General features: G+C 29.5%; 5 protein-coding genes across 11 annotated transcripts; 2 read left to right on the top strand and 3 right to left on the bottom strand.

The window, feature by feature from the left end:
- Positions 1-19,411: 19,411 nt before the first annotated feature.
- On the bottom strand, positions 19,412-27,361 carry LOC111614007 (nuclear factor interleukin-3-regulated protein-like). 4 transcript variants are annotated; one of them, XR_002754865.1, is made up of 3 exons: positions 26,597-27,361; positions 24,558-25,880; positions 19,412-19,891 (listed from the first exon to the last, which is right to left on the bottom strand). XR_002754865.1 is itself a non-coding variant. In XM_023355405.1 (3 exons), exons 2-3 carry the CDS (start codon positions 25,985-25,987, stop codon positions 24,830-24,832), a joined length of 1,062 nt encoding a protein of 353 aa, XP_023211173.1. In that variant the 5' UTR covers positions 25,988-26,036; positions 26,597-27,361; the 3' UTR covers positions 24,461-24,829. The 4 variants fall into 4 exon arrangements, 3 of the variants coding, with proteins under 3 accessions (XP_023211173.1, XP_023211163.1, XP_023211157.1); XM_023355405.1 differs by lacking the exon at positions 19,412-19,891 and adding an exon at positions 25,977-26,036 and having other exon boundaries at positions 24,461-25,880; XM_023355395.1 differs by lacking the exon at positions 19,412-19,891 and having other exon boundaries at positions 24,461-25,880; positions 26,597-26,748; positions 26,842-27,361.
- On the top strand, positions 19,871-24,291 carry LOC111614034. The gene is made up of 3 exons (XM_023355416.1): positions 19,871-21,427; positions 21,501-21,596; positions 21,664-24,291. Exons 1-3 carry the CDS (start codon positions 21,335-21,337, stop codon positions 21,940-21,942), a joined length of 468 nt encoding a protein of 155 aa, XP_023211184.1. The 5' UTR covers positions 19,871-21,334; the 3' UTR covers positions 21,943-24,291.
- Positions 27,362-33,633: 6,272 nt separating the features above from the next.
- LOC111613555 (protein male abnormal 3-like) lies at positions 33,634-45,300 on the bottom strand. Its single transcript, XM_023354908.1, has 4 exons — positions 45,192-45,300; positions 42,737-43,024; positions 39,522-39,655; positions 33,634-34,175 (listed from the first exon to the last, which is right to left on the bottom strand). The coding sequence occupies exons 2-4, from the start codon at positions 43,015-43,017 to the stop codon at positions 33,634-33,636; spliced, it is 957 nt and encodes a 318-aa protein (XP_023210676.1). The 5' UTR covers positions 43,018-43,024; positions 45,192-45,300.
- Positions 45,301-48,880: 3,580 nt separating this feature from the next.
- Positions 48,881-55,752, bottom strand: LOC111614000 (ATP-binding cassette sub-family G member 5-like). Its single transcript, XM_023355376.1, has 12 exons — positions 55,605-55,752; positions 55,212-55,367; positions 51,973-52,146; positions 51,236-51,468; positions 51,028-51,145; positions 50,624-50,815; positions 50,472-50,552; positions 50,180-50,399; positions 49,899-50,110; positions 49,684-49,822; positions 49,427-49,612; positions 48,881-49,351 (listed from the first exon to the last, which is right to left on the bottom strand). Exons 2-12 carry the CDS (start codon positions 55,216-55,218, stop codon positions 49,003-49,005), a joined length of 1,911 nt encoding a protein of 636 aa, XP_023211144.1. The 5' UTR covers positions 55,219-55,367; positions 55,605-55,752; the 3' UTR covers positions 48,881-49,002.
- On the top strand, positions 53,191-62,981 carry LOC111613982 (ATP-binding cassette sub-family G member 8-like). 4 transcript variants are annotated; one of them, XM_023355347.1, is made up of 12 exons: positions 53,191-53,217; positions 54,926-54,973; positions 56,060-56,151; positions 59,636-60,520; positions 60,587-60,828; positions 60,901-61,018; positions 61,080-61,232; positions 61,313-61,429; positions 61,499-61,682; positions 61,753-61,961; positions 62,039-62,115; positions 62,206-62,981. In XM_023355347.1, the coding sequence occupies exons 4-12, from the start codon at positions 59,641-59,643 to the stop codon at positions 62,800-62,802; spliced, it is 2,577 nt and encodes an 858-aa protein (XP_023211115.1). In that variant the 5' UTR covers positions 53,191-53,217; positions 54,926-54,973; positions 56,060-56,151; positions 59,636-59,640; the 3' UTR covers positions 62,803-62,981. The 4 variants fall into 4 exon arrangements, with proteins under 4 accessions (XP_023211115.1, XP_023211123.1, XP_023211107.1 ...); XM_023355355.1 differs by lacking the exon at positions 53,191-53,217 and adding an exon at positions 54,793-54,816; XM_023355339.1 differs by lacking the exons at positions 53,191-53,217; positions 54,926-54,973 and adding an exon at positions 55,835-55,933.
- Positions 62,982-72,089: the final 9,108 nt, after the last annotated feature.

Here is a 72,089-nt window from a genome sequence, read left to right as displayed (position 1 = left end):
ATATCTTCCGTATAGTTAAATAAGTGAATGAACTATTGCATAATCATAGCCTTGAATATTCAGCCTTTGTGGTCACATGATTTACAGATAAAGTGTAGTCAGATGATACCTTCTGTATGATAATCGCCTTATTGTTTAACATGTGAAAATATAGAATAAATAAGTTATTAATGTTTAGAAAAATTAAGACTTTTTGCTCAAAATTTATCGTTACAGTTGGATTCTTTTATTGTAATTATTATCTTCAAGTGATAAAGACATCAATCATAAATCTCTATAATATATGAAATTTAGATCGATCATTGCCTATCAAGTTTATTGATTGAACTAAAGTTTATCTTAAAGTTAAATTTAAGTTACCTGATATAATTATATGCTTTATTTTGTCATATTTAGAAGTCAAATATTACAAGAAAACATTATGATAATTGCTTAATGTTTTTTTTTTATCTTATTTACATTTTAAATGTAATTTGTTTATTCACATATTATTCTTCTATTGAACTTCATCTTAAGAATGCATTGTTTTATAAAAATGCATAACATTGCTTAAATTAATTCAAAAACGACGATTAATAAAAAACAACTCAAAGTCAACGGTATTAACTTACATTGTTCAATTTTACTTAAATTAAATAATAAAAATTAAAAAAAAAAATTAGATTTAATATTCGAATATTAATCCTGATTTTCTATAATGATCCTATTGATAAAGTGAGCCTACTCTTTTTTAATAGAGTTATCTGTACATCTGAAATTGTCTATATTACAGTTTTAATATTAGAACAATTTTCTTAAAAATAAATATTTCAATTGTATAAAAAATAATCCTACTTAATAATTACATTTTGAATCTAGTTTTATTTGTATAATAACAGGTATGAATTCAAATTCAATGAACTTGTATGATAAATAACATAAAGTTCAAGTCGTGAGATCATCTTAAATAAACTATATGGTTTATTTTTCATATTTTAGAGCCTTATTATAAATCCTAAGCATATAATTCACATTATAAATTGTTCATATCAAAAAGGAGAACGTGAGAATAAGTAGCCACTGATTTCTTTAAGTCTAGTAAATTTCTGAACAATAAAACTTCTACCTTTCAGTTTTAAAAGCAAAGCCGATTAATATATTTATCAAATATCTCAAGGTTTTCATAAAATAAATTAAGAACTTTCGCTTGCACGAAGTTCATAGGTTATCCTTTGTATATGTGTGCCCTTTTATTGAGGATTCAAACAAGACTTAAGCTCTTCGTGTGAAAATGCAGCACTTATGCTTGTAGCTAATGCGAATAGTCGGATATGCTGAAGCGAAAACAGCAATAAAATCACATTTACGACCTGGTAACGCCAATACTTAAATTGTGAGACCATCAAATCCGAACAATCCCCCAGGAAAAATGGCGATGATGTGTGATAAATATTCGAAACAAATGGATATAACTCAAAGAAGGGAATCAAAGGGATAGGATATTAAATTCGTTATTAATTTAAAGTATGGATTATAAATATATATATATATATATCTATCTACTTCGTGAAAATATAGACGTTATTCGTTAAATATTTATTATAATATATATTTATACTGGACAAACACAAATAATAAAAAATAATAAATATTTTACATCTCATTGAAATTCTCCACAATCCAGCAATAAAGAATTGATCACTATCTTCTACATTGCTGTAAAGTATAAGTTACTTTCTTAGTCTGCACTAAATTTATCCACTTTCTTTCATTTTATAGTTAATTTAGTATTAAAGTTTCTGAAATATTTTTACTGTTTCCTGATTTTTTATACAGATAAAAGAATATATTTGTATAAAATTTACTCTATTTTTTTTAAATAAATAAAAAGTTTTGTAAAAGTGTAATTAAAACTTTGTTCAAACGTAGACAATTTCGCGATTTTATAGATATGTTATTTTTCTATAAAATTGCAAAATAAATTTATCATTATGGTATATAAAAGATATTTTAGGATTTTCAAGTAATTATCCTAAAATCTCAATTTTTCTTGACTCAATTCTAAAATTTTATGATATCAAATGATGTCATACAGTTAAAGCTTATTACTATTTTTTTTTTTTTTTAATTTATGAAATTATAATCTTCTTTAATGTTTGATTGAAATGTAACTTCATAGCATGGTAAAACATCGAATAAATTATGATTTAATCTTGATAAATATATACAGGGGCTTAGTTTAGGATGAGATCTTTGTCTTCTGATAATCCAAGTCAAAGCAGTAGGTCTACATAAGTTCTACAGTTGGTTTCAAAATACAAACAATAATTGTTTCGTGTATTTAATAATTTAAATATTATAACGTATGCGCATTTGCGATACATCAAATATAGTACAGTATATAATTTAAATGGTTTAAGATGATGCTTAATATATAAAAATTAACTAACAAAGCTGTAATAATTAAAATGTGTATCACATCTAACTAAAAATAGCTGTGTAAACTAATCAAACTATAAATAAATATTTAAGGAATACATATTAAAGCTTGGAAGAGCACCAAGAACCCTTCTTTCTAAGTCAATCTAATTATAAAAGAAAATAAATAAACAAATAAATTTGACAATAATTTTCTTTAGGCTATCCCCACAACATACGCATGGTCGTCTATTAAAATATTTTATTTTTTCCAAACTTTATTTTCACTTTTTCACCCTTTGTGACAGCAACTATGACTTATAAATCCAACGCTAAACATAGTCTCCCGTTGTCTGATAAGATGGATGTTCAGACATTTTCCGTTCTCACGCCTTGATTCTCCAACCCTGGGGCGAAGATGCTTGCAACCCGTTAATTACTTGTCCAAATGATGTGTCGATGAAAAGCAAGAGCTGTCTTTTCTCTACACTGTCTTACAATTCTTATTAATGATATACATAATGATCTACCTTTCACTTAGAAAGTTCTGTTTACAGTCTAGAATCATAATGAAAACCTTCATTTTTAAAATTTATTTTCTTTGCCTTCCTTTTAAAATTACATACTTTCATATTAGACATCGAAATGATTATGTGTAATATTTAAATTATATATAATTCTAATCATATTAAAATGATAGAAATTTTGCTACTGTTGACTGTTCCCAGTTATTCTGTTTGTGAATAATCAAAAGTCATTTTAAATTTTACATTAAAAATTTGTTTGTAAAAAGCTGAATAAATATGAAATTATTTTATTATTTAATTATCTGTTTAAATTTATAAATATTTTGTTTGAATTTGATTTTGATAAATTTCATAAGCAATTTATGATGATAAATCTGAGTTCATTCCGTATATTTATGTTGTATGCAGAATTATGTAAGAGAAAGATTCGAATACAATAAACAAATAACCTCGTTTTAACGTAGTTTGTGGTATATGACATATACTACATATGTACAGTACAATACTGTATAGTACGATACGGTACCATGTATCACAGTAATACCACAGTACTATGCTATTATGTACAGTACAGTACTGTACTAATGTATGGATAGTACTATGGTACAGTATATACATATCGTATGGTTTATACTTTATGTTATATTATATACGGTACACTTACGCACTATATACATAAGGTGTAGACTATAGTTAATTATTGTCTGTATAAAAATTAACCTCACATGAAAAAACACATGAAAATATATTAAACTGGATAGTTACAAAAGGTCATTCTTAAAATTATGTACTGTCCCAATAGAAGTTTATATATATACAGTATATGTTTATATAAATAATATAAAATAAGGTGATTATATAAAATTTTATTTTAAAAAGTTTTAATGCTATTCTATCTTTTATTATTTATTTATTTTTTTCCACTCAAAATATTTTACTATATCATATAAAATATGATATAATCTATCTACATTCCATGTAAAATATAAAATTTAAGCTATATATAAGATTTTTATTAGTGTAATATAAAATATTACGCATCTAAAATTTTATTGATACAATAACAAAAACATTAAAAAAATTTATAGACGAGATTTCATAGACTACATCATAAAGTACATTATTCATAACACTTAATTAATTATAGATACATTATATGCTTACATAATATATTCAGAGATTTTAAGTACTTAAATATAGTTGTTTGCAACAAAGAAATATATTATTTTTTTCGTCTGGAAGACCAGAAGAGAACATATGGAAGATAAGAATTAAAGATCTAAAAATCAGAATAATTTTCCAAAAACTACAAAGCCAAAAACATTGTATTTAGATAATTTATAACAAATCTTCGGATAACTTGGTATAATTACTCCGTGACTTGCCGTATTACTCGTGTAATCTGTTACGCAGGCAGTTCGCAACCATCGAGTTATAGAAGAACGTGATGGGCAACACCCTCTTACCAAAAAATTGGTTAAATTTTAATCGCCTTTATGGTAACCAACGGTGGTTCTACTATAAGTCGACTACAACTTGGTTTTTATTACTAAATCGTGGTAACTTAATTATAAGAGTTGTCGCAGTTAGCTTTCCACTATTACTTTGTAAAGAACGTAAAACAAAAATTAAAGTTACTTTCTCACGGGACACAATTTTATAGTAAAATGCTTGTTAGGAAAAATTAAAGATTGCGCCCGATAATATTTTTATGTAAAAGATAATAAATTTATGAAGACGATATAAATGATGTAAAACTTAATTGCCGTAGTATTAAGAGCGCATCAACAAAAAGCATACTTAAGTATGATACTACATCTTACATAATGTAAATAGTCTGTTGTGTATTAATGCATTGATTAGTAATAAAATATAAGACACTGTACAATATTATTAATATTTAACATGCTTTGGAAATTTCATTATTATAATATAAAAAAGCTCTTCTAAATCTTTCCATATTATAAATGGAAATTACGTAACGAACTAAGTGATATGTAACTGATTTATTGCTTTTCATATGTGATATTCCTGATAAAATACTAATTGAATATTAATTTTTATTGTTCTTATATGTAATTGTTATCAAATTAATTGATTTTAAAGTTGAGATTTTATGCTATCATCCCGATTTTTCAGTAGTTGACAAGTGATAGATGCTGGTAAGNAACTATAAGAAAGATGACTTCATAGGTCAGATATTTTGTTTTTATATCTTTTTAAAATGTATTTATTGAACTAAATCAATATAAAGGTATGGAACAAATTTAATCATTTCTATATAAATTGATACATTCATCAATTCACTGTATAAGCATTTAAAATTGCTCTAAGATAATATCAATATTTATAGCTTGGTGTAACAGTTTATCGAGATTAAAACGATTTTAAAATAATATAAATAAATTTATATAATCCAGAAAAAATAAATTAAGTTACAAATATAATTTAAAATTTTTACTATTTTATTTTAATTAATAAATTAATTATGAATAAATAAAATTGATGAGAAGTAAACGTGATTAATTTAACGTTAATCAGTGTAAGAATGATTTGATTCTAGTTCCCATGTTTTGTTTAATCCATCACCACGCCTAACGATATTAAAATAGGTTGTATTTATCTCGTGGTTTTTGTCACGTTTTTCACGGAATGACACGCGAGGTGAACGTATTTAATTGAGTTTACCAATTTAGTACATTAATATAAGTGTGTCGCCTACCCTTATGGCTTCTAGTAATTTTAAAAAAATATATCTTTGTATTCAAAGAATTCACGACATGATAAAATCGTGGCGCTTGATGACACTTTTATAATATTAAATTAATAGTATATTATAACAAATTCAATTTATACGTTTCTATAAAAATTTTTTCGGTATAGAAGAAAAGAAGGGATGCTTGGAGTGATGTTGGAGATGCTTTAAAACATCTTATTATCTCGAGGCCTTCCGTTTTTCTCAATGTCGAATCAAAAATTAATTACTTTAATGAGATCTGCTAAGTACAGGGTTAGCTTTTTGGACGCCATTTTTGGACATTAAGAAAAAGCTTCTTTTACCTAACACGAAGCACGTGCTGGTCTAAGGCAATTAGACAAGGTAAAGATGGGTGCACTCTATAATCGTGCTTTGCCTAATTATGGAGGGCAATACACCGTATTGGGCATGCGTAATGCTTCTCGATCCCGGATGTTGAAATATTATACAAACTAATTTTTTAAAAAATTTATATAATCATTAAAACATTCGTATATTGAACTCCAAACTGTACTCGAGTTTGAATTTTCTAATCATTAATTAAATTCTTGGGGTATGTCTATGCCCTATTCTGGTATACAACATATATTTACTTAAAGTATTTTTATGAGAAACATGATATATATTCATGGGATACATTCTGTATAAATTGTTTGGATAGGAAAATGTTTTACGTAACAGATCTTCTAAATATAACTTTTATATAGAGCGAATGATAATTAAAAATCTATAAAGCTATAAATATAGAAATATTAAGTAGACGAAGACTTGATATTAAAATTATATAAAACACTGGAAATTCATGTTTTTCATATCATTTGATATACATCACTATTGTCTATCATATGTTTAAATGATTTTTAATGTAAAATGTGTGTTTGTGCTATGTTTTTATATTAACCTGTGTGTATGATATCTTTAATGTTATAATTATGTTTTTGGATGATTCTGTACCAAATATATTTATAACTTAACCGTTGTTTTTATATTAAATATATTTATAACTCTAATAAGACTAGGAGCATAATGAACAATGCCACAATAACAAAAGATAACATCAAACTAAACAATATAAGCCTAGTTAAAGGGCACGATTTTAGATTAATTAGGCTTAAGTCCGGGCCAACTTTTTTTTTCCTTCGTTTCTGCTGCCCTATTTCGTTAAAACTAATTAGTTCATTATAGAGGTGTTAGTCGGATTGGTGAATTGTTTCTAAATAGTCCCAATAATTAGCGAACAGATTCGTTTAAGATCTCAATTAAACATTTAAAGATCTTTTTAACTCTTGAAATTAATCATTTTTTTCAAATTTAAAAATTTAATTAAAGAAAATTAAATTGTTTTGTATGTAAAATGTATGATGAGTTATTTTATGAGGCAATTTTAATTATTACTAAATACGCTCATAAATATTAATATTTGTTAATATTTTTATAAGAATTTAAAAGATAATTTTATCACTAGAATCTATCTTTATGCACTTAACTCTTCTTACAATTTATTTTAAAATATTTCAATATAATGTTTTGTTTATATAGCCTATATATAGCCTATATAAAATAAATGATAAAATGACGATAATATCATTAAATCGGTTATCGGAAAGTAAAAATAAAAATAGGTTTAAATTGTGTTTTTAAAAAAAGCACGTCTGAAAGATACAGTAGCCAGAATTTCGTTGGAGAACTTCCAAAGAAAAACAAAATTACAAAAATATTTTGAAAACACGTGCCAAATTCTTCTACTTTGATCAATTTAACAACCGTTTACAGGTGCTAACCTATAATTTTGGACTTGACATTAACTTACGAAGAATATACTAAAAAATACTTTCATTTACAGTATAGGCTATAATGAATGATACTATGATTTAATGTTATCTTCGATTTTCTGTGTTTGTAACTTTGTTAAAGTTGTATGCTTGTTTGAATCTATGCAAGTAAGTATAAAGTTTATTGAGAAAAAGTATATAGGCCTGTATATTATAAATTTAAAGAGAATTACAGAACATAAATTGTCTATTTTAGGTTCTAAATATACATATAAAATCATATTATAGGGCCTATATACGATATAATACACTTTTTACTAAGAAAATAATAAATTCTTAAAGAAAACTGAAAAATTCTAACAATAAAAACAAATTTGAAGTAATAAATTTAAAAATTGTTAAAATAATATAATAAATTTATAATAATCTTTAATATCCTTTAAATAATCACCGTTCAGCTTCCTTTTAAGATCTTTATCATCTTAAATATAGATATATAATGATATAAGCATTTAGAAATATGTTAATTCATAGTTTTTCAATATAAAAACAAATTTAATAAAAAAACATTATCATAAAAATAATCGAATATTTTAATTTTCGAACCTTATTTGCATAAACTTGAAAAAACTAAGCAATTAAATTATTTAACTTATCTGATTTCACGGAGAAATTTCTTAAACAGGTAACAGTAGTTGTCTAATTATGATCGTGACCTTCAAAGAGATGGTTGAAAGATCACAAATTATTGAAGGAAGAGTTGATATAAGTCAAAATTATTTTCAATTGGTAGATATAAATTTAAGGGAAAAAATATCCTAGAAAATCACGAAATTTGTTTACAGCTTATTAATAATGTAATTTTTATTTATTTACTTATTTTCCTTATTCCCATAATTCTACAGGTGCGTGCACTTAATGATCACTTTGTCCCAAATATTTTATAATGTCCGAAACGAAATAAACACGTTATCGAATGGGTTAATAATAAAATTTTACTCAGTTTCTAAGTAGTAAAATGTCACAAGTCGTGTATATAGGACGAAGAAAATAAATACTTCCGTATGTGTATTCTAGGTAAAGGCTAATTGCTAAGTTAAAAAATTCCATAGATTAAGTTATCGAGATGAAAATAAAGATCGATGTATCAAAATCACGTGAGTTAATTTTGAATCCCATTGGATGTAAATGTAAGTCACATGACTGTAAGACGAAGAAGAGGGTGAGTGAACCGAGTCACGAAGAGTCGGACAAAAAGAAGGCGGTGTTCCCACGCCACTCCCCCATCATACTACGACAGGTGTAAACAGGTAATGGGAACTTTGACCCATGGGACCAAAGATGCTTTAAACTGAAATTGCGATTTTAAGAGTGACCATTTCAGCTTGTTAGAAGACGTATCTCGAATATCTTAAAGCAATGCATAAATATATATATTTTTTTCTAGTATATTAAACTGCATACCCATAAAGGAAAATGTCGAGGATAGCGACGAAAACTGAATAATAAATATAATAAAAAAATAAATTATATAATATATATAATAAAAATTTATAATTAATTTAGGAATTTTTAAGAACATTTATAGAAAAAAAACTTTAATTAATTCAGTATGTCTGAGAAAAATTTGTAATTAATGCAGTAAGGGTGAGTAAATACGGAAAAAAAAGGAAATTAACATGAAAATTTGTAATGACCAATAAAAATTTGTAATTAATTCATAAGAATTAACACAGATAAAAATTTGTAATTAATTCAGTAAGGATTGATACAAATAAAAATATATTTAATTATTTCTTAAGACTTTTAATAAAAGCCTTTACAAATTAATTCAGTTGAAGCCAGAAGAAAAAAAAACGCATAATTAATTTTTAGAAAAAGGCTAATAAAAGTAAAATTTGTAACTAATTCATAGATTTCTAAGAGGCTACGTAATAAAAATTTACATAAATTAATTTGTAAATTTTTAAATACAACACAAACTACTTAATCACTACATAAAATACAGCTCAGATATCCCGTTCCGATTTCTAGAATTGCTGATACTAATCTAATTTATCGTGTCAAAACCACACCCTTTTAAAGAAATTTTAAACTTCTTTTATACGAAAAAACTTCCTTTATCTAGAATGTGCTGCCTGCTAATAGATATATTGCCCTGCAAATTTTACTACTTCCAACTAATTAAGGATACACTAAAGGCAAGGTTTTTCTTTTCTTACATTTGTCAAGATTTTTACAATTAATTGACTTCCTGTTCGCCAAAGACTGTATCTGAAGATATTATCTAAGTGCAAACGGACGTACCCCTCGTATGCTCTATGGAAATAAATTATCCTATTGTGTTAATCATTAATTAAACATTCGATATGATCGGGATATTGACATATCACAAAATGTAAACATCTTTTTCTGGTATCTAAGTTTGCGGAAAGAATAAGTAGACCTACTAAATTTATGAAGTATCTATATACTATCTTGAGCTTGGGAATGTTAAATTTGGCGTATAAAGTTTAATAATAGCGGTCTACATTTTTATAATAATAGTATATAAATATATACTTTCCTCTTTTTATTTCTAGAGATGTGAATAAAATTGAATAAAATATAGTCTAATGCTGAAATGGATTGACTGTTGAATAGTAAAAACTAAAATGTTTTCAATGTAAAATTCGGTAAAATTTTAGTATTTTGACGCAAAAAAAAAAGTCATCTTGCGATTCCAGATTTACTTTAAAAATGCATAAAAAATATCAGGATATGATTATATATATAAAAGCGACTCTTCATTCTCTAAACTTCATATTACATATTTAAGACTAGTCTATATTAGGAATATAAATTTTCTTTTTTAAACCATTAAATAATCCTAATTTAATGTAGATTTCTCAAGCTCTGAATTTTCTATAATTGATAGTTTGTGGTATCTTTTAGAAAATCTTTTGGTAATTGTTTTTTCCTTGAATTTAAAAAAAATGAAACTAGTGTCATTTTTTTTAAATTAAATACAAACTCCTATTAGATGATAAAACTATTCCCACGAAGAGACCAAAATTAAATTTTAGATACAACATTATATAAATTAATGTGCATGAGTCACTGTAATCATTTGACCTTTCTGTATGTTTACTTTTTATATTGATTCAGATAATTTGTAAATTATTCAAGTTTGATGCTTGATATTTTTAAACCAGAACTTACATGTGATCTAACAATTATAGAATACATCAATTAATTATAAATTATTAAAGAAATAAAGTAAAACTATATTAATTATATTATTTGGGATAAAATAAATGTTCTTTGGAATGACAAGGTTTTTAACTCAAACTCAAAAACTATATTTTATTATACAATGTTTAAATGTACTAAGAAATATATAGAGTAACGTGACCAGTAAATGATCAGCTACCACAGGATTCTAAGTTAATGTGTCAAATCTCAGTGAAAATCATACCAGTGAATGAACATTAGTAATGATGACATTTTATACCAGTAAATGACAATAAATAGTCATGTCATGATAGCTAAACTGTGACTCCCATATAAGTCACACATATATATATATATGAACTTATATAAAATACAGTTATTAAGTACCTCTTATATATATGAACTTATATAAAATACAGTTTCAATACAGAATGTGGCTCTCATATTTCTGATAGGTGATAAATAGCTCCTGTCTTGACAAGGTTTGGCTATACACGTATGGCTTCTTATCAGTGAGTTGATTGGGTAGTGGTCATTCATTGGGTTTTTCTCCCTTCATAAGTCATGCTTAATTTTTAGACACACAGTTACATATTTTTAGATTTTGTCATTTTTCCATAAAACAATATATTTTAAGAAAGTATGCAATTAGGGAAAAATAGCAGTCAAACAAAATAATCACAAACTACATCTTCACCTTAAATGGTTGTTCACTGGTCTAGTCACCCTACAGTATATATATAATTATTCCTTTGTTACATTTATATTATTTTTATTTGTCTTAGTATTTTACTATTCTACATTGTTTCATATTTGCTTAGAAATTTTATTAGTTTTATATAAATATTAAAGCTCTTCATTGACATTTTTGGCAACTCATCAAGCACAGATGTCAGGTATCAAAGGCAGGATGAGGAGCCATTAATACAAGGTCTTCTAAAATGAATGCTATCATTTTAAATTACTGTAATTATGTTAATTATTATCCAAGAAATATGCCATGTACACCAATAGATAGAGTAACTATTCAAGTTTCCTCTCCCATCTGTATTCAAACATCTTGTTGTCTACTACCACTAAGGAATGACATAAACGAAAATGGCAATTCTGCAACAGAGAAGGCTTTTGTGTTCTGTAGTTTGCAAAATCTGAATCATTCATCACTGTGAAATACAAGCAATCTGTAAGAGTTTGTGAAATTGTGGATGCCATGGAAGGATTTGAGTATCAGTTGGATGTGTGCTGCACAACTCGAGGTGCACACATTGAGAAATTGTAATGGGGAAATGTGAAATACGATGGGCAAATGTGAAACCTGGATGATGTTACAATGATTTAAAAAGATAGCATTCTTTTTGGAAGACCCTGTGTGTGTACATCTTTTATATAGTTTGAATTCTTTAAGCAGTTCTCTGCTAGATTTTTCAGAAAAAATTACCAATTTATCAGAAAATAGTTTAGTAGTATAAAGTAAAATGATTTTGAATTAAACAATATATAAGTGAAAAGCATTAAAGTATAGTGAAGTTGACAAAAAATTTTTAAGAGTGAATAATCTTGAAAGATCAAATACAAAATGTAACAGGATAAAATAAAAGTTTCTTAAAATAAAAGAAGTGTTACTGTTATTTTACTGTAGCTAAACTTTTAACAAATACATTAATTATAATAGAAAGAAGACCAAACAAAGATGATAATCTGATTAGTGAATCACGATAACTAAAACAAGAAATATAACTGAAAAAAAAAATGAATTAATGTGTATAATTTTTAAATTGCAAAAGAATATTAGAAGATTATCTTAAAAACAAATAAGGATTACAGAATTAATTAGTTTAACAATGTAACAAAATATAGATTTGAAATAATTTTTATTTTTGTATGTAGTTATATATCTTCATTAAAGGAAAATGAAGTAAAAATTTCACTTTGTAATTTATTTAAGTGTAAGGGGAATTAAATATTTTTATTACAAAAGTTAATTAATAGCATCTTTTTGTTTTTCTTTTTTATAATTTTCTTATAGATGAACTACTGTCAATACTTTTTTATTTCATTTATAAGTATTTATATTGGACACATTGGATACATGTTGTTATCAAAACATTATATAGACTATTATACAAATTTATATTTAAAAAAACTGTTATATTTTTTACATACAATAAACTTTGGAACTAGTCGGAACTGCATTAACTCAAATTTGCGATAACTTGAAGCCATCTACAGGTTCTGGATGCAGTATATGAGCTTTTATTTATAACACAGTCTCATTAAGTAAAAATTATTGGTATTTTTAACTCAAACCTACTTTTCCCTGTACCCTTCACCTTTTGATAGGTTTGTGAGTTTTATTTTTTCTTATATTCTGTGTGAATACAGATGATTAAGATAAACATTATGCTATTACAACCTCACATTGACATCCTTTTGCCTATACAGTGTTATTTTTTTCCTAAGATCAACATTTCAACAACAATCTCTAGGTAATCGGTATGATAGTTAGGATGAGAATTCTCAACTTGTGTACAAGAAAATGTGTTATCTTCGGGAACTGGAACTCGCACTACTCACTCTTCTAGTGAAACAAGACTGCTGAATTAATTCAAACCATTGATTTTAAATCTTACTATTTCTTAACTTCAGCACATTTTATTTCTTTTTACATTGTATTCTAAAATTATTTTGAAAAAAATTGAGTATTAAACTTGTTAACACAAAGTCAGAAATTTTACTCTTAAATTTCTACTTAACGAGGTTTACTTTATTAACGAGTTATGAAAATGGACAAACATATCTAAGTATCTAATATATAATTTATAAATTTGTTAAAAATATAATTAAAAAATATTAGAGATAGCAGTTCAACTGTTAACTCTTTGAGAAAATATATTTAGCCTGGAAAAATCTGGTGCTGAGTTATTTTAAGAGTATACATTAATTAATATGCAACTTTTTGAACATTTTCTTCCTTGTTAGTTTTAAGAGGATTTTTTTCTTTTCTCATCATGGATTCAACTGGCTCTGTAATGGGGTAGTGCTATCTGCACTAGCAATCTGCCCCAATCTGCACTAGCAATGGCTAGTGCAGATTGGGGCAAATGTATCCTGGAATTGATTCCAGGATACATTTGTGCCTAACCCAAACTGTCCCCATTTCACACTAACTGTGAAAATTTGTTTCCAATCCAAACTAAATATTTCAGAATAACTGGCTGATATGTTCCTCATCTTGGCCATCCAGTCATCTAATTTATAGCATTAAAATACTTCAGAAACTCTTTTGATATTTAGTTATTCATTCAGTTTAAGAAGTTCAATTATTCTGAGTAGAATTTGTCTGTACATTTAGATTAATCTGGAAACTAAAAGTAGCATATGATTCAAAGTCTGCACTTTTTATTATTAAAGTTACATGAATAGGATTAACCTTAATTGTTTTTGGCAAGATTAAATAATGAACATATATATTTTGTTGTAGAAGTAATTTTTTTAGAAAAAAGTTGTTTTATCAATTGACTTGGTCTCATATACATTGTTGTCAAGAGACAAAGCAAACCCCAGTTTGGCATTCTCTCATATTTGTAATATTTTTTTTTTTTTTTGTTATGAAATATAATATTTAGGTAAAATAAAAATTAATTTTTACAAATTTTAAACATAATAAAGCTATTATTGTTTATTATTAATGACTGCTTTCTCTCAGTAACCTTGCTCATGTTAAGCTACATGTGATCAAATGATGAATTGCAAATATGACAAAATTTTGAATGATAATGTAGAAGATAGTGTGGCTGTCTGCCATTTTTGGCTATGTAAATACTGTATATAGATTTAGAATTCCTTTATTTTTTCCTATCCCCCTTCTTCCTTCCGCTAATATTATCCCTTTCCTGTCACCTGACAGGAGTGGGAATTTAGTGGGTCCTGACTGGTGGTTTGCCAACAGGGACAGGGAGGGGGTCCTGCCCGTGGGGTTTTTTTTTTTTTTTTTGACAAAGGGGTGAGAAAGACGACTACTTCTGGGTTGGACACCGAGAAGGCAAGTTGTAAAAGATTTCTTTGGAACGTGAATTAGTCAACATCGACAGAGAGAGCCTAGAGAACCAAGGAGACGGAGTCAAGAACTAATCAAGAGATTCGTTCCAGTAAAGTCTGAAGAGATACTTCGGTGCATATTGAACACCCAAGGCACAGTATCAAATCCGATGTTAATGGATTGGACATTCACATTGATTGACCACCCAGATCAGGACCCCGTTTTGCTAACTACCGGTAGACCCCTTTTTTTCCTTCTTCTTTCTTCATCTTCTCTATTAGTCATAGTATTAGGTTAAGGTTAGTCATAAGCAGTTTAGTTATATTAGGATCGCATGATTAAATTTATGTAAGAAACTGAACGAGAGCAGAGACCCTTTTGTAACCATATCTGGAAATTCGTCTCTGTGATGGGCATCGGTATCCTGTTAATTAACCAATTTGATAATAAACTGTTCGTTCCTCGTAGTTTGGTTGTAATACTTTGTCTTGCACATTCGAACCTCTCACAATAGTGACAATCCTTTTAACTGTTTCATGCTGTAGTAAAAATATATTTAGTATGTTAATTATTATCTGAGAAGTATGCATGGTACACCAACTGATAGAGTAACCATCCAAGTTTTGTCTCCCATCTGAACTCAAACCTCTTGTTGTCTACTACCCCTAAGAAGTACTATAAATGAAAACTAACTCTCCAACAGAGAAAGCATTTTTTATTTTGTGAAGGTGAAACTTATCCTAGAAAGTTAGACATTCTCATCATTGTGCAACATAAGTAATCTGCAGGAGCTGCAGAATTGCAGTTGCCAGAGGAGGAGTGACAGCAGATGTGCTGTAATGAGTATACGAAGAATTTGAGTGTCAGTTAATGTTTACCACATAACATGAGGTGCAAGCATTGAGAAATTTAATGGGAAAATGTGAAACTTTAACAGTTTTCAATGTTTTAATGTACATTACAACATTCTTGGATAATAATTAACATAATTACAATAATTCAAAATGGTAGCATTCATTTTGAAAGACCATGTATTAACTGCATTCTCCAGATTTCATTAGCATATCACAGAATGTGATATCAAAGAACAAACTTTTGTCATAATAAATATTATTATTTGTCCTTCTCTTCTGAATTTTGCAACATTATTTGTTATTTGATTATTGAATTTTTATCAATTGCAAAACTTATCAATATTATTTCAAAATTAATCTGTGTAAATAATAATATCTATAAATTTGTAATACCCACATATTATCTGTGGGTTGATATTTATTTGTCTGCAAATTAAGATGAAATTAAGTATTTTAATATTGGTTATTGAAATAATCAAGTAGAAATGATGGTAAAATAAAAATCTCAATGGCAAATTCAATTTACTAAAACCACTCTTCTTGATCTGTCTATTGTCCAATACTACAAGAAATAAATGTTGTTTGTTCAGATTTTACTTGAAATTATATCAAAACAGAATTAATCTATTAATAAACAGCATGAAAACACTTGTTGCCAGCTACCAGTTTTCTATTCAGCAGTTGAATTATCCTAGTAAATTACAAACATGTAACAAGATAAGTAACTCATAGGAAAAATAATTAGTTCCTAAAGCAAATATATTGTCCTTGATCATTTATATAAATTACTAACAAGAGAAAAATAAGCTGCCATGCCTTGGCTAATTTATGTTCAATAGCATTGAACATAAATTAATTAATTAGCAAAATGACATTATAAATTTATTATTTGTACCACAGTGACACTTCAAATCACAATGTTGTAAAACTTGCAACTGAAAAAAGTACTTTGTAAATTGTGAAGTGATTTTTTGCAATGTCAGTATGACCGTTCTGGAAAATTAATTATCATCATCATCATGGTGTTGGGTATAAAACTATCTCAGCAAAAAAAAAAGGTGTAGTGTGATAAGTTAATTATTTTCTGAGCACATTCTGTTTAATGTTGGGTATCTTTATAATTGGCTGTCTTAATTTTTGTAATAGGTACTGTACGCTTTCTTTTTTCTGTTTCTTCTGATGACTAGTAAAATAGACTTTAGAATGTTTAGAAATTTGAAATAAATTTATACTCTGATACTATTCTATGTTAACAGATAGTGTCAATAAGTGTTATAATGATTTTTTAACATAATTTATTTTTAAAACATTATCAAGTGAAATTTCTCAACAATAAACATATTATCCCAATAGGATATTATTGATTTATCAATTAATCAAATTTAAGCTAATCGATTAGCTTATATGAATAATGATTAAACTAATAACTTTAATACAAGATGCCAACATAATCTCTTATCTTTAGATTAAAGTTAATAATAAATTAAATTAAATTAATTAAAATTAGAAAAATTCTGGGAGAAAAGTTTTGACCCAGAGCAAGAATTGAACCTACAATTTCTGCTTATGTATTGACATTTTACTAGTTAAATTACCCAGAAATTTGATCCTTCTCCAGGCATGATTATATGATGTTATAAGCTAATTATATTTGATTATAGAATATTGCCAGATGGTGATTAAGTTTAAAATTTAATTGAAGACAGTCTATTGTAAAAGGAATTGCCATTTATTCACTTTCAATGTTCCAGAATACAAACTTTTGATGACCGATCTGTCTTTCTTTATTCTTTGTTTTTAAGGGAAGTTTTAATTTTGACATCAAGTAGCCTACAATGAATGGTCGGTCGTCAAATGTTTGTATTCCGGAACATTGAAAGTGACTAAATGGTGATTTTGTTCCCAACAAACTTGTCTTCAATTTAATTTTAAGTTAATTATATCTTGCTGACTGAAGATCCTCTTGACCATAAATCTTTCATTAACATTCAGTCATCCCAGAATAATACAGTCGTGTTCATCCAAGAGGATCCTTGGGATCACTGCATTATGCCCTCATATCTTAAGTAACAAGATCACATGAGGAGTTGTTTGTGGTAAAGGTATAACCTTTACAGGGTTTACAGGGGTTACCTGTATAAAAGTTACACTCCAAAAAATTGCCATGTTATGCACATCTGTGTTATACGAAACAAAGAACTAGTGCGAAAAGGGGGTTAGGTTCCAAAAATTAAAAAACATGCTGTTAAATTCTTATTTAAATCGGATTTATTATTCATTTTTTTCATTGGTAAAATACTTATTTACTATTTAAGTAAATATTTTACCAGAGGATTATTCATACTATATGATGATCTCAGCATGAGCATCATCAACTGGTAACAGTTTTTGGGTGCGTTTATTAATAGCGGTCGCTCTGCAAAGGGAGTGTGCTGCTGTTTGTAGGCATTTAGGAATGATGGTGAAAGAAAGATGGTGGCACCTACATTATCGATAGTATCATGATGGAGGAATCTATAATTCTAAAATGAGCTTTTAGAGGCAAAAGAAGGGTCCCAATTGTAAAATATAACCATTAAATGGATTATTTGTTGAAAGAGCATTCAAAGTAGCCACAAAAACAATTAGAATGCTCGCGCAGAGTTACACGGAGGTATAAAAGAACGCACTCTTTATTGCATTTCAGGTTGTACGAGGGTTTTACCCAATTCCCAAACCATGTTAGAGTAAATCTGTGCTATAGAAGTGCCGTGTTATACGGGGGTTACCTGTATTTGAATTTCTCTACTCCTTCGTGTCTTAGTTCTCCCAGATTTACTTAAAGATGTATGTAATTTATTGTTGGATACAATTACAGTTTTCTTTTCATCTCAATTTTATAAAATTTTCTTCTAAATGTTTTCTCATCATATTTAAATGAAACAATATGTCTTTGCGAGAAATGGGTTTTGTTGATTTGCAAACAATCTGTTTCGTTGTCATCTTCCTCCACTTGTTTTCTTGTATCCATGTAGCATATTTCAAGAAATCTCAACAAATACTGCAGTGTCAAAATTGTGTTGATGTACTATAAGATTACAAGATAGGTCCTTATAAATCTTCCATAGAATGGTGCTCCCTTATGTGGACTTCAGTTCTAAAAATGCTGTCAACATAGCTTATGTTTAATTTAAATGGACTGCTCTACTATCCTGTGCTCAATTAATGGATGTTCTGCTACATGTAAAATGGAAAAAGATTCAGGAATGTGGAAGAGTATGTATTAGTCCTTGTTCTAATTATGTTAAGGGATTGGTTAACTTATAGAATTATCTAATGTTCTGTTATCTTGAGTTTATATGCAAACAGAATATTAATATTTTATTTAGTATTCAAAAAATTCTTAACTGATGTAAAGAAACACAGCACAGTCTAGACCTCAACAATTATTAAATTGTTTATAATGTTTTTACTCTATAAACATTTTTTAGTTATATTTTTATATAAAAATCTTTAAGTTTTAACAAACTTAAACCTGTGGATTATTTTCAAGCAAAAATTAAAGCCAAATTATCAGAATTTGATCCGAAACAAAGCAGTTGTACCATAATCTAGTATAAGTATTAATAATCAGAAATTAATTTTGAATTAATTAAATAAATGTAACCTTAATATATAACCTGAAAACAATTCAGCAGTTTAGGCTTTCATAATTTTATAGGATTTTGTTATAAAATTATTGATCATTATTAATTGACTCACTTTTTGTCCGTCTTGAACAAAGAATGAGTCATTTGCTAATTATCAGTCAATTTTTGAATATTAATTCATAATTAACCTATTTAATCCATTGTTAAGATTCAATAAACTTAAAATATCAGAGAGAGAATATCTAAATTTTTTGGACTATTTTATATTCCAATTAATATATTTTTTTTTTGTAAAAATAATTTGTTTATTATTGAATTCCATTGATTTATATAATTTTAAGTCAAACATTACACAGCATAAACCTCAATTTGTATTCATCATCATTATCTATGTAATTCTAATTAATGTTTATAATGTACTTTTATGAAGAAAATAGTCAGTAAAAATTCTCTTTATTTCTTGTTCTTTTAATTAAAAATAATTTATTACAGAAATAACAAGTTATTTCTTAATAAGTTCTGTTATTTTTGTCTACAAACTTTGACATTCATGCTTTTATCCACTGTTAAATGTGCCATTGAGTAACTACAGTGGCTAGTTCATCCCAATATTGGTCCTCATCTATTCTTACCCATTGCACTTATCATGGGTTTAGTCATTCCAAATTGGGTCCAATCCATGAATAAAAGCCTTCTTAGAACCTGCATTACAGAGTTAAAAAACATATTAAAATACAACTTTTTATATTTTTGATAATAGGAAAATAATTTTTAAAAGTAGAAATTACTAGATAAACATTTCTATAAAATTATTTGAGTTCAAAGCTTGTTGTAAGGTTTTTTAGAAAATTTATGTTTATTAATGAGCATATTTATTATCCTGTTCCAATTAATCCACGTGACATTATCATTATTTCATCACAGTAATTTATTAATCATTATCATTAATATAGTTCATTTACAAGAAGTATTATTGTAAGCTTGTCTCAAAGTGTTAATCAACCATTTTTTTTTAAATTTTTAGAATTTTGCCAGATGATAATTTAGTTTAATCAAAAAAGACACAGTCTGTCCAAAAATATTTTTTGAAGCCACCATTTATTCTATTCATGTGTTCCAGAACACCGTCGATGACCAGACCTTTCTTTAGAGGCTACTAGGCTGTCAGGTTAAAACATTCCTTAAAAAACACACACAAAAAATATCCAATTAAAACAAAAAGTTAAAAAAAATTTTACTTTAACTTGTTTTTCAAAGACAAACAACCCATTTGTCTTTGAAAACTTTTAAGGTTTACAATGCAAGCATCTAATAAGGTTGATAATGATCAAATTATGATTATTAAAATATTTAAACTTCCAAAAAATAGTTTGTTTTTTTTTTTGGATGGATGACAAGATAATTGACGACAAGAGTTTTTATGCCATTCGAGTAAATTGGTAGTTTATGGGGAGAGAATCATATGTGATGGATGCTGATGGTTAGAGGAAGGAGGATAAGTCTTTAGTGATGTAAGATTGCATCCGTCATTAATTTTTCTCCCCAGTTGTCATACAATTGAAAATTATTCCTGTGTATTTGCAAATGGCTTTAACTTACGGTCCAATGAAATAATTTGTTGTAGGACACCTTATTTTCTTATGACTGTTGATGATCAGGGTTTGGGATCAAATGGCAAATTTTTGCTGATGTAATAGTTGAGTGTCCTCCCATAAGGAAAGTAATTATTGAGAAGAAATTAATTGTACAAATGGAAACATTCCTAAATTAGCTCTCTCAAAACTGACATCCTAGATGAACATTGCAATTGTTGTCTCTATTTAAGGATTGAATTTGGTGTCCACTTTACATTTTATATTATGCAATTGCCTAGTTTGTTTATATAGTTGAGCTGTTCCTATCTAACAGCCATGTTAACTTTGAGAAAGTTCATTGATAATTATGTACTTGATAGATATTTTTGTTTTAAACTAACAAATTGAGAATTAATTTTTGTTTAGTCAATAAGATATTTTAAGTGATCACAGCAAATACTTTTTTGATAATGATTAATATTTCATTTGACAAAATTATTGTTATGATGAAGCAAAATGATAACAATTTATTAAAATTATTTTTTATCTTTATTTTCTTCATTTTGTATAGATGTCACATATGTTTACTAATGGTATTACGCTGCAACAAGAATTACCCAATCTCTGTTCTACAAATGGTATCAAAGGAAAAAAAGTTGAAAAGGTATATTACATTTTGTATAATTCTTAAAATATCTATTTAAAATATACTTTAAAGTAATTATATTTAAATTTAGGTTTACGAAAACTTATTTTGGAATATGACACTTCTTAGTGTACATATTGATAATTTAAGGGCAACTACTGAAGAAGCTTCTCGTGCTGTTCAACAGGTATGCTTTCAAATTTTTTTTTTCTAATATAAAACTGATTATAAATGCAATACGTACATGTTTTCAGGTTAAAAACCTGGGGTCAGTTCTGAACAGAATTTTCCAAAAAGAAAAAGAGAATATCAGTACAGCCTCTTCCGAAAACAAAGCTTCAACGAGTACAATACTGACGAGCCAGTTGCTACCTCCTGTCCAACAAGTTCCACTAACGCCGACTTCTCCCTGTGATGGAAGGCTCAGAGGAATACTGAAGAAGACCTATTCTTCCCCCATTACACCGAGCACATCTTCGAGGGAAAAGACAGAAAATTTTTCCTACCACAATCCCTTGGCCGATGAGAGATAGTAGACTCAACCCACATGAAACGAGCAAATAAACACATAAAATGAACGGACTTCCATTTATCATGTGATAGTTACGTTTTTTTGTTAGTTCGATGTTTATGTTTAAACTAATGGATATCTGTCTGGCTGTACATAGAAACCTGTTCCCATTTAAAATGTTAACAGTGTGTATATTATCACATTTATAATGATCACGATATTCCTTCTTTCATTATTCCCAGTTGAACTGGATAGATTGTTGTGATATAAGTAGTTACTGCCTAGTCAGCAGGTGCTATCACTCATAGAACAGTGTTTGAATATTAGGAATATTTACACTACACCTCGATCTCCTTTTGCATGTGTAAAGATCTCATCATCAATATCATTTGTACATGAAAATATATCTTCCAAAGAGATGCGCCCAAGTCGATCAAGGTCGCCACAAATGCCGCAGCTAGTTGCAACTACCCGTCGCCCCACACGTTTTCTTTTTATTATCGAGTTTCAAACTTTGAAAAAAATATATATTTGTTATAGTGCGCACATTTTATTTTTGTTTCTATAATTTATTATTTCTGCTAACAGTTGCCAAAGAGGATCGTAGCAAAGAATATATTAATATTTTTGATGGCGTGTAAACTTCTTTTATAACTACTTAACATATTTTCTTTGTTAAATTATTTAAAATTGATATATTGTGTAATTTGTATCTTTAGCTGTCTTAGGTCCACAATAACAAAATCATTATTTAAATTCTAAATGACAGGGGCCATACATTTCTCTCTCAAAGATGATTCTATGATTAAGAAAGTAGTAATTTTATTTTAAAATCATAATATGAAGGATTAGATCGAATTAGTACAGTACTGATGTAGTAAAACAATAATTAACAATCATACAGAAATTTTTTATTTTTAATAACATTTTTAAGTTTTCTTGTTTTCTTCAACATCCAATGTACAGATGCTATAGGTTGTCCAAAAAATTACTGCTCAGTGAGAAATTTGTAACAGCATTAAAGTTATACATACAGTATTGCATATGACACTTGTAAGTTGTCCATTCAGTACCAGTTGACTAGTTATACCTACAGTATTTTATACAACTTAGTCTCGTATGGAATAGTATATGTATAACTTTAAATGCCATTACAAATTTATAACCACTCAGTAACTTCTTGGTTACTCTGTGCTTGAATTTTCTTATATAATAACTACATATTTTACATTTATTAGTTAAGCAAACTCTGGTTTAAATTCAAACAGCTGAATTATTTTTATAAATTAATCTGTCAAAGATGAAGCAGTTAAGTATTGAAACATAGAGTATATTGCTTATAATCTATGTTCTGTTATTGCCATGTTTGCATTAGTTTAATACTTTGAAACAATTAACGATACTACTTACTCATTTAACTCTTTCCAAGAGTTAAATAAGATAATGCAAGACGATCAGGTTGCTTCTTTCGTGTAGTTTGGATGCCGTGTCCCAACTGTATCGACTCTTAAGTTAACAGAGCTTTTACAAATTACATGATATATCACACTGTTAGCTTATCAATTGAAGTTTTATAAAAAATTTTCTAGTCTGTGTTGTGTTACATTTCAAAAACTTTAGCAGATATCAGATGATGATGGTAGAGAGATTTCTGACATGACGGCATCACGAGAGTCATGTTGCTTAGATCACGGAGAGAGCAAAGACTTCCGAAATATTCCCCCGTTGCATCCGTGGAGATAAAGAAAAGCATGTTTTATTGTTGATCCAAATGATGTTGAACTAGTTTATTTTTGTTGTTCATTTGTTGCATCTTTTAGATAGTTTATTTTTTTTAGTTAATCCCTAAAAATCATGCTCAAAATGTGACATATATTTGTTTTTATTATTCCCTTCTATTTTAAAAAGAATATGTTTAAATTTAAAAAAAAAAAGAGTGAGAAGCCATTAAGAATATTTTTCAAAGACCCACACATGCAAACAAAGATTTAAAAAAAAAAACAAACAAAAACAAAAAATGGTTTTTTAAGGAGAGAAAAATGCAAGTTTAGTTCTCCAGAATACATATTTTTGAGCTTGTTATAAACTGTTTTATACAGTAAACTATACATATTAAAAAGAATATATATATATACATTATATAATGGATTTTTGAAGAAAAAATAAAATATTTATAAGTGTTTACTAGACTGAAACTAGAAAAATCAGAGCAATAGCAAGGAGATGTAGGATCATAAGAAAGAAATAGATGTACAGTCGAAATTTTGTAAATTTAGATGTAAACTACCAAGAAAACAAGTAAAACTGTAAAGATTTTACTTTGAAAAAAAAAAACAATAATTTTTTTTTCTTCTGTTGAGTTATGTATAAATAAATTGTATAGCACCTGTAAGACAAGTTTCCTTATTTCAAACACTCCCCTAAACAATTCAATTATATGTATTTATTATAATTATTTTTTAGTTTACTGTACATTTATAAAATAATGAATATTAACAATCTAATCAGCTTAAAGTCCATTAAAGAGTAAAAAAAAAAGTATTTTTAAGTGGAGATACAGTTAAGAATCTGTCCTGTAACCCTATATAGACTACTAAATATATCTATATACATATATATTGTAAGTTGGTTACATACAGTGGCTCAACTGTTGACGTCAGCGATGATGCAGCTTAGAGGCGAATGTGCCGCACTTTTGCTAGAATTAGGTCAACACAGCTGCAGAAAGTGGGTGAATGTCGTTAAAAGTAGGACACAGTTTACGATAACCGGTGCATGCTGACGTTTTTGATAACGTAACACGTTTAACCGGTGAATAATAATAATAATAATGATTTAAAAAACGGTAAATTTTGCACATATCCCGTATGTATTTTTTCATGTAAAACACTAAAAACATTCACTTTTTTTTAAGTTTTCGATTGGTTCTGTTCGTGAGTATTATTATTATTGGCTGCTGCTGTTGTTGTTTTGGTGGTGGTGGTGTTGGTCGTGGCGTTGCTGCCACCGTTGCTGCTCTGATGCATCAGCATTGTTTTCAAGCTTGCAACTTCGGAAGCTAATTGTTGTAACTGGGATCTTAAATGGAAGTTTTCGTTACGTAAATCTGGTCTGGAAGGTTTTCTTCTTTCGCAATGTGGCGAACGATCCGAATCTCCGCTGCTGCCACTGCTACCGGGCGATGGGGTATCGTTACTCAACACGCTGCTATCTCCGTCCGACGTGGCAGATATGTCTTCGCGCGCGCTGTTGTTACTGTATCCGCTATCCGATTTCTCGCTAAGATGTGATTTGTGACGTAACTTGTGTGGCAGACAACTGGTGGCGATGACTGCCACAGTCTGTGGGCTGTCGTCGGGAGACGACCACGATTCTTGATCTCCGCTGCTCTGTCCAGACGAGAAACTCTGCTGCGAACCTCTGTAATAAGCGGACAGAGCGGCTCTCGTGGAAACGATTTTACTCTTTCGTACCGCCGAATCGGTAATCGGTATGGCAATCTGGTCCGAATCCACTAGACACTGTCCACTCATTCCGTACTTCTCTTTGAGAGCCACCAGTTCGGCTTTCAACATGGCGTTCTCTTTGGCCAGTTCTATGAGACGGGATTGCAACACCATGTCGTTCAACCTCCTCTTTTCACGAGATCTCTTGGCAGCTTCGTTATTTCTTCGCCTTCTATCCCAATAGCTGTCGTCCTTCTTGTTGTCGGGGATGAATTCGCGCTGTTTACGTTGAGGAAACAGCTCTTTGCTCTTCAGGCTCGTTAGGTCCACACCCAGATGAGCCACGGTGGTAGGCGACGTCCATCCTGTGGTGGTGACGACCGGTGATAAATCGGAAGGGCTCTGATTCGGAAACATTGCCGGCGATGGTGGAGCCTGCATAACAGGGCTATCCAAGTGATAACGAAGCTGTTTGTTTGGAGAGTGAGAAGGTTCTCTCGTATCTGACGAAGTTCTGCAAGTAGAGTGAAACCTAAACGTCAACACAACAGTAAAATCGATGGTTTTTTTTCGCGCTCTTTTTTTCTTATACAAACAAAAGCCGACTTACAAGTAGAGCATCTAAGCACGTCAGAGAAGCCGGTTGTTCAGGGACATAATTATAACTCCGCTGAAAATTCGTTTAAATTCTTTTTTTAAATTTTTTTCACAAGCATTTTAAAATAAAAAAAAATTCAAACAACACATTTAACTTAACAAGTTAAACGATAAACAAAGCACCCTTTTGATTAGAGCGAACACCCGAAAATCAGCATTTACTCAGCCTCGTAATTATTAAACGAAGGTCGCGTAACCCTATACTTCAGCAGAGTTAAAGCTTAGTAAGGAGAAGCAAAGCCGCTTTAAGTACAGAGAGATTTTTTTTTAAATAAGCCAACTTACCCCTATAAGTACGTGAAGCTAACCTCACCGAACAGATAACAATCAACGTTTGACGATTAATCCCTTAAAAATCTCTTACATTCCTCTCTCAGATCGAAACACTACACGTGAGCCGGCACACACGTGCGGTACGTAAAAAAGAAACCCGATCAATAAACTAGACAAAGGGGAAAGTTCCGTTACGTCACCACTCTTAGCAGCACGAGACCCGTTTCTGTATCTGGCATGCACCTTAAAGCTTAACAGACGGGGGTATTATGTACTGTACACTTAATTAAAAGCTCTTACCTGATAGTAGCAGGCATTGCCCACATATCCTGTGGTGAGTTTGTCAGTCTCATGACTTTTTGGAAAGTGAGAGTGAACGCGTGTCGCCGCTAAGGGAAGTGCAGCAAATTTGACCCAATTTCTACTCAGCTGATGGCAGAAGATCGCTGAACCTACGGAAAACGGGTCAGGGGAAAGTAAAGGAGGTCATGGTAATGCTGTCAGTCTGTAAGCTCGTCTGGTATTGGTAGAACTGATATACGTACCTAACGTTAGTGACGATTTTAGACGCCCTTCTCCTATTTGATGATGTTGCTCAATTTTAATTCGTTTTCTTGTCTGTATATATTTATTATACACACATTTTTTTTAAATTAATGTTCCGGGGTATCTGACCTGCTAATTTTGAATAATAGTTACGAACTCGCCATTTCCGCTTTTGCGGATTTCTTCTGTCACTTTGGTTATATGTTAAAATCTGTTAATAAATTAATGCATTATCTTAATGTTTTAAGACATGCCAACAAGAATTTATAGAAGAAAAAGAAGTTCGTGAACCGGTGAAATGTTTTCTTGGATGAAATACTCCTCTGTTTTTTTTTTTTGAATGTTTGCCAATATCGGTTTTATTCTAAAATGTTTCTTAGTACAAAAATCTCCTTAACTAAAATCAAAAAAAGTTTTGTTTCTCCTCCTGAATGCTCTCTTGCAGAGAAATTTTTCCATTAGTTTCTTAAGTATAAAAAAATACACCCCTTTTCTGTTATTTAGGTAAAAATTTCCATTTATGAATATTCTAGGTTTTGAAAATTTACTTCTTTTGTAATTTACTTCTTTTGTATTTTAATACAGCAATAAAACAACTTGGAATTTTTATAAACAGATATTTATAATTGAGAGACTGATTATTCAACATTTAAAGAATAAAATCCATGTTGATTTCTTTTAAAATATAAAATCCTTCTGGTTTATAGGAAATATCAAGAACATTTTAAAAACTGTTTACACCTATAATAGAGTAAATAACCTGCTGAGTTTAAGGATTTGAAAAGGGAGTGCCCAAGGATATTTTTTGGGGAAATAATACTTAAATTTTAGTAGGAGTATTCAAGGATTTCTTTAAAGAAAAGGAAAAGAAATTTGTCTGGTTATTAAAAATCGAATATTTAGAATATGTAATAACGAAAGAGATGCTCTAAGCAAGAATATTCTTAGATTGACTTGTTTTTAGTATGTCTTATCATATTGTAAGTAGTTCAAGAGTAGGGGAAGTTGTGGAAGAAGGAAGAGGCGGATCTGGAACGTCGAAGGAAGTATTATCATGGTTAAAGTGAATTTAGAACGGTTAATGTTCAAAAAAAAAAAAGAAAGATGCCGGAATGTAGATTAAATACTAAATGTTTACACAAACAAATATGGCGGATGTATGAGTAGTTGACGTAATTGAGATTTTTACGCATTAGTGTGATTTTATGTTTTTTTCAGCCGTATATTTTAAATTATTTAAAAATGTAACGTAATAGTTCGTGTAATCGTTGTTATTTTTTAAAAATTAATTGTTAAAGAAAAAATAGTGTATAAAATAGTTGTTTATCCGTTGCCTTGGAGACGTCGATAAACTTCCATTGAAACGCCACCTAAGCAGTTAAACCATTTTAAAGATTCATTACTTTTTTTTGTGCGTATGTAATTTTGTTTTGTAAAACAACCGAAACAGTTTTCATTATTTTTAATTTAACGATAAAATTCTTCATTTTAATTTTATTTTGATCTTTCGAATCTTCGATATTAGTTCCAATTCGTTTTAAAAAATTTATTTTATATCTCGATATTTCTCGCCTCCTACGTGATTTACTATTTGGATGTCGTGACGTCACCGAGCGTGATACAATCTACTTCCGGTCTTGTTGCTAGGATACCGCTATACCGCATGACTGATCTCTCACGTGGTGTCCAATAGGTTATGTAAGTCACGTGTTAATCATAAAAGTATCGAAAATGTTTAAAATAACCAATGGCGATTCGGTTTATATTCGAGTAGGAATGTTATACTTTTTATTATTTTTTATTATAAAATTTTATATTTTCAGTAATAAAGTTAACACAGTGTAAAATACAGTACAAATTTTTAATATGATTTTTTTAAGTATTATAACCAATCACTTTCTAATTTTCAAACTTTCAAATTTTAAACGAACTACGATTGGTCGAATTTAAAAGATTTCAAATGTTTTCAAATAAATGGGTTATTTGTAAGGAACTTAAATAAGACATTCATATATTTACCATAATCTAATTCTTATTACAATATTTATGATAAAACAGGCTCCCTTAAGACATAAACGAGATAGATAGAAGGTATAAACACTTATCCAAGGCCACAAACAACATTTTTTCTTGGATAGGCGTTAAGGAAGAGTGCTTAGAAAATAGCTTGATGACTTAAAAAATTATATAAAGATCCTTCTACAGGGAATTTTACAAAGAACGAGGTTGATTTAACACCCTAAACGTTTAAAAGAGGCGGAAACAGGAGGAAAAAGAAAAAATTATCTCTGTAATTCTAGAAATTAGTCACCCTATTCTTGAAAGTTTTTAATCTGTAAAATATCTAATCATAACTTGCAAAAGGTTAAAGTTAGAAGTTTTATTAATGTAACATTTAACTAGATAAACACTTGGATTATATAAAAGTAAGCGAATATATCGGGCGGAAAACAAGTTCGCACGCAGTTTACAATTATTATTATTATTAATAGCGTTTAAATTTAAAGTAGCGCTTATAATATCGTATTTATTAAGAAATGCACTCTATAATTCATTTATTCATATTCAACCTCATTAAATTCTTAATTATAGATGAGAAAAATGAATGACTAAGCTTTTGTAACCGTCCTTCACATGTGTAACTGTATCCCTGAGATTATATCCTTAGTAGGGAGGTTATAGAAGAAGGGGGGAAATATACAAGAAAGGGTGAACGAACTTTATTATAGAAAGTAAAACAGTTATTTAGGCCAAGGTAAAAGATGCTGAGAATAACGTGAGTATAAGTAACGATATTTTTCGACCCAAAGGATGACCTAAAAACATGAAGGGATAATGTTAATAATAATATAATATTTATTAAAATAATAATAATTTAAATATTAAAAAAAAAACTTAAACTGTACAGTAGATTGATTCAAATTTTCGTTTCCATAGTAACTCATTGTCGCGTAATATACGTCACCGCACGCATTCGAATCAGGTCAGACGATTTCCTGTTGGTCACGTGATAGCAATTTTATTATATCAGAATAACGATTTCTTTACGAAAAATTGAATCGAAGTTTGTTCAGTTTAATAATAATAATAATAATAATAATAATAATAATAACTATTTTCTAAGATCTTTTCGTGATGTTCGATGTTATTATTAAGCGAATCTTGCAATTCTTCAAACTTTTTAACTTCTTCGGGCAATTTAAATAATTGTTTAATTGAATCTTTTATATCCATCATTAAAATGATTTTCCAGCAGCAACAACAAAATGGCGTCTGATTTTAATTTTATAGCNATTTTTTTACCAAAAAAAAATCATTCGTATCGTAGAAAGTAAGATAAAACTTCAAAAGAATCTAGAAAAATTGCGAAAAAATAAACTGGTTTTTGTCATAAGTTTGTAATGACACCCTTAGCCGAGGTTGTAATATCTTTTTATATAAATTGTGCCAAGATATTTCGCAGTTTTGGCAAGTTCCCTTGGAAACGGTTATTGGTCTACGAACCCTTATATACGTTACTTAAGCAAGAAGGTAATTTCAATTTAATAGTTTCTTTCAGTTATATTTCGTCATCGTTAACTTTTATAATTAAAACCAGGTGATGTTTTCAAACGACAAAAGAACATTCACATATACTTTTATGTATATAAATATATATATATATATACACATGTTTTTTGGAATGTTGCCAGTCATAAAGGAGAATTTAGCACGAGGTTGGACAATTTTGGAAATAAAAGTATTGTTATCAAAGTCGTATAGATAAGTTCTCTTGTTTGTGATACGATAAATATTATTTATAAAAAAAAATAGAAATATATTATTAAATATTATCCAGAGCAATTTAATAAATTAAAAAAAAATGTTTTTTATTTTTTAATTGTTATTCATTTGAATTTTAAAATGATATTGTCTGCTGGTATTTTTTTTTTCCTCCTCTTCTAATTCCTCTTTTTAATTTAGAAAATATTTATATATCCTTTGTAGGTCAATTGTTAAAGTAGCGAAAACATGTGTGACTCGTTTAATAATTAATCAGGAAGTTTAAAATTAATGAGAGTCGTTTCAATGATACTTTTATAATAAATAATTGCTTAAATAGTTTTTTAAATGCATTTTTTAGGAGCTTTGACAAACGAAAGTAAAATATATCTGGTTTTAATTACGATTTTTATGCTTCTCTGTGAGGTTTATCGGGACTTTTTTTTCATATATATATATATAAGGTTATATAGTAAAGTGATCGAAGATTAACGATCCGTGCACATGTAGGTAATAAATTGTATCATATTACGCATCGACCTTCATAGATGAATACATTTAAATTGATTTCTGATCTAATTATTACGTATTTTTTGAATTTCGAAATTTTAAATTAAAAAAAAACGGCAGTGGCACTCGAATTAAATCTGATCTTGTCACTTAAACGAGCTATATTATAATTATATCAATATATTACTTTCTTTTTCCTACTTATTAAATTATTAAATAAAAAAAAATGTTTAAAAATAAAATAACCTTAATTTTATATTAATAGAAATATCGAATCGATAAATTAAAAATTATAAATAAATTGTCTCCACCTGATTTAAATTTAGTTTTAACCAAAGACCTTGTTTAATAATTGAATGATAAATGGACAGCCGATATACGGAATTGGTAAGAGTAATAATAATCGTATATATATATATATATGCAATGTTTTAATTTATTTATTAGCGCGGTGAAGGTCTTAGAGAACGGTGAACGACCATCCAAGGAAAAGGGTTAACAGCCGAGACAAGGTCATCTTGTTTGCAATTAGAAAATATTGACCTACTTTGTTGATCTACAATTCAATCATCAAATTTGGTCAGTTAAAGGTCGAACGTAAACGGAAAAGTCAAAGGTTAAACGTTCCCGTATAGTCATAATGGTTATTATATCCTTCGCTGTGATTTTGCAATGAGTATTAACACTGGGAATCACGAACTCAAATTGTTCGTTTGTTTAGGATTTATAATTCCGTGTATATTGCTTTTTAAAGTGTTCATTGTTAAATACATAATGTAACAGCTCGGTTGTTTGGTACGAGAACAATTTCCGCCATTTTCTACGAAAGTAATTCTTGTTTTTTCGTTTCTTTTGACCGATTTTTCAGCATTTACCTTGCATAATAAAATAATCTAAACTAAACGGGGGTATTACGGAACTATAATTATAAAGGAAAGTATTTTTTGTAATTGTCTCTATAATAGAGAAACCAATAAGTTATTATGTTACAGGAAAGCGAGTTAAATTTTAAAATGTGAAGGCTTTAAATAGATGAAAAAACTGACACCGACATACACACACAAAGTGTTTGATCGATAGAACAGTTTTTTACTTGAAGAAAGCTTCTAAATCAGGTCGAAAACGTTTGTAATTCAAAATAAGCGTTGCTGGAGTAAGGAAGGTGTTTTTTTGTGTGTTAGTGTCTATTGAAAAGTTCCAGTATATTAATTAATTAATTGACTAGATGAAAAAATTTTCGGGTGGTCCGAATCTGTGCGTCCTTACATTGTCTAACCACATAAATTTGAGATAGTGTGCTAAAATAACACTGATAGATCAAAAGGGTGATAAAAAATATTCGTGTAATTCCAATGACCCATTTGGATTTTCTGTATAGATAAGTATCTCTACATAAGCATGAATGAGATAGACTACTCTATTTTTTCTCTATTCTTTGTTTATAAGGCACGAAACACTTTCTCGTGTTGGCTAGAAATGTTCGGCTTTAAAAATTTTTGGTTCATTTCCAAAAAGAATATTTCTAGGATCAAATTTTCTACTCTTTATGTTAACTTATTCATATAATTTAAATTATTTAACAAAGTAAAAAGGAAGATATTTAGGAATTAAGTAAACACATTACTCTTTCGTGAATATAATAGATATTGTCGATTAATTACGTCATTTATAATGAATAAAAATGCTTGAGGATTAAAAAAAAAATAGTTATTCGTTATTCTGAATAATCAAACCTTTTATAATTAAAATATGTCGCTAAGTTATAAACATTTTACTTACATTTTCTATAAATTACGTACTGAGTATTTTTATTAATGTTATCATAATCGCCTTGTGAAATGAAATTAATATTAAGCATAGAAAAATAGATATAGATATATATTGGACTGTCTATCACTCTAATAAAATAAATAATGATACTTTTGATATTGGTAATCAGATAAGATGATTAAAAAAACTTTGAATGCTTTGTAATTTTATATTAATAAAGGACAGCAATAAATTCTCCCTGTCTAAACACAGTTTTTTTCTATTAATTTTTTATCGTATATTTGTATAATGAGTTCATTTATTTTAGAATATCTACGATACATTTAATTTTCACGCCGATTGTAAACAGGTTAGAAATATTCTGATCATAAAACTACGAATTAACCTAGATTTAATGAGTTTTTTTTTCCTACTTGCGATAAAAGCTATTCAAAGTACAATCGCATAAAGGATAAAGATAATTGGAGAAAATAATAATAAAACTATGATCGGATATAGTTTTAATACTCAAGAAAATTTGTGATAATTTCGATTAATATTTAATTAAGTTGCAAAATATTTTTGTTTGTAAGGTTAAACGATTTTCTAATCGTCACTTTAGCAATAATATAAATATTTTGTCGGAATTTTTTTAATGCTTTTATGATAATCACATTTGAGTAATAATAGTAAACAATAATTTTAAATAATTTATTTACAAAAAAAGAAAAAAGGACAGAAAACTTTAATGAATAAACTAACGCTAACATTTATTTTCTTCCTATAATCGATTCAACAGAAAATGATATTAAACGCGATCTTTCGCATCTCTTCGATTCGAATTCCTCTTCCGCGTTCTTGCAACATAATTTCTGATTAGTTTCGTTTACTGGCACTAGGGGAGCTAGCATCGGTAACGAGGCCGATGTTCCATAAACTGTCGACGTTAACTGATGATGATAATACGAATTCAAATGAGATCGGTAACCGTTTTCGTTGGTGATACTTTGTGGTGTTTGATAACACAGTTGGCGATTTGACAGGACGGAAGAAGGATAGTATGGATGCCAGGCGATTGATAAATGCGGATGGACGGATTCCGAATATTCATAAGGCGGATGAGAATGGACGGATGGTTGGCCCCACGTAATATTCGAATATTGAGACGAAAGTTGATCTTCTCTGTCGAAAGTTATAGCGTCCAGTTCCTTATCTGCGAAACATCTTCTTTTTCTCATTCGATCGCTTAAGTGGGGTAGAACTGGTCTTAGTGGATTAGCTGTCGACAACTGATATAACTTCAATCTGTAATCTGTTTAATTAAAAATAAGAATAAATCAGTTTTATCTAGCATATTTTAACTGTTATTTCAAAGTAATGTAGTCAAAAAAAATTGTTTGTTTTTATAAAAAATGAATATACTATTGGAATTAAATTCTAAACTATCATACTACAAACATTGAAAACTTTGCATAAATATTTAAAAGTTTGTAATACACTGTATTAAGATAAACTTTGAATGGCGCAGAAAACATCTCACCGTTAATGGTTTATGTAGTTTAATTTTGAAGTTATAAATTGTTTTTTAATAGAACTCTTTGCTAAACTTTTCTAACAACTTACAGTGGAATTAAGTATTTGTGTGTAAATTCGACAATAAAACACAATTAAACTTAAATACATTTTTTATAGATTTAAATCACAAAATAACGTTAATGAATTTATGAAGCCAACAAGCCCATGTAAATAAAGAAGAGTTATAAACATTTAACAATAAATAAATAATTTAACCAATAATCATACGGCAAGTCAAATTGAAGTATTTAGCAGGCTGTATGATGTGCTAACCTCTGCACTAAACTTGTATTTTTAAATCATAAGAAACAATGTTTTTTTTTTTTTTTTTTCTCTCAACGAGGTGTCAACATGCGGAAAAAGTAACCTCAAACGTATACTACATATAGTCAATATCTGAAATTCTATTCTTTTTAAGAAGGACAAATTTATTCAGAATTGCAATGTATTTGTTTATGCGTAACATTAGAAATGAAAATTCTGTTAAAATTGCTATAAATATAGCAATTTCGCAATATTACACTGATTTCTTCTAGGAATATGTTTATAACAATTGTGTAATAATCACTTTCACGGAAACTTTGATTATACTATTTACAAATAATCTCCATAATAAAAGGCAATAAATCAAAATTATTTGAAGATTAAGTTTAGTATATATATTTAATGAAAGAAAAAATAATTTGATGTATAATTATCTAACAACTATTTTTTTATCTTTGTTTTATAAAGTAATTAAAATTCGATAGTATTGGATCTCATTGGGCACCATGAGACCATGATTTTTTGGAAAATTTTCTTCTTGATCTTGTGGTATTGTGGTGAGGACATCTATATTAAAAAAAAAAAGAGCTATTTATCTTCTTTCTATAGAAATTCTTTAATAAAAAAGTTATTTATTCAATCTTAATTAGTTTATTGATTTAATCTATGTTTAAATCAATGTTGTATGTGTAATATGTAATAAATAATCATATAAATTGTGATTTTCTGTTGAAATATTATGAATAAAGCAAGTTTACTACTTAAAACTACTATCCATATCAACAAGAAATGTAAACATCCTGTAAATAATATAATCCACAATATTGAATGTATAATACAATGCTTTCTGAGCTTAATTTCCATCCGTGAGTTAAACTTTAGAAGTGAGAAGATATTAATTCTCATTACATTTTCTAGATTTTACGTAAACTTTTATATGATAATGTAACAAGTTAATCATTTAAAAATTGGGCGCTGTAAAATTAATAAAAATTACTTATACATGCAAAATTAACGTATAATTTATTTATTTAATTTAATAATAATTTGCGTTACAGGGTTATGCCTTCTGTCAAGATTTTTTGAGTAATTTCCTTTTAAAATAAACTACAGAAACAACATAAATACAATCATTAATTGCAAATATATAAAAATATAACACTTGACTACAGGATATGTTATATGTTATACAGGATAAATCTAAATAAATGTTTATCTGGGTTTTTTTTATCTCTACTTCATTCTGTTTAGCTTCTTATTCCTTTTTTTTCCTTTTTTAATTATAATTATTATAATAGTTACAAGTATAAATATACATATTTTTTTATTTCTGCGTACTCATCTTATAATTTGTACTCTGTTATTAAGTTCTTTTTACATTACGTTTTAGCAACTAATGTTTATACTTATTAATATTATATAATTTTTATACGTTTATTTATTATATTAATTTATCCTGTCAAAGTAAATTCTTATTATTTAAAAATAATATAGTTATGAAAAAAAATTAATGGAAGGTTATTTTTTATTGTTTGTATCATTATCTATTTCAAATCAAAATCTTTCAATTAAGAATTTGGAACATTTCGTGTTTTGGAACGTTTTTATTTGTAATTTATTTAGATTAAAAATTCAAAAGAGGACTTCCTATTGTAAGATCTTTTTAGTGTGACGTTTCAACATGGCGGATAGAGGGCTAGCGGTTCCAAACAGTGCAGTTCGTCAATAGTAGTCTTGTACTCTAATACAATAATTTCAAACCTGTAGCGATTATGGTGGATGAAAACATGAGGTAGATTTAAAATTTGTATTTTTAAATGAATCACTAAGACGTATAATGAATATTCTATTATTAAAAATTTTGAGATTGAGTAAATAACCGACTTCACTCAACAAAATCTGCAGTTGTCACTTTGTCAACTACAAGACAAAATGGACTGATATTATTTCAATGGAATAAAAATATGGCAAGGGTGTTTAAATCTAATAGAAAAAAAACCAAGTATATTATAAATTCTTGTATAAAATTAATTATTGTAAACAAGAAAATTTAGTACCATCGATGTTATTGCATTTTTGCTATAAAACATAACATTATTATTTTACAAACACATTATATGAAAGTTTTGCCCTACATTTTATCTACATAAAATCATGTTTTACATAAAATCTACATAAAATCATGAAATCGATGCAATAGATACCAGTACAATTATGTTTTCAACAATTACTAACTTCTCAATTTAATTCCTAAAATATACTATTAAGGGTCACCATAGGCGTCTTTTTTTTCGCCTTTACGTAAGCAGCCCTGTTTTCCCATTTGTTTTATCAGTGCAACGAAATTTATTTCTTAATTTTCAACCAATCTATACAGGGCCATCAAGAGAAAAGGTAAATACTTCGGGAAGTGAATGTATGAGTGTTTACATGAAGAAAGTTACGTATAACATATGAATCTACGACGCAGGAACGAACATATGGTGATTTATTAATATTAACAAAGATACAGCAGTATGAATGTTTCACAATTTGATATACCAGGTGTTAATGTAGCAGCTATGGTTGCATTTACAGTCCGTTGCACTTGATGGAGGGGTGACATCAGAGGAGGTTCTCGAAGTGGTTACACTCAGCATCGATTCGTTTTAAACACATCGTAATAAACTAAACTATGAGTACTTCTTTGAAGTGCATTCCTATTCTGTGATAATGCGGCAGCATTTCTTATCCAGACAATAAATTAATCTAGGAAGTATAAATTGAGCATCCTTCATCCAGCCACATAAACAGTACAACACATCGCGGTCGAAGGCTTGTGTGGGACCTGGGATAAAGCGGTTCCTTTTGCCACTTTTCTTTTTGAACAAATGAAATACGTATTGTCTCAGAAATTATTCATTTTCGGACAACGGTAGCGAGTAATCATTTCCCAAAGTATATAACTTCCTTCCTCTATAGTAATATTGTATAAAAGTACTAAAAGAATGAAATAACTAATTGTTTATCCTTACGTCAATATTGTTAATACTTATTAAAATTTAAAATTCTCTTTCTGTAAACTTTATGGTTATATTAAACTTTATTTATGTTTTAACTAGCAGTTAGCCGCGACTTCGCCCGCGGAGGTTTTGCAAGCAAACCCCATTTATATTCAATATTTCAACAACCATAGTAATTGTTATATAAACACCTACCGCTGAGAATGATGAGAATTGCCGAGAATCAAACGAACTATTTTTAATTTGATCAATTTTCTAGAATGTTTACAATCGTTTTATAATCGAACCAATATGCAATAACAAATTCGAATTTAAAACGGTTCGAACATTTGGTTAAAAAATCGAAATATATCAAAATATTTATAACAATGTCTGAAATGTTATTAATTTAATACACCTAAGTACTCGATGAAGACTAAACGTAATTAAAAACAAAAAAATCGCATGTAAAATAGTACAGTAGAAGCCGTTTTTCCGGTTAAGCCTTAATCCTCCCCCTCTCCCCCGCAGAGGAATTTCGAAAAATTCCTTCTTAGTGTGCATTGCCATGGCATACCCTACTGAAACACAGTTAAAAACAAAAAATTGCATCTAAAATAGTACATTAGAAGCCGTTTTTCCGGTTAAGCCTTAATGCTCTCCCTCTCCCCCCGCGAGGGAATTTCGAAAAATCCTTTCTTAGTATGCGTTTTCATGACGTACCCTGTGTACCAAATTTTACCTCTTTAGGTTCAGCGGTTTGCTCTGGGCGATGATGAATCAGTGAGTGAGTCAGTCAGGACAAGCAATTTTATATATATATAGATAATAAATTATAAACGATAAATGCTTTATTGTAATGTAATATTTGTTGTTATAAACATACTGTATTATGATACTGTGTATTCAGATATCACAAAGAAATAAAAACTAAATTATTATAAATTGTGTATAATTATGGAATAAAAAGAAAATATTTCTAAACATTTCCATTTAATAATTTATACAAAAATAAATATTTAGTTATTTATATTATGTCTGATTATCTTAATTTAATAATAATAATAATAATACAAGGAAAGAGAGAAGTGAAATAGAGCCAGGGACAATCATAAATATAGATTTATTTCTCTCTCTAAAAGACAAAAATATACTGTATATGGATTTAAGTAATAAAACAAATAAAAAAAAGATTTTTATATTTCAGTTAACTGATTTTTGGACCACCCTATAATATTATGTTTTAATTTGAATTTAGTTTTGTTTCTATTCTATTTCTATTAAAATTTGGTGACAAATATTAGAAATTTTGAATGAATTATAAATTTTTAAATATTAGAGAATGAGATGTCTTTTGCTAAAGCATAGAATGAACAAAATAAATGTATTTAAAAAAGTTAAAGAGCAAGTGAAAACTTATCACTGATGTATCTACAGGTAGATAAAATAATATATTAATTAATAAATTATATCATTTTGAAGGTTGTTTTGTTTCGTGAATAATATAAAAATAATTATAAAAAATGTATAAATTAAATGCAGTGATTGCGTGCGAACAGTTTATATTTAAAAAATCGATTTTACATTTTTTTTAAAGTTATATTCAACAAACCAACTTATTTATAATAATTATTTGAACAGTAATTAAATTTTCGATAATTAAATTATATTTTAAATATTCCAAATTATTTTCGTAACTAAAGGAATTCTTCTTGCGAACTACCTATCTGCCATCTGTCGATCGAAATTATAACTAAATAATGCAACTTATTTTTCTGTTAAATATTAAATTATATAAATAACATATTTTTAAAAACATCTCAAAATGTTTAAATTACTTTGTAATAATTCTCTAGATATTGTACTCTTTTGTAAATTTCTCAGATGTCGTTGATACATCCTCTTCTGTTCCAATATAGCTTCCGCTGTTTTAAGTTTATCTGTCGTGTCTTTGCCTTCAGTAGCTTGTTGCCTGGTAAGAAAATATATTTTATTAATTTTATTTTACTTTATAAAATTTTTATTATTTAATTAAGTTGATAACACACGCACTCGCACGCATACACAAACATACCCTTCCCACACGCACACACATTTAATTGTTTTTTGTGCCACTAGATGGTGCTGCACTTTAGACCTATCTTGGTGGTACTGTATTGCAGTGTTTATATTTTAAAACATTATTTAATTTTAAGCCTAAATATCAACTACATTGTAATTTCACATATCAAAATCCACTTATTATCATTGTATAAACTAATATTTTAATCAAGTCCATTAAAAGTATTTTACTATAATAAAAAATATTAAATACTTAAAATTAAATACTCAATTAAGAGTATTCAGGTTAAATTTCTATGCTAACATTACATTTTTATAGGCCTGTTAAGAATTTCGATGTGCCGCCGTTGAAATTTTAAGCACACATAATCACAATACAATCATCGAGAAGATAAATGCTACACCTGTTGTAAAATATCAGTTCGAAGCATAATTTAATTAATCTTATATTTTAAGACAATATAAAAATCATGTTGTAATGTTTAGATGTTTTGTTTTGAGATTAAAAGTTATCCAGGGTAGAATTTTATCGGTTTTACTACAATAAAACATGTGAAAAACACATAGATAGGACTTTCGTTCTTTTAATACTACACTTGAATACGAATAATTCATTCAAAAAATTTAATGTAATTAAAACTTTTCCATGATTTTAGGCTCTCTTGTGTTAGTAAAACTGAAGAAAAGATCAATTCGTAAAGAAAAAGTCCTTAATTTCCATAAATCAAACACAAATTTAACGAACTGACAAACGTTTTTGGCCTGTTTTATAGGCCAACATCAGATCAAAAATATAACGTCAGGCTTTCTTTTATGGTTATTTGATTAAGAATAGTCAATTATTAATTATTTACTACTTAAAGAATATTTTTCTACATTGTTTCAGAGCATTTTTCTTAGCTCTTTCAATGCATATAGGCCTATAGAATATAGAATGTGATGCTATTTTAAAACTATTGCATTAGTAATGCATTGAATTCTTTCTTGAGTTTGAAATTATCCTTGCAATCAGTTGTGTATTTTCTCTATCCTTGATTACTCATCTATTATTTCAAACAGAATTTGTATGCCATGTTTTTATATGTAAACTGACGTAGCATTTTATTAGTTATTATATTAACCAGAATGGGGATTTATAGTATTTTAACAATATTGTTTACATTCGATTGTTGGGAAATCATAGAATAAACAGTTTTTAAATTAAAAAAATGATTTGTAATTTGTTTTAATTAAAATTTATCTTTACGCAAATATAATAAGCTTTTTTATTAACTTTTTTTTTGTTAAAGTTAATATATCTTAATGCTTAAAAGTGTTCTACTTTATATAAATAGGCTACACATAGAGGTTAAAAAGATAAATTTTATAAATCTTTATAATAAAAACTCTAAATGTACATTTATTACTTATTTGTAGTTACAAAAATTATAGGCCTAAATTGATTTTAATTTATGCTTAAACTAATAGAAGAAATTAAATTTTATACAAATTTTAAAATATTAATCTTTATTATTTATCAAACAAATTTAAATATAATATAAAAAACTCTATTCAAAATACGCTAATTATAAAAGACGTGCGATACAAATACTGTACATTATTACGTCTCTTTTCTTAATTACGTAACACAAGTTTCACAAAATGAAATTTAGGCCTAAGATAATTTTATTTATTCGAAGTTCACACGATTTTGATTTCATAATTAAAACAAAAAATGTAATTGTAAAATCAAAATTATCCGCTAAAATCTCACTTATTAAATTATTAGGTTTAAAAGTTATCCTTTAAGGAGACAGTCTTTTGACATTTAAAATTAAAATTAAAGAAATTATATTTGTATTATACATGAAAACGGAAAATAAATTTACATTCTCGTTTCATTCTTATCATGAATGACTAATAACATCTGTCGCATCGCTTTGCTATCTTTAGTGAAAAATATTCATATTTACATGAAAGCCGTCAAGATGATGATGATGATAATGTAATCTCAGTTAATACTTGGTTAGACTTATATTTTTTACCTAGGGTTGTATTGCTTCTATAAATCCATCATCCAAAGATGTTATCAAAGATTTAAATTTGGTAGTGAAAATCTTCAGTTAGACAAGTTACTCGATTAATTTTCCGCATTCATATACGATACGGCAAAGTTTAATTAATAAAAAAAAACCTTTAAAACTGACTGAAATTTTACAGATAATTTAATATTAAATTATTGTTATTGTTGTTTGTAAAATTAAAAGTACAATATAACTGAAACGAAGCGTTAATTATAATGCGTTGAAATGTTAAACGATGTCAACTGGCAAAGATCTCTTGCTTTACTTGAACAATAGAGATTTAAAAAAAATGCATTAGCGTTCAAAAGAAACAGAGAAATTACTTTGTTATACGTTGTAGGTTTTCAGATGGAATCTAAGATAGTAAATTTATACAAAGTTTTGTTTTAAATAAATTCGGTTAATTAGGTGAAATTGTATGAAATGATCTGCCTCTTTTTTAAGAATTTTGCATTGATTAAGTATGAAAATGGAGGGAAAGAAAGTGAAGAAGTGTATGAAAGTTTCGAGATAGAAATCAAAATTCTTTTCACGAATATTTCCGGCTGTATCTTAATTCAAACGGAATATTTTGAATATCTTAGATATTTGTTTTCGGATGACATCTCTTCACCTATCTTTGAATTAAAATCTTTGCCTGTCATGGCACCTGTCACACGTGAGATGATATAAGAAATCTTATTAATATGTAAACATGGAAACAAGACGGAAACATTTTTGTTAAATGTTGGCTCCATGTTTAATTTCTGAAAACACGATATCTTGTCGGCTCCTTTTCAGAATTCTTATTTAATCAACTAAGATAAACGGAAAACGGACGGCAAAATTAATCATTGAAATTGTTTAACGGCATAAAAATACGCTTAGAATTTAAGTGCAGATACAAAATATTATAATTAAAATTTGGTAATCAATTTTATAATACTTACCTTCTTAGAGCTACTTGAGCGGCCATGACGCGTTGCCTTTCTACTACCAACAAACAATTCGGACATTGACAGTCTCTCCATCTGCAATATCTTTTGTGCCCTTTTAGACAGGATACAACGCCGTGATTACGACATCTTGCACATTTCGGTGTTCTTAATAATCTTCTGCTTTGCTTATTGGAAACTTCGGAAGAAATTGCTGTATCTACTTCTACATCCGATTGACTCAGGCCAGAAGTGCTATCGGGTCTCAGTTCCTCTACTTCTTTTAAGTTGTTCATCGTTTTACTGTAGATAATTTCTTATTTTCAGTATGAAACAATTTAAAATAACTCGGTATAAAATTCTTCTTTGTGTCTATAATTTTTCAATATTTTGTTTCTTTACAGCTCTTTTATTATTACTTAAACATAAATAATAATTTGAATGCAATCTATATATACGTGTAATTGACTTTTTAATTAAAATTAAATCAGTGTTAATCTTCTTTACATAATAACAATATGTGTGACTTTGAATTTGTTTTTATTCCTTTATCTTATTGTTATTTTTTATTCTTATAATTTATATGTTTGCTATATACTTTATATTTTTATTTTCTAATTATTGTTGAGATTATTGTAATAGGCGATTTTATTCGAAGTAAATTGAAGATGTTTTTGCTTACTCTACGGCATTATTCTGTAAACTTACAATGAATAAATTTAAAGACATATTATGTAATAACTACGTAAAAAATTATGTATTTAAATCGGTAATTTGTTAATTTAAATAGTAAATTTATTTTAGTTTACAGTTATAGGCCTGTGTTATTTGTGATATTTAAAATTTTTAACTATTTTAATTCATTTTGTGTTTTAAATTTTTAAAAAATAAGTTTTAAAACTTGCTTTAAATATTTTTCTACGTTAATATTAGCATAAGAAATACTTGGCGTGATTTTGAAGTATATTAATTTTCTTATAATAAAGAACGATGATTGTGAATTTATAGTACAGAAGTAGTTAAATTACAATAAGTATTTTAGCTTATTTCAGCGTAACTAATTATTGTAACTTGTACTTATTGAGTGAGCTTTAAACAGTAAGTTATTTCTTATATCACATTCCTTTATATCCCATATTTTTCTATATCAAATTTTAATTTATCTGTTAAAAATTCGGTAGTAAATGCTAATAACATAACTATCATTAAATATAGTTAATTATTCAATAAGTTATACAATTATATATTATAATATTTTGTGTATATATAATATATATTGTGACAGAATTTAAAGAAGACCATACTGAAAGCCTTCAATAAAAACTTGATGATTTAAATTACAATTTTAAACGTTCAAACTATTTGCATGTTAATCAGGAAAGTTTTAAATTGTTAAGAAATTTTAGTCAAGTGTTTTTATATAGTAAAAATGTAGTTTGAGCCAACTACAAGATTCGGAGCAGACTTCCTTTCTTTGATAAAAATGTATCACGCTGTGTTTTCAGTATTTTAACTCGACAAAATCTGCAATGGAAAGCAAACAGATGGTATCCATCACCTCTCAACTTATTCTTTGTGGTGTCGGCAATAGCAACTTCTGGCTAATTTTATATCACGATTACATTGCAGACACGTGGACAAGTGTTTATTATTTTGACCTGTCAGGTTGTTATGATTTGCTTCATATGTTTCCAAAATACGGGGTGATGAGGTTAGAAATTGGCCGTATAATTCATTTAAAAATTGAATGTCTTTTTTAAAATAAGCAGTGGCCTTCGATAAAATTAACAATTTGAATTTACATTTCCGTTTTTAATAGGTTTCTCGACTTAAGTTAAATAATTTTCGAAAATATTTAAACTCGGCCTATTGTAATTTTTTTCATTTATATAATTTTTACTATATTTGTTTATTTAGTATCAATTGTAATGGTTTTAACATTGATTCAATTGCTATAAATCCAGCAATTATCAGAAAATTCTTAATCAAATGAATAGATAATCAATCATTTTATAAGGTAAATAACTGAAAAATATTAAGGATTTAATTATTTATTTGTTTAATTTAGTAGCTGAAAGGAGATTCTAGAACTCTGTGGTTCATGCTAGCCTATGGGTAAATTAAAATGAAACAAATGAAAATGTTTATTTCAGTTTATTTGGATCATTTCGAAGTTTCTGCTATGGTTAACAAGCTGAAACATATTTTAAAAAATAATTGTATATCCTAAATTTTGAAGTTTTTTAACTGATTTGCGTTACTTTAATGAACGTTTCGGTATTTTATGGATAGGTTAGATAATTCTGTCATGAATATAAATTTAATGGCAATCAACATAACACTCAAAATATAAAATCTTAAGCGATTAGTAAATATTCATTGCATTTGGGTGTTGTCTATTAATTAATATATTATGAAAGTTACTACTTCAGCATTATACATAAAAATTATAACATCAACTATTACTCACAGATTTTCGGAATTAGAAACGCATCAATCCACACCTGTTAACAAAATGGATGTCCTGATAGCAGATAAGGTCGTCATTAGGTAGTCAAAGACGTACTCAGTTGAATCTATCTGAGATATCACGTTAATGTCTGTGATGCCAGCATTTGGACCATAGGCGGAGAAACGTCAGCTAAACTCCACCTCCGACTCAGGATAAGTCTCTCACTTTGCAGCTCCTCCCATGGAAGGATTGCACATAGGCAATACGAAAAAAGCGTCGTCGGAATCGCCGAATCACCAAACGAATTATTATTATTATTCTAAAAATAATCGAGTGGCATTTTTATATTCAAAGCTAAGTTAATCTAGCTATTCTATCTTCAGCATTCAGTTGCACAGTCAACAAGATGATGTTCCTCTTGTCACAATCGAATCCATTGTTCGCTCGTGTCACCGATGCTGGAAAGAAGTCTGCATGATAGGAATCGAGCCGTGAAGACCAGATAAGATCAAAGTTGCTTGAGAGGAACCGGAGTAATGGAGCTAAAACATAAAAGTTTCTATCTTCAACCATATGCGCCATTTTTGAGAGAAATCGATTATTTCGTGCCGATTACTCGCGAGCATGTAATCGATATTGACATTTACAAGCCGGTATTCTGTAGGGGACGAATATAACACCGGCCAGATGGGGAAACCAATGACCTCATATGGTTGGACAAGATGGCTTTTGACAAGCGTGTACAGCCAGCGCGTGTCATCGTGTCACTATTCATTTCCCGGCTCCTCCTGTGACATTAGGATTGATCATTAAAGAATTCTTTCCTGTAAATTTCTTTTGGGCACTGCATAATGCTTGGATCACTCAGCTACTATCGGTTCTATTGTTTGGAATTAAGCCACATTTCTTTTGGCTAAATAACATAAAGTGTTTGTTTTAGACTTCATCCATTAAGCGTTACGTTCTCGTGATGAATGCTTAAGTCTCATCCATTGCATTTTGTTACTCGCTCTATTTTCCGAGACTCATTAGTGATACTTTGCATGTCATGCCAAGTAAATGTAACGAAAAATGAAGCATGTACAACTTAAAACATTTATCATTCGCGCCTCTAATTACTCCAATTCGATTTCAAAATAGTTTCGCGCCGCCACGTGACTCGTATATATTTGGAGTGGAGATATCCTGAATAGTTTCAATTCGTTCTCGGAATCTTCTCTAGCGCATAAAGCCAATGAAATTTTGTCACTAATTGGTATTGAGGAGTACAGAAAGTCGCTTCTTCAGATTAATTATACTAGATCAGCGTTTCCTAAAACTTTTTATCTCGTTTATTTTTTGATCCAAGGCTAAATTTAAAGCAGCAGAGTGCCTTTTTTTTCTTTCGTTTAATTACTTGTCCTCTTCGCTTTGAATCTAAATGCATAAGAAAAAATTTAAAGGTATATAAATGGAAATGCTCTATACAAACAACACGGCTCTACAATTAATAGATCTTTGAAAAGTTATACTGTGTTATTCGCAACTAATTCTAACAACTATTGCTGCATTTTTTCTTCCAAAGATACGGAGTAAAGTGTTGAGGAACATTCATTCATATTTGAGACGGAAGAACATGTGAAAATTTGCGAACATTCATATGATCTACGTTGGAAATGATTGATGACTTCGGGGGAATAACCGACTACTACTCGTCCAGGAGTGTAACTATTAGCTCTCTAGTATCAGTAATTTAAGCCAAAAGGCTCAGGAAACGAAACGATCTGTCATGTGTACCTGCTTGCTTCTCAGAAAGTTATATCTGAATGACTCTCTCTCACAAGCTTAGATATGATACCCCAGGTTTGACAAGAAGTACGAATACACACATTCGTGGAACGATTAGGAGGAAAAAAGTATTTTTTTATATGTAATTTACACTAGAAAACACTTTCGTGTGAATTCGATCCTACCATATATTTAATGTTAAAGAGTTTGTGAATTAAATGCGAAATTTTATATCCGTATAGACGTTGTTAAATCTCAGCTCTATAATTGGAAAGAATACTATTTCTGGGATAAATATTCAAATTTAACGACATTTAATCGTAATATATTTAAAGTGGTACTGTTTTTAGAGGACTCTACGCATTAAAGGTCTTCTTTAGACTCCAAACCAAGGGTGTAGAAAATACATGAAAAATGCTAAACTTATGGTAACAATGGTTTAAAAAATGTGTCTGTAGATGAGAGGCCTTAAAAATGACCCCCGTCTAAGGTTTTAAAAGCTCTAGAACCATTAGATGTTACGAACAAAATAATATTAGCAAGTAGAAATTTCAGAATGAAAAATCTACCAAAAAATAAGTAAGATTCAACAGAATTTTTGGAGCGGCTAACTTTAGCATTTAAAGCTAAGTTTAATTGTATATATCTGATAATAATGATTATACTGCTTTATGTATTTACCTTAAAAATGGGAAAACAATTTACACTATAATGTAATAAAATTCTAGAGAGAGAGAGACGAACACTTTCAGATCAGTAAGAATACTTCATTATCTCGATGACAAAAAAGAAACTTAATCTGTAGATAGAGTAGTATTGGTTTAAAAATTACTTAATAAGGAAATTATCGTAAAATTTTTAAAAAGATTCTTGCTTTAGAAATATCCAGTTCTTATAAGGAAAGAAGTGCGTTTTAAATAATTTTTAGAGCATCCTTACTCGGCAAGTGTAGCCAGATGGATGCAGCTGCTCTTTCTATCTTTATGATTGTTTCAGACGATAAAGAGTATTTTTGTTCTTTTAGCACGTATTTTTCACGTCCATAAAGTTTTGAGAGATTTCGTAAAAGCTTTGTTTACATGCTAACATCTCTTTCTTTCTTTAGGCCATTTTAATAAAATATTTTTAATTGTTTATATTTTAAATTAAGATTTAACTTGGATAAAAATCTCACCATTAGTGTAATTTTAAAGTAAAAAAGGAAGAAAGAAAGAAAAAAAAACGTGATAGAGTAAAATAAATAAATAATTCTGCCTTGTATCCATTTACTCAATAGAAGCGCTAGGTTTTTTAGGAAACTTAAAAAAGAATCACAACTCAACGCTTTCTTAAAGAGAGACAATGATGAGCCTGTGAATTCCCAAAGTGGAGGGGTCACTCGTCATTACCTGGCTTGGTCCCTTTGCTACTGTTTGTGTAAGCCGACATAGGAACTGACAGTGATGTAATACTATCCTAAGTTGTGTTTTGGGACCGTGGCTAAAACAGATAGCCCGCTGTTATGAGCTGCACACTGCCAGTGCTGTCTATCAAACCTCCGTTGTGTCAAATACTCTACACTGATGCGATTTAGCCACGTTGGCACAAGATGATGCGAGTTCTTCTTACACTAACACTCGTCTGAGCTAACTGTCCATGGTTCCTGTTTTGTGGACCTAAATACCGACCGAATTGTTATCATGTTTGAAATATAGCGCTTTGCTATTCCACGAAAATTGTTTGCTGCAGTAATTAAGGAGTTGTTTAGCAATTATATACTCCGAGAGAATCTCTCGGGGATTTTTCTGAACGTATCTGTTTGCGTTTAAGCTTAATCACTGGTGCGTTACAAACATGCAAATACACCTCTTACACATAGAATAAACATAATATCGTGTTTAAAAAAAAAGTTTTTATTTACAGAAAATAGTGTTAAAAATTACATTATAAATTATTTTGATTGTTTTAAAAATTAATATAATGTAGTTTTGTATATAAGTAAAAATATGGCTTTTATTTTTATTTTAAAAAATCCCTCTTATAACTGTTAAAAATGTTAATTTGAGTGAACCGATCACGTGATTTAATTGTTAAACTTTGCACTTATGAAATTTGGTGGTTTGATGAGATAGACAAATACGCTCAAAAGCCACATTCCTCCAACGAAAGCGAAACAGATACCGAAATTTAAATCGTCGTTTAAATCGTCACTCGAATACCTCTGCTCCAAATAATGCGTTCCATTTAAATAAACGCAATAACCGGGTAAATTGTTATTTGGACAGTCAAATTCTGCCGAATCGTTCATAAACTTGCGTATTGTCAACTCTCTGTTATCTCGGAATTCGTTGGCATTTAGAAATGCTCCAGCATAGCGATAGATAATTCCATAACTTATATAATACAGCCATGTTGGTAACGCTATAAGAGACCTAAAAATTAAAATAAACAAATTAATTTAAAGATTTATAGTGTGTCACAATGTACAGTACTATCCTGTTCATTACCTGACGGTCCCACTTGCTAACGTAATATACACTACCAAAATATAGATGCTGGTGACGAAAGTTGTGAATGAACTTCTTATATAATTCATAAGAATAATAGTTTGATGCTCTGCAAATATGTAAACAGTCCAAAGCACGGCGCAAAATTTCGCCCATCGATCCCATTCTTGATACATCGGCACTCCACTGGAACACAGAAACATACACTTAACGCCATCTATTGCTTTTTTCGGATAGTAACTTTAAAAATTACTTACGCATATATTATAGTAGCTCCAACCCAAACCGTCATGGCACTTAATGGTAGGCTATATACTATCTGGCTAAGTATAAATGTAACCCCTCCATACATACCTTCTTTAGATTCTTGATAATATCTCGTACGGAAAGGTGCATCTAGAATTTTTTTTTAAATATAATAATATGTTTGAAATTTGTTTTTAAAAAGATTACCTTATAAAATTGCTCTCACACGTTATTGACGTGATGGCAGTTGATAAGAATGATACGATTATGAGACAATTAAGGATCAGCCCGTTTCTGGTCACGTAACTGTGTTGGTAATTGTCTAAAGGATAATAAAAGAGGAAAAGGAAAGTAAAAAAGGCTGGTATGGAAAGAAAACGAAGCAACAATGACTTGATCGAACTGTAGTTGCAATTGAAGAGTGATGCGTACGATCTCCTGAAAAAGAAACGGGAATTACGTGAAATATTTTCTGTTTAGATGAAAGGAAAATTCCGTTTTTCGTACCTTAACAGAGCAAAATATACTTGACCACACGATGGCTGACCATAAGCAGTTAATGGTAATTTATATTGCGAGTCGTTCTGATCTATAACATCTGGAGTGGGTGTTCCGAACTTTCTATAACGCGCGCCTTCGATTTTGAATTTGTCGACGAGGGAGGATATCTGAGTGCTCGATTCGATAAATCGCTCTCTAGATCGGCGATCAACCGTCGATAAACACACTAAAAATGTCCGAAAAAGAAGTTGAAAGTCTCACAATTAGGAAATCAACTCGCGTAAAGATAAAAACTTACGATAATACATCAGAGGATTTTCTAATTCTGGACACGGGAATCCGATACTGCGAAAATAATCCAACATCATTCGAGTGCTGCCTGATAGATACAAGTTTCGTCAGTGCAAAAATAATTATCATTTTATGTAAATCTTTACCATTTTCACTCACCTGTATAAACTATTTCTCCGTGGCATAAGTAAGTCACCCTATCTAGAAAGGGAAAGATATCCGATCTGGGTTTTTCCATGCTAATTAGTATAATTCTGTTATATTTCTTGGCATGATTTGACAGTATTGATATGATAAAATATGTATTTAGAGGATCCAGTTCGTGAGTGGGTTCGTCCAGCAATAGCAAAACTGTAAATTAAAATTTTATTACTTATATAATCTTATGCACAGGTAAATTCATATTCGAAAACTGTATGAAAGAGTTATTAAGTCACAAGAAATATTGGGAAAATTAAATTAATTTCATACAATACATTCTGCTTTGTAGAGAACAGAATTTTCTTTTATATTCTAGCAACGAGGTAAATCAGAAAGTAAGATATCATCTTTAACCCGCTTACCTGGATCCCGAACTACTTCAATTGCTATTGCTAAACGTTTATATTCACTAGGAGAGAGGGTACTGACTTCTCTGTTGCCCACTTGGTTCAAGGCGAGGTCAGCCATGGCTTGTTTTACCTGTCGGATATTTTGTTACTTATATTCTTTTGTTCGATTTATGTGCGATTATCATTATTATCGAAAATAAGAAATTTTATTGTAGCTTACTCTGTTTCTTTTAACGGAGCTGGATACTTTAGACCCAATGGACAATTGGGCCGAGTAACTTAGAGTCTGTCTGACTGTCAATCCGGGTAGTAAATTGCTCCTTCTTTGTACGTAACAGCATTGTTCTTGGAATAATCTGGCCGATATAGGTACGTCGTTTAGAAGAATTTGTCCGTGAGTCGTACCAGAAGCTTGTCTGGCAATTATTTCCAACAATGCTCTTTTTCCGCTACCTGCAATTGTAAGAAATGAATAAAAATATTTAATACACTGTTAGACAATTATAGGCCTATTTCGAAGTGTTTCGTTGACAAATTTGAATGTTGTTTTCTTTGAATAGTAGTCATTCTTATAAATATAACAGAATAAAAGAAATTTATTTTTTTATAGTAGTAATTCTATAGTTTAATTAACTATTCATATTATAAATATACATTATAATAATCGATTTATGTGTTTAAGAGGCCATTGTGAACATTTTAACATACCAAATTTCGCTTTTATTCAATATCACACTTAATTATAAAGTGTTTCTTATTCTACTTTTACTTATTCTTTGATGACTACTAGAAAACAATAGTTATAGAACGGCATCAACCTTGAAGTACTCGAACGCTAGTGCACCGTTTACCACTTTTAAGTCTTTTGTTCAAGCTAACCGGACCTTTTTTTTATGCGTATAAACTTAATTAACAACGAAGCATTACGTCATTCCTCGTATTACAAAAGGCATTTACCTTTAGAACCTAATATAGCCATGACTTCTCCAGCGTGGACTTCCATGGTGACATCTTTTAAAATGGCACCCATCACCTTAGGTCCGGTGACTTTCTGTAAAAACGTCGGTTTGTCGAGCTGTCCCGAATGAAACACGCTTTCCAATTCCAACACATGATCGCTAGATATCATGGCTGAAATATAAAAACAAGTAAATAAATATTTTTATTTAATTATAATGAATTTCTATCTTGTAAAGCGTTAAGAAACTTCCTGGTTATGCAAAAGATGTCAGAAAATCTTCGATGACACTGTGTGACCCTCACTCACAGTAATGTCACGGAATGTGATGTAATAATGGGTTCTAGATGTAAGTGTTGCTGCACGATATGAGAAACGTGTCTTGAAATCATTTTATACTATTTCCTGAGGTGTTGTAGTCTTCAAAAAATATATATATATAACGTATACATACGTGAATAGGGGAGTTGATATTTACTAACAAATAAAAAAATCTAATTTAAAAGGGCATAAAATAAAACTACTCATACTCGTTAGCATTAATAAAGGCACGAGTAATGAATAATAATTGTTGTGATTTAGTTACAGTTATTAGTTATTGACGCATTCTCTTGTTACAAGAGGCATTCAAAATAGGCCATTCGAGCGTTAAGAAAAAAGGTAATTTGTTTGAAAAGAATAGTGTTAATAATTCCGCGTCAATTCTGACGTTATGGCGATTGTAAAGATGCTAATATGTTGCATTATAAAGGGTCAAAGCGTTAGTTTTACAAGAGGAAAAATGCACTCAGTTAACAAAGTAAAATAATTGAGTCTAAACGAGCTAATAATTAAACTTTTTAAAGCGATTTTCACTTGTCTTAAGTAGTAATTTATTGAGTCATTAAAGACTAGAGAAGGAAAACTGTTTAAGAAATTTATAATAATTATAATCACATATTAGAGATTAGAAAGCGACTTAAAATATGAAGTAATTATTATTACAGCGTAACCTCTATAATACTAAAGCATAAAATGATGTAATTTATGTGTTTTCTTTGCTTTTTAGGATAAGTAGAAGGATGTATTTACCACGATATCCCCTTGGTATGTATATCTATTGTAGGCCTACGTAATTTAAACGTTTAGAATATAATAAATTAAGTTTTTAAAAGTAAATATAACATATTTTATTTAATATCGTCGATTTTTTAAATGTTTTTTTAATAGAAATTATAGAATTTGTCGACAAAATGAAGGTTCGTGTAAGTTAATTTTACTTAATTTTGATTTTATTTCGAAATGTATCGGTTTTTATACATGAGAGAGGAGAAATATTCATCGAAAGTAAAATTTAAAATTTCATTTAACAAAATATGAATTACAAAACAAAAATGAACTTATTAAAATTCATAAAATAAAAAATTATACATAATCTTTTATGGCACACAAATAAATTTTAGTCTCATCTTCACTACTATCTTCCAAAACAAAGTTTCACTGATATTCTTTATTTGCCAATAGTCAGACATCATCATCATTTGAAATCTTTTGACCACTGCTAGAACTTCCAACTTCTTTGGATTCTTCTGCTGGATTAGTTTTCAAGAAATCAGTTATGAGAGTCTGCCAAATACTTTGTTGCAATTGTTTTTGAAGTTCATTATATGGTACTCAACGAACTTCCAATCGGCTTTAAATAAGATAAACAGACGATTTCATATAAAATCTTATATCAAAATCATGTAAGTACTGCATTATACAAGGATTGCTATAAACTGAGAACTGTGTTACATTGAAACTGCATTGAGTAAGTATATCATTATACAAGAGTTACCCGTATACATATTATTAATGCAATAAGTCTATGATGATGTGATTTATCTATTGATAGCAACAGTTACAGCTAGGGTTTCTCTAATGAGATCCCAGCTGTTTTTCTAACCCGGAAAATCCCACACTTTCTTTTTTCTTATTTTGTGTTAAGGTTGAGAAAATTTTGCAAATACAAAGTATAATTAACTCAAACTGTCAGAATATATTTCTATTTATTAATTTTAAACCTACTTATTAGTTTTTTAAATTTTTGTTTATGGCATGTCACAGATTATCAATAATCAATATGTAGCCTATTTGTGGCAGGACTGAAAATTCTTTACTTGTCAGAACCTGTAATATCTTGAATAATTGTGCTGATGCTATCTTAATTTTAACTATTTCCAGTAGCTTCAAAAACTGCATTATGCCAGGTTATGCAAATTAGGCAAGGATACAATGAGTATGAAGTATGCAAGTATGAAGTTTTTCTTCATAAACCTGATTATTAAAGCCAAATTANCGATTTAAAAAATGCTGACAACTTATCTGTAAAATAATAAATAATAAAATTGCGAAATAAATAAATAAATAAACGAATTACAAGAAAAATCGTTAAACAATTTACTACATAATTATAATATCATATAATACAAGATTATTCGAAAAATGTTTCATAAAATATTTTACGCTTTTCCGAACAACAGGAAAAGCTCTAAAAACCCGTAAGAATGAACGTAGGTAACGATATTAGTGTAATAAAAATGGCCGACATTTAAAACAAACATTTATTTTTTAAATTTTATTTTATCTCTGACCGATAATACAATTTACAGGAAAATCCGGTTGCAACTGGTTTAAATGAGTCAAACTTTCTTAAAAGTGATTTACTTTAGACAAAGCCATTTGAATTTTTTGGCATTTACAAGTGACGTCATGTAAGGAAGTGAATTATAAAGAAATGACATAAATGTTAACAAATATATTTCTGCATTTATAAAACTTCATTAGTTTGAATGTTTTCATCTTATGTTACGGTGCGTCACTCTGTACGTATAGTCAGCATTATTATACAATTAATAATTAATATTCATTTCTACAGATCATATGCATAATTTAGAAAGAAAATAAAAAAATAATTTAAAAATTTTATTTCAGAATAAGAAAGAAGATTGCAACAAGAAGAGAAACGAAATAAGAATGAAGGTAAGACCAGGAATTCTTTAAAACATTAAGCATTGAAAAACTTATTAATTATATTATAGTAAATATAAATAATCTGCTTCACAATTAAAGTATGTAAAATGTTTTAAAAATTATATCCATCTGTCCGTGCACGTCGCTCAGAAAGTTATAACTTTCACTCTCGCTTCCTACAACTTTCCACATTTCTATTACACCCATCTGACAGGTAAATATAACAAAAGGTAAACAAATAACATACCACTCATCTGTAAAAGTTTAAAAACGAACGGCCTTCGACTAGTTCCCGTTTTTTCTTCTCCCACGTTTTATAAATCAAAACTATGGATAGGAAACGTTCCAAGCAGTTATAGGCGTGGTTGAATTTTCGTCCTTGTTCCCACGGCCGATGTTTCTTCTAGTACGAAAAATTAAATAAACAATTCATTATAACGTGCGAAACAATCATTGACAAAATTGACTATAACACGAGCGTAAGGAGCTTTAATTAAAACTTCCACCAATATATTATATTAATCCAAACTTCACATTAACTGATAGCAAAGAATATAAAAGAATAATTTATTACATTCGTCGATATCGAGCGAGGAATTTGGACTTTATAAAACACTAAACTTTCTAAAGATTATCTTACCTGAGCTTTCACGAAACAGCTGGAACGTTCACTTTTAAAGCACTTTCAGAAACAACATAACTAACATGGCTCCAGACCTCTCGGCTAAATCCCATGAGGGTTGTTTGTCATCTAAACGATACTATGCCGTAATTTTACGTCAGTATATCTAACTTCGTCCGATTGGTGAATTCCTTTAACGGATATACGCCCGACACCAATAGCGTGATGCTTTTTAGTGAGTCGAGAGATTAACAGGTTAGCATCTTTACAGGTGATATTAAAGGTAGAAGTTAAACCGAAAACTATTGGTCGACGGCTTTACTTCGAAAACCTGTTTGTTAGAGGAGGTATGCACAAATAATAGAAAACCGGTTTGATACTTTGGAGATTTTCTTACAAACGTACTCATTTTATTGAAGTGACGTTTGGTCAAGCAGTTTAAGTCAAATTTTTACTCTCTCCTTTATTTTCAGGCAAATTGTCGTCATTTTCTGATTTTCCACCTCAGGTGTGGACTTTGCCAGATGAACGAGTTAAGGATCTGATGCTATTAACGTGTTAACAGGTAAGTTTTGACGTTTAGAAGTTTCAATGTCACAAGATTTTTTTTTAACGAGTTTAATATAAACACAATTATATTCAATATATATTAAATGATTCGTTGCTTTCGGGCAATGAAATTAAATTATTTTTATCAGTTTTTATTTAATATAAACTTTTAAAAGTAAACTTTCCCTCATTTAATTAAGGAAAAGTTCGTTTTAGGAAGAATTTCGTAACCGATGTTGCGTTTCATACCTTAGATTTCATTTTATCCCCCTCCTCACTCGTTTTACTTCTGTATTTTTTCCCTTCTCTCTGACCATTTGTGTACGGTTTTCTTATAATGGATTTTGAGTTTAATTATTAATCACGGAAGGAGAAAATCCGCCATGATAGTCACGCCTCAAAAAACTCTCTCCCGGGGGCTATGTGGTAAAATTAAGTGGAGCGGAAGAACGGAGCAAAGTGGAGCATATATCCATGTATAACATACAAAACGCTTATTATTAATAATGATATATTATTGAAATTTTCAAATTATTAGTTTTTTTTAATGGTGGTGAATGTAGAGAAATATATACTACATTAAAGACAACATAGAAACATTTATTCGTTGTATAATTTAAAATATTTCGCGCTTTATCCTTTATTATCTTTGCACCGATGTAGACGTGTTAGCCATGTAAATGAATGGTAGATAAAAGTCGTAATTATGATGTCCTTCCCGGTGACAAGTGCGGCTTGAGTTATAAAGTGGGAAAGTCCTTTTATGTTTCTTTTTTATCTTCGGAAGGTGATTTAGTTCCATTTTTTTTTAACGGGATAAAGTTAGTTATTTCAGGTAATATAATGTATCCTTGTAAGCATTACATCAATACAAAAAGACAGGTAAAGTGTCCTTTAGTCGAGTGTGTAAGGTTACAAATCTCAATCACTTTTACGGTTATAATTTGTGGAATATTTTATTCGATCTCCGGAGCAAGTGTCCAGTTTCCTCCCCTCTGCTGATACCCATTTATGCATGTATTATAGTAGATTCTTCTGTTATTGCGAACCTTTTTTCACGTGATACGATCAGAATAATTTTTAACACTATGCTCATTAAGATTTTTAAATGAGATTCAACATATATTAATCTACAGTATAAGTAATTCAGTTACATGTATATACTATTGTTTATATAAATTGTTTTTACTATTTAAATTTTTTAATATTTAATCTATCTAAACATAGTTTATACTACAATTTTCTTCTTTTTTTCCGGCAAAATGATGTACTTTTTTGTTGTTTATAGGAAACTGTTGCTCATTTTTCTGTTTTCGTGGAGATATGCTTGGTTTAATTTTTATAGGGATGCGTGCTTTTCGTTTATTTATTTATTTATTTTTTTGAACGAATAATTTTTCTAACATATTTGGCATGCGTAATTACGTATTTATTATTTCCATAACGGAATAGTTGGGCAATAGGTAAGAAATGTCAAGGTTTATGAATAACACAGTGGGTGATGCCACCACCTACGGATTGTCAACTTTCTTACAAGGATGGAAACAGTCCTTGATAGGTGAAAGTGGTCTGTCTCGTTATCGAAACCTGGTGAATGCGAAGCAGCCCATCCTAGGGAAAAAACCCATCGATTCGAAATTATTGCCAAATTTTTCTTTTATCTTAATCGAGGTCGAAGGCGTGACGATGAAAATTGCCAAGATTGGGAGAGGTATAGAAAGAGAAGTTGTACAGAACTTCACCTCACCTTTCCCACCCCGAAGACAACTCAAACACAATAGGGTGTTGTTTTTCTAGTCGAAAATCCACCACCGGCACCATACTCGATTTCAAGAAAAATGCTTAAGGCTGTTTCTGCGAAATAAACTAGTCAGTGAAGTTTCGGGAGGTTGGTGAACTTGCGACTTTACAATGTCGTTCAACTTCAATAACGAGTCTAGACTAAAAAATAAAATAAAAGCAGGCGGTTTGAAATTCTAAAATGCCATTTAGATGATCCTTGATGATTGAGTTCGTGGGCGTCCTCCCCTAGTGGGTGTCCCTCGTACACCAGACTCGTTAAACAAAGTCGTAGTAGGTTCAGGTAAGCTTATTGCGTCATTGTAATTCGTTAAATAAAATTAGAAAATAAGAAATTTAATCGTAAATCATATTTTTTTGTACATAAAAACATATCTTATTATTGTATTACAAAGCAAAATAACACCTCTCACCTTATAATTTCTTTTATTATTTAATATTATATACTAAAAAATAAGTTTAATTTGACTCATCATACAAGCATTCGATTACACAATTTATTTTTTTAATCTCGAGTGAGTAAGCAAGTCCGGGTTCGAATTTTACATTTTTATATAAAATTTTAAAATATTGATAAAGGTAATTTTGAATTTCGCTTTAAACTAGTTAGGAAAAAAGCCACTCCTAGCGCTTTCAAATAGTATAAATACGATATCCCCCAATGATATCTCGAAAAATAGGCGTGGTACACAATAACAATCGGCTAGCGTGATGATTTATACACTCATAATCCTGTTGCTGACCTATTACCGCTTGGAATTTTTCCTTTTAATTATTAAGGACAAGTTTAAAATTCAATTTTTTTAAATAATTTGTAGAATCTCATAGATGATGTAATAACTTAGTTTCATCTCTCGAGTAAACTTTACATTAATTCGTATTTAAACGATGTAAATAGCTCGAAGTAATAGTAGTTTCTTAATCTTCTCGACGAGAAGTACCTCTTAAATTATACTTTTAAAATATTATTATCCAATATTATCCAATATCGGGTTAGGAAAAGTTCCACTTTCGATTTTCCCAGCTTTTTATTTTTCCTTGATGTATGATTGATCTTAGGATGTCAGTAATTGTTTGCGCTTTATGCCGGAAGATATATGTCAAGGAAATAAAATCAGACCGAGATTCTCATCCCAAACTCGTTTATTAAAAATTTGTTCCTTATCTATTGATACAACAGGATGATAAATCTCCGTTAACTTACGAACTACACCAAAAATCTTCTCTTCATTATATTTTAACGAAAATCCCTACAGAATATATAGACTTTTAGAAAAATTTTTAACCAATTAACAGGAGTTTTTTATAACCACTTTGCTACATTTTCCTGTATAATTAAAATGCACTAATTGGAATAAATCTTATTAAATGCAATTATGCGTGAAGATAATAATCGAACAATAGAAAGTAGGGCATTTTTATTAAATGATGATAAAAAAAAATACAACTTATATAATTCGAACAAGTTATTTTTTGATATATAAATACTTTAAAAATCATCTTTCGGTAATATTTTTAGCAATTACAGGATTTGACTTTGATTATGGGAGTTTTGTTGTAAATTTGGGTTAAGTAGTGGAAGCATCGTGACCTCCAGAGGTTGGAACGTAATAAAGAGGTCACGTGTTTAAATACTTCCTGTTAGCTGCAAATTTAATACAATCTAACGTGAGCGTAATTTATAACGTTTTTTCTTTCAGGTAAAATGTCAGAATTTAACCCCGTGGAGAGAAAATATGCGGTTCCGAGCACGCTTTCCGAACCCGCCGGGAGGATGAGGACCACTGAAGACCTCCACGCATGGAGTATTTATAGGCAGAATTTGAATTCAGAATTTACAGATAGTGCACTCGGTACCGGAGATAAAAGCCGAAGACCATTCGGTAATTTTCAGCTAGAAGAAACTACCGTTCAAACTATATTAAACCATCCAAAATATGGTCCTAGAGAAAGAAAATCGGAACTCGGTTCGAACGCACAAACTTATCTTCGTTTCGGTCTGCCACGAGTACATCCTCACCGATTACACAGAGATGGTTCTAGCGGATATGATTCTAGCGAAGATGGTTCTCCTCAGATGAATCGGAGAAGAGTACGCAGTGATCCGGACTTTAGGCAGCATGTTATTCAAAAGGACACGCGTTCTACGGTGGAAACTTCTTTTGGACAATCTGAGAAGAGATTAAAAGCTAGTAGCGAGGCAGACTTGTTAAAAACTGATAAGAGTTCTAAAGATTTAACTGAAAATCGAGGAGAGAGGAGTTATGCAGGCTCTCACGCATCTTTACTCTCACGTGGATCGGGTCCTGATGGCAAATCTGATGGCAAAACCAATATATTTTACAGCCAGAATATATTAAATGCCAAATACTTTCCGAAAGACAATTTATATTCCGCTTCTAGCGAACTTGAAATAAGTGGACTACGTCATCCGCATTTGCAAGTTAGAGATTTATATTATGAAGAAGACAAATCTTCCACATGGCATACTCTGTGCGGAGGCGCGAGAACGAAGCTCAGACTGCTCGACCGTTTATCGTTCGAAGTAAAAAGTGGAGAAATTTTAGCAGTGTTAGCCGCTTCAGGTAAGTTTAAACTATTTGTTTAATTTTAATAAAGTAATTGAATCACAAGACTTATGTCTCTTTCAGAGAGAGAAGGTACAGCATTATTAGATGTACTCGCTAATCGACATAGAAAATGGAGGTGTAGACTTCGAGGAAATATCGTTTTAAATGGATTGTGTATGCCACCTTCGAAATTAGAAAGATGTGTAGCTTATGTGCCTAGACATTTAGATTTAACACCTGATACGAGCGTAAGACAAACTCTACTTTTCACGTCATTGCTTCAGCAATCTGATTCTTCTAGGAATTTTGACACAAAAGGAAGGGTAAGTTCTAGAATTTATTCATTTCTAAAATTGTATTGGAAAATTATATAAGAAGTTGACTACTTCTGACAGATTAACGCCCTTTTGGAAGACCTTGGTCTAGTTGAAGTCAAGCATACTCGAGTTAAAGACTTAACAGAATCGGAAAAACGAAGAGTTAGCATAGCGTGCCAGTTACTACTCGATACAGGTTAGCGTTAAAATGCATTCGTACCTGTTTTAAACATTTATATTTATACGTCAAATTGCAGATATCATTCTTCTTGACCAATCAACGAAAGGAATGGATATCTTTGACACTTTCTTCTTGATTGAATATTTGAGACAATGGGCTGCGAGAGGGCGCATCGTCATCATGACCATGCACCCACCAACTTATGAAATATTTACTATGATATCTCGAGGTAACTTAATTAAAACAAAGCTTAACATTATAAAAATTTAATCAGGTCAACAATTGCCATTCACAATGTCGTTATTTCAGTGCTTCTCTTGTCTACTGGAAGAGCATTGTTTTTCGGTTATAGGAAAGACATGCTACCTTACTTCTCTTGTATAGAATTTCCTTGTCCGGCTTTTAAAAATCCATCCGATTATTATCGTAAGTATGAGGTTAAACGTGGGAAAAAGATAACAACTGTAATTAACTTGGCATTATCCTTTTATCTAGTCGATCTGGTAACCTTAGACAACCTATCAGCCGAAGCAATGTTAGAATCTAGCCAAAGAATAGAAAATTTAGTAGAAATGTATCATCGGAATCAGGAACCACTTATGGATCCTGGACCTCCTGGAATGCCACCACCCACTGTTAAGAGAGCACATTTCTTTATGCAAATTTTAGCTTTATGGATGTAAGTAATCTAATAAATTAACAAAATATTATTATTATTTACTGTAAATATTAATACTCTTAAATTTCAGACGTGTTTTAATTTACATGTTTCCGTATAACATAATTTACTTCTTCCGAGACGTGTTGTTTGCTGCGCTGATGTCAGTTTTGGTTGGAGCCATATTTTGGAATGTTAGATCTTCATTCCTTCAAGAAAATGTGTATGATAGGTTAGGATTTTATTATGTACTTATGGGAATGTGTCTGTGGCCATTGCTGTTAAATGTTATTTCAGGAGGTACGATACTTCATAATCTTATTTTGTTATAAAAACTATTAATTTTATTATTAATTTTTAATAATTATTTTTTGCAGTGTGGCAGGAGAAAGTTTTTATAGACTGCGATATCTCCAGAAGACTTTACTGGAAGATAAGCTATGTCATGAGTAAAGTAAGTAATCAAAAGATAAAATTATGCGTATTAGTAAGTACTGTTTATTTTACCATTACATAATAAAGTTAACATTGAATTTATTTGTAGTTAATGTACAGTTTTCCCGTATCTGTGTCAGTATTTTTGGCGTATGTAGTTCCTGCTTATTCGATGGCAGGTTTGGGATTCCAGAGCTATGCCAATCATTTCGGTATTTACATTGGTTACATGCTCCTTTACCTCCTCACCATTCGCATGATGGCCATGGCAATGACGTGGACTTTCTCATCTCGTCATTATTCCGCCTTTTTCACCGGTGTGCTCTTTTTAATAATAATAAATTGCGCGGGTTATGTTGTCCATTTAAGGAGCCTGTATGTTATATTTTCTTGGTTTCAATGGGTTTCGCCCGCAAGATGGATGATGGAGCAACTGGCGATCAACGAGTATAGCAATAACAAAACAACTTACGTATGCCCTAGAAATCCAGCTGTAGCAATACCCGGTATATCCGATATTAGACAAAAAGCTGATTGTGGAATTGCCAGAGATTCAAATATGATAACATACCTCAATTATAACAAAGATTGGCCAACGTATCTGCCAATTGTAGTAACATTGGTATTCCATTTTGTTTTCTTCGTTTTTGGATTTTTCATTTACTTATGCACCTCTCAAAAACCCAAAATAAAAAAACGCAATTGAAAGTTTACAAATTCAAAATTCGCGAGTGCCAAGTAAAATTTAATGTTTATTTTTATTACTCAATAATGCTAAATTTTTGTACTTATCGAATTATCCTATTTAATGTAATTAATGAAAATAAATCCCACTAACTTATTTCTATGTTGTATGTATAATTAATCACGGTACAGTGTAAAAGACTTATAAATAAACACTATTGTATAATTATCGTAAATGTTACTTTAAAAACTAATTTTCAGTTCTTACCTTTTCAAATAAAAAAAGAAAAAATAACAATATGTNTATCTTGAATAATTGTGCTGATGCTATCTTAATTTTAACTATTTCCAGTAGCTTCAAAAACTGCATTATGCCAGGTTATGCAAATTAGGCAAGGATACAATGAGTATGAAGTATGCAAGTATGAAGTTTTTCTTCATAAACCTGATTATTAAAGCCAAATTAACAGGCTATAAGCTTCATGCCATTAGTCGAGATAAATCAAGAATACTGGACAACAAAAGAAGTACTGCAATGCATCTCAAAAACAAAGGTAATTTTTAATGCATAAATATGCATTAAAAATTACCTTTGAATTATGTAAAAATTATTATTATTATTTTGGAGGTTGCAAGACATATTAAATTACTTAAAAACTGAAAAATAATTATTCAATTTCAAGATTTATTTTATATCTTAAAAATAATTAATTATATACTGGGAAACAGATCACTTTTTTCTCAAAATCCCAAGACAAGCAAAGGATGGGGAAATGAGAAACCCTAGTTACAGCACAGCATTGTAAATTTAACTGTATGATAACATATGATCTAAAGCAGCAATTCCCAACCTGTGGTACGCATACCCCTAGGGGTACGCGATAATTGTTTAGGGGTACAGAAAAACGTTAGTTAATATGGCCAAAAAAATAATATATTATGTATCACAAACTAATAGTATTAAAAATTATTAGGTAAAAAATGTTCCTTGCAATAATCACAACTTTATTATGCATTTTTTCATTTAGTTTTTTTTTCTTTAATTTAATTAAAGTTACAATATGTAAAATTAACATTACGGGTACTCACTAAATTTCTTAAATGAGGGGTACAATCTAGAGATATGACATGTCACGGGGTACACTAATGAAAAAAGGTTGGGAACCACTGATCTAAAGTACTATTTATAATATATATATTTCCAGATATAGAGGGTATAAAAAGTTATAAAATACCAAAAAGCCAAATTACAGCATTTACAATAATAGAAGAAGAATCTTCTCTAAAAGTATTTCTGTGGATGAATGTTCAATTATTCCCTTAAATTTAGTTAATTCCAAGTGTATGTGCTAAGTGATTCTCTTAAGTTGAGTGAGCATGCCTTGGTACCAAGACAACAAACTGTAAGACTATGCAATATAAAATCCATCAGAAATATTTCTGTTTTCAGAAAACTGTGCCTTTAACTAAAAGTTATTGAGAATATCCTGAACTTTTTGATTAATGAATATAATAGTAAATTTCACACATTCATTTCAGTCTTATACTTACAAGGAGAGCCTACGGCTTTGGGGTAACGGATTTTGATGATCTTTGGTGTAGCGGTAGTACACGATGTGAGTGTACTACCTGTAAAATACTNACTATTGTATAATTATCGTAAATGTTACTTTAAAAACTAATTTTCAGTTCTTACCTTTTCAAATAAAAAAAGAAAAAATAACAATATGTATTGTTATATAATAATATGAGAAAATATATTCAATTGGAATATATCTGTACATAATTGTATTGCCTAGTAATTATATATAATATATTATTAACAAAATTTTAATTGTTGTAGAGAATAGAATTGTAAATTTTAAATTATTTTTTCATTAAATTTTAAATAAGTTAATACGGCGAATTGCAATTGGTAATCTTCCCATTGCGAAATAAAAGAACTACACAAAGTAAATAGGAATTTGTGTAAAATACAATTTCCTTAAAATTAAGTAATTATACATTTAAAAATGTATAGGATATTTGAGCAAATTACTTAAAAATTAGCGAAATTAGTATTTATTTTTGTTAAAGTCATTTCATCTATAAATTTTGATATTTTACATTGATTTTAAAATGCACAATAGATTATAAGTCTAGTAAAATAAGAGGAAAATCGGATTGCCAATAGTTTATCAACTTAAATAATCGACATTACTAGGAAAACTTGAATCATATAAAACACGCAGATTTCTCTTGATCTTTTTCATGCTTCATCAGGCATTTAGACGTAGAATGGAATGGAAATGACTTTTGTTCCATTCCATTCAACAAACTGAAAAAATTTCGCTTTCAAAGTAGTTTGAATGAGTATTGTTCCATTCCATATGTAAATGCTTGAAGAAACTTGGAAAAGATCAAGCGAAAACATTTTATGTTAAAAAAAAATTACTTTTTTTTTAGTAATAGCGATTCAAGTTGTTATCTTTTAATTGTTAAACTTAAATTATAACGTTATTTTATTTATTCTGATACTTGTTAAATACTATATATCGAAAAATAGTTTTTTATTTTGATTTTCCAATTGAATTAAAACGATAAATTTTTTCCCATTGATGTTAACTGAATATAAAATTTCACTTTTTCAGATTTTCACTTAGCATTTAATGTTATAATTAAAATATTAAATTAATTTTTAAAACATTTATCTGAAAACATATTCATGTTAAGAGAAGGTAAAAAATAAAACATTACATTACAGTAAAACCTTTAAATTTATATAAAATCAGAAACATTTCTTTTGCATCAAACAAATCAATAAAACATTAAAAATAATTTATTGCGAATAAACACGTATTTCATTTCATTTCAACATGAGTATTGAATTAGTAAAGTAACATAAGTAATTTTATTAAGTAATTAAAATTGTTATATTAAAGGTTTTGAATTTGACTTGTAGCCCTAAGCTATTTCCTCCATCCAATGATAAAAGTGCGAGTTTATAAACTTTGACTTTCGTAAATCTGGCCTTTAAAGTATTAATATAATCTATTTAATTGTACCATATCAATTATTCTAAAATCAAAAGCGTGACTAAAGCTATCCAATCGATAGATTTGTTCACGCTTTTACTTAATAGTTAATTCATGCTTTGTAATAGTACTTTCATAACTTAAAATATTACGCAAAAATTACGAAAATCATTAGCTAAAACTTTTTGAGAATAATATTTTTGAAGCGTATTATCTTTTTAGACATTGACACAATTTTTGGTGCACGGAAATTAGTTGCATCAAAGATGTTCTTATATGGTTTAATGGAATAAGGAAACGCAACACTTGGGCGATCTACCAAGAGAGATGACTCCTGGAATTTTCTTTGCGAAACTGACCTCTATTTTGATATTAGACACTCAATAAAACCCGGAAAACTCCACGTGACTGGTCCGTTGGTCAGGCACTAGCCTATCACCAACTACTAGTGTTCAGTGGTTTTATCTATTCGGCCACTGGTGGGATTGATTGTATATATATATAAACGAAAAGTGACACTGAAAAGCTGCATAAAAGAGTACGAATAATAATAAAAAGTAGAGAAACAATTAGTGTTTTTAATTGAAGGTCGGATGGCCGAGCGGTTAAGATGTCGGCTTAACGCTCTGGGTGAGCCAGAATCGAATCGCAANAGAAAATGATCAACTATAACTAAATCAACACCTGTTCACTCGCTGAAAGATTTATTCTTAACACAAACGTTTTCAATCCAATCAATGGATCATCGTCAGGTAAATTATTCTATTTTTGTTCTATTTTTTGAAATGTTCTAATTTACCTGACGATGATCCATTGATTGGATTGAAAACGTTTGTGTTAAGAATAAATCTCTCAGTGAGTGAACAGGTGTTGATTTAGTTATAGTTGATAACTTTTTATACAGTGATGTAAAATACTAACTTGTAAAGTGCAAAACTCAAATATAACCAAGAAAAACAAATATAATTTATTGAAGCAATATTATATAATTACATATCATTGTCAGATGTACATGATCGTGAATGATACTTATGATAAAAACATTCAAAACAAAAATTCTGTCTACACCAAGAACAACAAATAAATGCTGGTTTTTTAAAAGGTATCATCAACAGTTTTTTCGTCACAACGTGAAGAACTTGCTTCTCTTGACGACATTTTTCGATTATAAAATAATTTTTCAAAATAAGTTTTACTACACAAATACGTCTATTCGTGTCGAAATTTAGAAACGAACTGTTAAAGAGTGAGTGAAAAAGAACTCCAATAGAAAAAACGCTCCTAGTGAGAATTAGATCGGTCACCGTTAGTGATAACAATTAGATGGGAAAGTTGACACATAGGTGTCAAGAATGCACCGTTATTGTCAACAAAAGTATAAAAATATTAGACTTGGAATAGTAGAAATTAAATTAAAATAAATAAATAATTAGAAATGAATGAGTAAATAAATAAATACATTATAAGTATTTATGAATTAAAAAAAAAAATTATACGTGAGAATCGAACCCGAGAACTCAAGCTTATGAATCAGACTCATTACCACTCTGCCACGGGACGCTCAAATAGAAATACATATAATTTATATATAAAGTGCTAACAAAACTTTAAGTTCGATTTTCTTGATTATATTTGAGTATTGCACTTTAGTATTTTACAGGTAGTACACTCACATCGTGTACTACCTTTTACACCAAAGATCATCAAAATCCGTTACCCCAAAGCCGTAGGCTCTCCTTGTTAGTGTTGCCATCTTTTCAAAATGACCTGGACGGCAGGTCAGGTTTGTTCGAACAGAAGTTCCTGATGCACGCGTAATGTCATTTTTACAATGCGAAGAATAACGTGCTTGCCGGTTCTAAATCATTTACAGTTAGGGACGTGTGTAGAAGTAACGTAAGTAACCTAAATTAAGAAAGAACAGATACAGATGACTTAGCTCTATTGGATATTGGAGAAATGTACAATTGTACATGCAAAATAGAAAAAAAAAAAAGTCTAAAGGTTGTGCGCAACATTTCAGTGTAAACAGACTAACATGGCAAAATTGCAGATGAGTTTCAGTGAGTGTGAGTTCTTTTGCTGTTAAAATAGTGTAAATTTGTAAAAATATCTTCAAGAACTTTGTTTCATCAAAATTTCACAATTTATACAAAATTCCCAGACAAAATTAATAGTTCATCTGGACAGAGAGTCAATTTCCGGACTGTCCAGGTGAAAACCATACGGGTGGTAACATTACTTGTATTCCAAATTAAAGAAATTTAAGATCTTAAAATTAAATTCACAAAACTCATTTTCAACTGTATAGTGAGATGGATGCTACAAATGGAATATTTGTTCAGCTTTCATACATTAACCATCAATTTTTTTATGAGATATCAATGACAGATGAAATAGCAAAACCAATAGTTAACCAATTTAATTCTCCTGCAATAGATTTAATGATTTTCTGTATATATTAACAATTTAACGGAAGATTTCACCAGGAAAGTTTTTTGAAGTAATTCTCTTTCTTTTCTTGAGCACTCATTACTATATGTATGGTAATTATGGTAATTTTACTGCATCAATATAAGTACCATTACACAAAAAATTAAAATACTGTCAAGAGATATGTGGTTTTCTACCATAACTTTGTCCTTTACTTTTGCAAAAACCTATGAGAACTTTCCTTGATTTCTTCTTATATATATAGAATTCTGCAATAAAATTGTATTCTAATCATTTGTTTATGCATAGCATTATTAATTAATATTTTAATTTTTTTTTGTTTTGTTTTTGAGAGTTTTCAAAAATTAGATCAAAAACTTAGACTAATTACTAAAAATTTTTGTTCATATAAATGAAAACAAGTATTCTAGAAGCTGAGAAAGTTAAATATTAAAATAATACTCAATCAACTAATTGGTTTGCAGCCGAATAGAGTAAAAATTAACTATTCATATCATCTTTTATCAAATATTTATTTCATTCAGTTAATCTTGATTGAATATAAATTCTTAAATCTTATGAATACATTATAATATACATTTTTCTCATTTCCAATTTCTGGAAATCTAACAGCCTTGTCTAGCTACTCCTTTTAATATATAGAAAAATGGAATGAAAAAAATGGAAGTACTGTATTTAAAAATACAATTTCTGAAGTTTAACAGTAAAACTTTGTCCATGTAAATAATCTGTAATATTAAAAAACATAAATTCTGAATAGAAATTAAAGTTGAAATTACTATAACATTCATATAATATTAAATTAAAACAATTTATGTGAAAAAATTTTTGTATTACAGTACAGAATTATATCATTCATGCAAATTTGCATTTATTGAAACAACAATAAAAAGTGGAGAGACATTGTAATGGCTGAAAGTTAAAAAGCTGACTTACGATAGTTAAAAGATGACAAAGCAAATATTTATCACAAAAGTTGTTCTTCAATGATAGTGATTTGTAATATTCTATTAAAATTCAAAAGCCTTGTTGGTTCTATATTTAAATTTTAACATATGCATTTAATCTTTTAAGGTCATCAATATTCATTTTTCCACGTAACCAAATAACCACATACATAGATACATAGCCAAATGATCATCTCAGGCTATAAATCCTATATTTTTAATAATTAATACAAAGTAATTTGCTACTAGAGGTAGATGTTAGGTGCCATCTCTTATCGAAATTAATGATTATAATTTAAATAATTTATTAAATAGTTTAGAATTATCTGGAAGAATTATTGAAAATAGCAGATTTATTGCCAGAGTATTTAAGGCAATCGTTTGGCTATGTACTATATATTATCAAGCTTCAGGATGTTTAATATACTTATAATCACATATATATTGATTTATTAATAAATTATATTTTTGAAATTGTTCTAATTTATATTTAATGTCAATATATGAATTACAGATACCCCTCGTACAACCTCACATTAATTTTCTATAAGAGTCTATAATATCATATATGGGGCTATCATCCTCCATGGGTTATTGTAACAAGACTGCCAAACCACAGACAATGATTCTCCATCTTTATAANTAAATTGTTATTTTTTTATTAATTTTTTTATTTTAAAATCACTTTAATATTTTATTGGCAAGTAAGAATACATATTAATAAATGAAAACATAAACCCATAAGTGGCGGAGTGAATAACACCACTGAACACTGGCTATGGGTTAGAGCATCACCATTGGGCTGACCACAAAGTTTTTTTCAGTATCTAACACAATGGCCGTATGACCGAGAGGTCAAGGTGGCAGACTACCGCTCTGAAGGACCCGGGATCGAATCCGGATGAGTCGAAAAATTAACAAGAATTTTCAAGTGGTGGTCCGTCTAGATAAGTTAGGCTCCGTCCCTCATCACCCGGCCGCCCCATTGCGGGCCTGGCCGAATCCATAACAGGCTTGCTAAAAAAGACCATCTTTGGGCATGTCCACTAGGCAGACGGTTTAAAAGACAAAAAAGTTTCTAACACATAAATAGGGGCCAGTTTTCCATAGAAAGTCATCCCGGCAGGAATGCTATATTCCGTACAAGTCAATACAATGCTAGAAGTATGAGAATGAATTCACTTGTGTTACAAGTAAATGTTTGTTTTCAAAATTATGCTAAACTGAAATGTAATTAACCAAGAACACATCATTTTTGCGACCACTGCGTCCTAAAAGGGTTTTTAAATCATACAGATTATGGGTTATGCCAACAGTGCAATGGGGCAACCGGATGGTGAGAAAAAGAGAAACAGGACTACCACTGAAAAATTCATGCAAGTGAACCAAAAAGAGATCCATAAAAAAGGTAAAAATCAAAGGATGTTACTCCCCATTCTGCACGTCAGACTTCAGAGTTGTGAAGTAATAGACCATCCACGCGAAAAATAACCGCCATTTTTAATTGGTCTGTTGAGCGTTTTTTCTGGACAATTTAGGTTGAGTTTATAAAATGAACTTAATTTTAACCAATTAACTTAATTAAAAATTTTCACTTTTTTCCATTTCTGGAACCCCATGCACAGTCGACGATAAAAGTGAATCGCAACCTCACGCCGATCAGCATGATGATGACGACAAGGAATCAAATTTAACGTAATCCAATACCCAGGTTATATCAATCGAATATCAAATTTAACTTAGAAGTATGCATTAGGTAACAAGCATTTCAAATTTTAATAAATTTTTTGAATTAATCTATTTTAAATAAATAATTATATACTGTATTATAAATAAGTTTTTGATATGCTTCTTATTAACCTGCTCTGTCTGATGTCTGTCCAGATAAAATTTTGTAATTCAATTTTTACTCACTTTACTAGAAGGAACGCGGTAGAATTAGAATTTCTGTCTCGTGCACACTTCATATGGTCTGTCCCGAGTGGTAGGCTGACATCTTAACCGCTCGGCCAATCTGATCGTCGGTAGGCGGAAATTAACAATAGACATTAACAAAATGTGTTGTTTGCATTTTAAACTTATAATTTCAATAAAAACCCGCATTTTCCAATTTTTTCCTAGTCTTTCTGAAATCATATTTTTTCTTTCTTGCTTTTAATACGCTATCATTAAAAATAAAATTAGTTTATTATACATGTTGTATTATCACTATTCAGCGAGTGTGGTAGTAGCCATATTTGAATATCATAAAAACAAAGCTGCAGCTTTCTACAACGACTCATAAAAATCAGGGATATAGCCACACGGGTGACTTTTCCCACACTAACGGTTATCACCTTTCTCTCTTTCGTCCCCACTTTTTTTAAAACTCTTTTCGCCCCATGGGCATAAGAAGGCCTCTTTTTGTAAGCCCATTTATGGGTTTGGCCAGACCCACAATGGAGCGGCTGGGTGGTAAGGGATGGGGCCCGACATATCCGAACGGACCACCCTCCGAAAAATTTCCTGGAGATTTTTCGACCCGTCCAGATTAGATCCCGCATTCTCCAGAGCGGCAGATTGCCACCTTGACCGCACAGACATGTATGAAGGACGCACAGAAAGTAATCTCAATAAAGTGTTATTTAAATTTTAATTATTTTGAAATTCCATCGTCTAACTTCGATCGTTTTATCAAGTTAGGCTAAAATCCATAAAAATTATTTTCCACGGATTTGGTTCCTTGTTGAGGAGGAACCATTTAGTCATTAATGCGTCACCCGGAACGTTCGATAAAATTCTAGTATTGGACGCTAGGTCCTTAACAGCAACCTCCTGACCTGATGGAAAAAACCAAGAAGCAGCCCAAGAATTGAAGAGTGGTGCTCAGAAGTCGTCTTCCCAAGTTGCTTCCT

This window comes from Centruroides sculpturatus, unplaced genomic scaffold, assembly GCF_000671375.1.
Source record: "Centruroides sculpturatus isolate CEXI.00-Female unplaced genomic scaffold, Cexi_2.0 scaffold2, whole genome shotgun sequence".
Lineage (NCBI taxonomy): Eukaryota > Metazoa > Arthropoda > Arachnida > Scorpiones > Buthidae > Centruroides > Centruroides sculpturatus.
This window is presented reverse-complemented; position numbering and strand designations above follow the sequence as displayed.

What these genes read in the sequence shown, in the direction of transcription:
- LOC111613555 (XM_023354908.1), bottom strand. Translation starts at nt 43,017, where the DNA reads ATGAACAACTTAAAAGAAGTAGAGGAACTGAGACCCGATAGCACTTCT. An exon ending in GCTCAAGTAGCTCTAAGAAG is followed by an intron (nt 39,656 to 42,736) that starts GTAAGTATTATA and finishes TTTTCTTACCAG; the next exon opens with GCAACAAGCTACTGAAGGCA. An exon ending in ATCTAGAGAATTATTACAAA is followed by an intron (nt 34,176 to 39,521) that starts GTAATTTAAACA and finishes TTAATTAAACAG; the next exon opens with ATTACAGATTGAAGTTATAT.
- LOC111613982 (XM_023355347.1), top strand. Translation starts at nt 59,641, where the DNA reads ATGTCAGAATTTAACCCCGTGGAGAGAAAATATGCGGTTCCGAGCACG. An exon ending in AGCAGTGTTAGCCGCTTCAG is followed by an intron (nt 60,521 to 60,586) that starts GTAAGTTTAAAC and finishes TGTCTCTTTCAG; the next exon opens with AGAGAGAAGGTACAGCATTA. An exon ending in ATTTACTATGATATCTCGAG is followed by an intron (nt 61,233 to 61,312) that starts GTAACTTAATTA and finishes TCGTTATTTCAG; the next exon opens with TGCTTCTCTTGTCTACTGGA.
- LOC111614007 (XM_023355389.1), bottom strand. Translation starts at nt 26,649, where the DNA reads ATGAGACTGACAAACTCACCACAGGATATGTGGGCAATGCCTGCTACT. An exon ending in GCAATGCCTGCTACTATCAG is followed by an intron (nt 25,881 to 26,596) that starts GTAAGAGCTTTT and finishes CTCTACTTGCAG; the next exon opens with AACTTCGTCAGATACGAGAG.
- LOC111614034 (XM_023355416.1), top strand. Translation starts at nt 21,335, where the DNA reads ATGTCACATATGTTTACTAATGGTATTACGCTGCAACAAGAATTACCC. An exon ending in AAGGAAAAAAAGTTGAAAAG is followed by an intron (nt 21,428 to 21,500) that starts GTATATTACATT and finishes ATTTAAATTTAG; the next exon opens with GTTTACGAAAACTTATTTTG. An exon ending in CTTCTCGTGCTGTTCAACAG is followed by an intron (nt 21,597 to 21,663) that starts GTATGCTTTCAA and finishes ACATGTTTTCAG; the next exon opens with GTTAAAAACCTGGGGTCAGT.
- LOC111614000 (XM_023355376.1), bottom strand. An exon ending in GCTCCGTTAAAAGAAACAGA is followed by an intron (nt 51,146 to 51,235) that starts GTAAGCTACAAT and finishes AATATCCGACAG; the next exon opens with GTAAAACAAGCCATGGCTGA. An exon ending in TTAGCAAGTGGGACCGTCAG is followed by an intron (nt 49,352 to 49,426) that starts GTAATGAACAGG and finishes TTTAATTTTTAG; the next exon opens with GTCTCTTATAGCGTTACCAA.